General features: G+C 49.2%; 1 protein-coding gene across 1 annotated transcript; it reads right to left on the reverse strand.

Annotated features, from left to right (window-relative positions):
* Positions 1 to 581: 581 nt before the first annotated feature.
* On the reverse strand, positions 582 to 24,187 carry LOC148815344 (immunoglobulin superfamily DCC subclass member 3-like). The gene is made up of 14 exons (XM_088905092.1): positions 24,169 to 24,187; positions 23,453 to 23,758; positions 20,697 to 20,841; positions 20,289 to 20,419; positions 19,203 to 19,340; positions 17,823 to 17,981; positions 11,361 to 11,526; positions 8,584 to 8,834; positions 7,832 to 7,996; positions 6,411 to 6,599; positions 4,917 to 5,033; positions 3,736 to 3,865; positions 1,919 to 2,057; positions 582 to 698 (listed from the first exon to the last, which is right to left on the reverse strand). Exons 1-14 carry the CDS (start codon positions 24,185 to 24,187, stop codon positions 582 to 584), a joined length of 2,172 nt encoding a protein of 723 aa, XP_088761218.1.
* Positions 24,188 to 51,155: the final 26,968 nt, after the last annotated feature.

Consider the following 51,155-nt stretch of genomic DNA (forward strand, 5'->3'; position numbering starts at 1 on the left):
TGAACCCACCGCACGGGTGGGGTGGGGGTGGGGGGTTTTCCCACTAGCTCCGGCGGCGCGCACGTGTTAAGGGCTTCCCGGCTCCTCCCAGCACCGCCACCTTCTGGGGGGAGGCGGTTGCTAGGAGACGCTCGGGCACCCGGTGCCGGGCGCTGGGGTGGAGGCCCGGGGCGCTAAACGCGAAAGAGGACAGAAACGCCAGGGCGCTGCATCAGAGGAAGATGGCGGTAAGGACTGGGGCGAACTCCGAGCGTTTCGCAGTGCGTGCCTGGGAAATAAACAGACGCCAATCTGGTCCTACGGCGATCATTCAGTATCTATACAGAGATATATAGCCACTGGTCTATAATAAGGCTTTGCATTTTTGGAGTGGGGCTCAGACACAAGGAAGACATCGGTTCTTTTTCTCCCCCATGCAGACGCTATTGCAGGGGGCTCGGTGGCCCCTCTGCATCGGGGGCGGAAGAGTAAGGCGAACCCCAGCAGCAGCAGCATGGCCAGGGCTGGGGGGGCGGGGGGGAGGAACCGCAGCAGGCTGTGTGGGAGAGGAGGGTGGGGAGGGGGGGGGCTGGCACCGTGTGCTAGCCAGTGCCCGCTCCTGCGCCAGCGCCAGTCTGGCCGGCCTGGTGCTGCTCGATGAGGACCTGGCACTGAGACGGCCCTCCCCCTGGCACCTGCGGGGAACAGTCCCGGTTCTGCTGGGGAGGGGGCACAAAGAGGGCAGCTGTTAGCTGTGAAGTGGGGGAGGGGGACACACATATACTGTATATACTGTATAGTTCAGGTGGGTAGCTGCGTCAGCATGTGTAGGCTGCAAAGGAACAAGTAATAGGTTTATTCCATGCTGAAAAAAAGAAGAAAGAGAACACAACGTTTCTGTATATACTGTATAGTTCAGGTGGGGAGCTGCATCAGCATGCGTAGGCTGCAAAGGAACAAGTAATGAGTTTATTCCCTGCTGAAAAGAGAGGAGAGAAAACACAACGTTTCGGCCGTGGAGCCTTCTTCAGGTGTGAGAAAGACAGGGCAGTAAACAAAGGTAAAGTAGCGGGAGAACAAAGGCTGGGAGAGAGGAGGAGCGAGAGGAGGAGTGAGAGGCGGGAGCAGGGGACAGAAAGAGAGGCCAATCAGGAGGTGTGAAGTCAGGATAGGTGATGTGAAGAGAGGTGTGAAATGAAACCTACAATGAATAGAGAGAATTTGTTTATTAATTTGAGAGAAGGGGGAAGGTGTGATCCCAGCTGCAGGATCATTTTAGTTTCTGTAGTCTTTCTGATGTATGAGTTAGGAAAACTCATAGGCTAGGTTTTCCTAACCATAGTGTCCCTCCCACGCTACATTACCTTTGCTTTCTGCCCTGTCTTTCTCATACCTGAAGAAGGCCGAAACGTTGTTTTCTTTCTTCTCTTTTCAGCAGGGAATAAACCTATTACTTGTTCCTCTACTGTATATACTGCTCCTATTCAGCACTGCAATATAACAACTGAACCACATTGTGGAGGGTTTAATTTAGCCTGTGACAAAAGGTATAATAAGGCAGAATAAAGGTGATTTGCTTTAACAGCTGCAGCAACTAAATCCTTCTACTTGATGTTAAGAGTAGAAGTAATCACATCCAAGGACATGACTGACTCTCAAAGTGTAAAACCAACTTTTGTCACACGCTGAAGGACAGGACAAAAACTCACAAACAGGACGGCCGTTTCAGAGTGTGAAAGCAAGGTCTTTCTGAGCCTGTGTGCTGTATGTAAGAGCTGGGAGAGCCTTGCAGTGGCTGTAAGCACAGACTCTGCACAAGACTGTGTCCTGCTCCTCTGGTGAAGGATTTCCCACAAGGGCAGGACCCCAGGCAAGGCGACAGCGGGGACACCGAGAGGAGACAGGGGACTCCGTGCCGCTCAGTGGAGCCGCACCCTACCTGAGGCACTAGTTCGATGGCTTCAGTGTTGCAGGTGACCCCTTCCTTGTGCATGCTGCTCTGCTGGGCCAGGGGTCCCTCTCCGTCTGCCCCCCGGGGGACCGACCAGCTGTCCTGGGTCCCCTTTCGGCAGAACAGGCTGTGGGAGAACAGACAACAGTCAGTGCCCGCCTTATCCACAGCTGTGTGATTCAAGAGAGAACTCTGCCCTCCTGCTCTCCTCTGATCCCTGGCAGAGCTGAGCTGCCTGGGGGTGAGGGGTTGTGAAGCTGGCACCGGGCAGAACCTGTGTGGGGCTGGTAGCAGGGGTAGTTGGGTACTACAGCAGGACACGGCTAGCCCCATCCTTGTCCTAGAAATGGGGATCCCTGCTCTGTGTGAGTCCATGTTGTTTTTAGACCCAATTTTTCTTATCTACCCACCCAATCTGAAGCTGCCAACAGGTTTAAGACTCAGCTGCCTGGCACTGATTGCTGCGTGGACCGCGCCCACCTTTCTGAGCCAGCTGCAGGCACAGCAGCTCCCTCTCTCTGGTGCCAGAGTGAGCCCGCAGGTGCCCAGGAAATCAGGAAATTTCGGGACTCTCACTGGCAACCAAGATGATCCCGGCCAACTCAAGCCCACCCTACCCCTAGAGGGCGCTGTGAGGGCTCTACACCACTGCCTGGGGCTCCCAGGTCAGAGGCAGCATCGACACAGCCCAGGCCTGAGGAAACCAAGCCAGATCACAATCTGCACTGCACTGATGGTCAGTTGGGGAACCAGCTGGGCTCTGTTCAGGGGCCAGAGACTGTTTCGTGCCTTTCTGACGCAGGTGCAGCAGCAGTCTCTTCCAGAAGAGAACCAGAGACCTCAGGGACTGAGCAACAAAATGCGCTGACCTGCGCCATTCATCACTTTAATGGGATTTTTATATCACATGGTGAAAATCAATTATTTTTGAGTCTGCACTCAATAAATTACCATTATTTTTTACCCCACCCATTAAAATCCTTGTATCAGTTGCAAGTTGTATCCATGACCCTCTTTTTTGATGGCATTACAGAAACGTGTTAATGATGTGATTACCCAGTCAGTTATGGGAGTTTATAACTCAGCATATAAAAGCAAAGGGCCAGGAGCTTACAATTATATACTGAAACACCGGGAAAGAAAGTGGGACTCCTGATCCACAACTACGTGTTCCGTTTCAGGTTTCGTGAGTTGCACAATCATGTACAATAGTTTATTACATTGGTTTAGTTCCAATAGTTTAGCTCTTACATCAGTACCATCAGATCTGCAGTTTGGAAAACATGAAACGGAACCCGAATCTCTTTTTCCCTTTCCTGGATCGGACCGCTTGTGCCACAGAGCAGTGTTTAGATTGATTACAGACCCAAATATATCAATTCACTAAATGATCTTGGATCTTTGAGGGTTCTGCCTGACCTCTGAAACACACAGGCCTGCGTGTGTACAAATTTCAGCACTGTGATTATTTCTGCTCAGGACTGAAGGATGAAAACACTCAGATGTTATCAGACATCACCCGTTTCTTCCCTGTGCAGTTCCAATTAAATCTGGATTTATATATTTACTTTTTAAATCCACTCTTATCTCCCTTCTGCTTCCTAGCTGTATACATTTTCTATCTTGCAAAAAAATATCCTGTGTAAATCTAGCATAGGCATGCTCCTGAGCATGGCCAACAGCGACTGGCACGCCACTTCCACTAACTGGGCTCCGTTGCCCGCTGTGGGAGAGCTGCCCACCGGGTGGCGTGTGAAGGAGATGAGGGTGAGCCCTGCGTGGGCAGCCGCGTGCCCTGTGCTCACCTGCGGCGGTACCCGAACATGAGGAAGAGCACGCAGAAGATGATGCAGGCCATGGCGATGTGGATGCCCACCACGATGCCCGCCATGGAGCCCTCGCCCTCCTGTCGGCAGTTGCACGCCGTCTCGCCACCTGCGGAGAGTGAACCGCGCCCGTCAGGCCCGTACGCAAGCACCGTCCTTAATCCGGACCCGAGTCAAGGGCCGGTTGATGCCCCCCGCTTCACAAAGACCCCATGCCCTCAGCTCGTTATTCAGAGAAACGAGCTGGGAGAGGAAAGACCAGAGAGCTCTGCCGTCACGCAAGCTGTATGAGCAAACCTGGCGAAACACCCTGGGACAGCCAACAGGCTGTGCTCCAGATTGCTTTGCAAACAATTCCCCCTGCAGACCCCCTAAGGTAGGTGAACCCACCATCACTGAGGAGCAGATTCCTGTGGATTATAATGGGACTTTTCAATTACCCAATCAGGACCTAAAACAACAATTGACTTCCCAAGCACATACATTGTTCAATTAAGTAAGTAACATCAGCTGACCAAACCAAAGTGCTGGGGTTGACCAGCCCTGATCTAGGGCCACCTGTTTGCCAACAGTCTTCAGTCTTGATCTTAAGTGACTGACTTATTTATTGTAACAAAACGTCTCCAGTCCATTAGTCTATACTGGGGAAAACCTGGCAAGTATCGCTTTGTCATAACATACATAAGACAATTTAATTGGGCTGATGCTTCCACGCACACAGTGAAATGCACTGGGTAATTTCAGAGCTCTCGGGAGCTCTGGCTGAGATTTTGTTGCCCTCTCCCCGACGTCTTCTGATCCCTAGCCTCTCTGCACACACCAGCAGGAGAGAAGTCCCCTATGCCAAAGGGCCAGCCCTCTGGTGCGGGGAACGTCAATGCTTCTGGTGTCTGCTATCCCTGCAGCGGCCCAGTCTTGGTACACCTCTTGGTGTCCCTGTCCTGCAACTCGCCTCAAACGTGTGAAGCCCAAACAAGGAAGCACAGCAAGAGAAAGAAACATCCCGTTTTTGCCCAGTTTTGGGAAAATCAGAGATCATCGGCCATTTGGAAGCAAGAAATAAGAAACGCTCTTTGGGCCCACGTGAGTTTTTGCAAGAGGTTCCAGAGCAATCAGTCTCGCCCCCAGCACACCCGCCCCTGACTGGCGACACCTCTCACCCGCGCTGGTCCTGGCGCTGGCACCGTCCTCACTCAGGGGCACCAGGCGCATGGTGCCGTTGCTGTCCCCGTTGCCGTTGAACGCCACCAGCTTGATCTCGTACACCGCCGAGGAGTCTGGGAACAGACAGCACCGTCAGGATGCGCCAAGCACAGAGAAGGAGCTGAGCATCGAGCAAAGAGCTCGCAAAACAACTCGGGCATACAGTTGTAGAAAGGCCAAGAGAAAGATATAAAACCATTTCCAAGGGACACTAAGCATTCCCTTTCAGCACAATGACATTGATCGTTAAGACATGGTGTAGCTTACAACCCAGGCACTGCCTAGATCAGGCTGTCCCTCCAAACTGAGCAGCTGGACAAGGAGGAAACTGGTGAGGGAGGTCACCGAGAGGCCAACATCAGAGTTTAATTGGAGGTTGGGCTCTCCCCATTCAAACCTATACTTTTACCTATCCATCCATTTTCTATCCTCTTCATCCAGTACAGGGTCGCGGGGGAGCTGGAGGTGGGCTACACTCTGGACACTGGGTGGGACACCAGTCCATCACAGGGCAGACAGACACAGACACACACACTCACACCAGGGCCAGTTTTCCCAGAAGCCAATTAACCCACCAGCATGTCTTTGGACTGTGCTGTCACCCGGAGAAAACCCATGCGAATACTGGGAGAGCATGCAAACTCCACACAGACAGCACCCCAGGTCTGGAATTGAACCCGGGGCCCCAGTGCTGCGAGGCAGCGATGCTCACCACTGCACGACTCCCTGTTCTTTTATACACGCTAATATTTCAACAGACCTGTACAGTCAGCTTGGGGTGGAGGATTTGATCTTCACAAGCCTGTCTTATCTTTGTTTTTCAGGGCTTTTCTTAAAAACTGTTCGCTTCACATTGTCTCTGCTAAAGCTCCCCTTGAGATCTTGGTCTGACTTAAAGAGACTGTTCTCTCATCATGAAAAAATAACCCCTGGCCAGCCTTAGTTCTGCATTTTAATCCCAACTTCATTTTTATTTAGTCATTGTCTGTGTCTGCTCCATTTTTATAATGACCATGTGTCTTCTGCTGCACCTCTTTCCACCTGTGTTTCCTATAGGACTATTCTGCAATTTTCTATTCTTATAACTGTTCGTTTTGATGGGCTTTGAGATGCTACTGTTAAAGGCGCTATATAAAACAAAGTTAATTATTAGACATAACTTGTGATTTTATTACTTTTTTTTCTTCTGAATGGGGAAGAATGGGTATTTTCTAGGACTAGGTCACAAACTCAAAGTGCATTTTGAAAACTACAGAAAAATGAGATTCTGAGGGATTCATTGAGTTGATCAGCTATTCCACAGTGTGGATTCATACAGGTGAGCGGTACTGGGAGGGAGGATTACTGTAACTACTGTAAGGATTAATATAACTGTATTCTGCACTAGCACTACAAGAGTGAATGTAGTGAGGGTGAAGCTCTCCAGTGAGGGTGGCTTGGCAGGCACTGACCCAGCTGGCTGAGGATGAAGGAGTTGGTGTTGCCAGACAGGACGTGGGGTCCCTGGAAGTCGGGGTGCGGCACCCTGCGGTGGTACAGCTTGAAGCCCTCCACCTTGCCCGGCTTGCTGGGCAGCTCCCAGAAGGCCTGAACCGCGGTGGCATTGACCATCTTGGTGAAGAAGCTGGGTGTGGCAGGCACTGAGAGGCAGAGGGAAAAAAAAAGAGATTGATGTCACACCAGCTGGATCCAGGCTTCAGTGTCTTCTCCTCTTACCAATCAGCCCTCTGCAGTCCTCTCCTGTGTGCCTGTGATACTCATCTCATCTGCATGGCTGTGTTGCCCCTGTGTCATGACTGCTAATTTGTTTTCTTTCCTTTCCTTAGAAGCAGCCATGTCACCCTGCAGCTCTCAACTGGCTACCCACTGGAGCTCAGCAGGTGCGAGCCTGGCCAGTACCTGGATGGGAGACTCCTGGGAAAGCTAAGGTTGCTGCTGGAAGAGGTGTTAGTGGGACCAGTAGGGGGCGCTCAACCTGCGGTCTGTGTGGGTCCTAATGCCCCAGTATTGTGGAAGGGACACTATACTGTAGTGGGCACCGTCTTTCAGATGAGATGTTAAACCGAGGTCCTGACTCTCAGTGGTCATTAAAGATCCCCGGGCATGTCTCGATAAGAGTAGGGAGTTATCCCGGTGTCCGGGCCAAATTTCCCCCCTCGGCCTTTACCGTGGCCTCCAAACTGTCCCCATGTGTGATTGGCTTGTACTTGCCCTGAGATGGACTGGCGCCCCCTCCAGGGTGCACCCTGCCTTGTGCTCGTTGCTTGCCAGGTATGCTCCGGCTTCACGCAACACCGTATGGTACACAGCGGTTTGGTACATGACATGACATGACTCTCCTTCGACAAATACCCACCCAATTTGGAATCGCCATTTGCTTCTGACTCATCTTCATGACACCAGGAGATTGAGGCTGTGCATGAATGGCCACCTGTCAGAGCCACTCGCCATTTGACATGCTACAAATCACACACTGCCTCATGGGAGACAGGTTGGCCAACTGGAGAGGCTCCTGACCAGCACCGGCAAGCTTGCAGGTGCCTGGAATGTCACAGGAGTTGATTCTGCACCGAAAATGGATCAAAACCCACCCATCCCCAGGGAAAATACCTGCCACAGCTGGTTGATGACATCTCCTTCGTCATGGTACTTACCTGCACTCATCTTAGGGTGCAACTCCTTTGATTCTCAACAAGATCTTCCCAAGAGCTTCACCCCTATTGAGCCTGATGGCCGCCCTGAACATATGTCCCTCTCCACTACGATGACACGTTCCCATCCACTCAAAGGAAGTCAGCACCTGGCCCCTCCCACCTACCTCACCCAGCCACGCCCCCTAACATCATCCAATAGGTGTGCTGGAGTAACTCACCGCCCCCCAGGGTGGTCGCCACGACGACGTTGGACTGCTTGCTAGCTCCGAGCGGGGAGTAGGCCTTGAGGTAGATGGAGTAGGTGGTGGCGGGCTCCAGGTTGTTGAAGGCGTGCTGAAAGGTGGTCTTGCTCACGGCCTCCTGCAGCTCACGGCTGTCCGGCTCTGGGACAGCAAGATGGGCAGAAGACAGAGGTCAGCCAGGCCCTCGGCATCGTGCCAACACAAAGAGCCTGCCCACGGGCACGTGGGCACCAGAAAACCTTCCTTATGTCAGAGAATTTTAAAACCAAAAGTGGCTTTATTTTAAAAGAAAGCGGTTAGGGCTAGAGGACGAGGCAAAAGAGGCAACATGCTTGTCCAAAAACAGGCCCTCCAGGGATCCATCTATCCATCTTCCAACAGCTTTGTCCAATCCTGGGTCTTGGGAGAGCTGCAGCCAATCCCAGCATGCAACGGGCACAAAGCAGGGCACACCCTGGATGGGATGCCAGTCCATCGCAGGGCACACACACACACACACCAAGGTCATTCCTACCTACCAGACTGTAGGAGGAAACCAGAGCATCCAAAGAAAACCCACATGAACATGGGGAGAACATGCAAACTCCACACAGACAGCATCCCAGGGCAACACTGCTGCAAGGCAGCAATGCTCGGCGCCACCGTGCTGCTCCCCGCTGTCAGCTCTCAATTTTACATCACATCATCTGCATCTCCGCCAAACACCCGGCCCGAAGCAGAGACCTCACCTCCCATCCTGCGGATGTGCAGCACGTATCCGATGATGCCGTCCGTCACCTCTGGGGGCGGCTGCGCCCAGGACAGCTGGACGGAGGTGGGGGACAGCGGCGTGGCGGTCAGGCCCTCGGGGGAGGAGGGCAGCTCCCGGGCCAGGGACACAGCCAGGCGGGCGCTGGCCTGGTTGGTGCCCGCGCTGTTCTCCGCGATGCACTGGTAGATGGCCTCGTCCTCCGAGGTGATGCGGGTCACAGCCAGGGTGCTGCCGGACGGGAGGGAGCACAGGGGGGTTTACTGCCACGTGCGGTGGGCAGGGAATACACAGGCCCCGGACCAGCGGGCACAGCTGGCACAGCGGGGGAAAGTCAGCACCTACCGCAGAGCAGGAGCAACAGTCCCAGTGCAAGAGATGACTTCTAAACAAGGAAGAGGTCAGGGTAAAATGGAAATTGCTCTTTAAGGGTTAACAGAGCAACTGTACACATCCAAACCCAGAACATCTGATGTTAATGTTCATTTTAAAAGCATCCTGGGCTTTGGAATGGTGCTTTATGAATAAACATTGTTGTGTTATTATTATTAACACACCTGAAAAAAGGCTGTGTTTTCTCTCTTCTCTTTTCAGCAGGGAATAAACCTATTACTTGTTCCTTTGCAGCCTACGCATGCAGACGCAGCTGCCCACCTGAACTTATTATTATTATTATTATTATTATTATTATTATGCGCACAAGCTGTTACTGGGGTTCTTAGCGGTTTTATGTTCTTACTTGAAAACTGAACGAAGAAGAATTTCCACCTTCTTGCAGAACAAGAATATCTGTTTGCTGTTTTGGAATCCTCTGCAAAAGGACTTGTTTTTACACGGGAGGGCTCGGAGCGGAGTTATTTCCCGACCAGAGACCACACTGACATCTCGTGGCAACGGAGGGGAACAGCGCCGAACAATATCTGCTTGAGGCAGTGATGCACACTATCACTAATAACTCCTTCCACTTCTATAGCGCTTTTCTGGACACTCCTCAAAGCGCTTTACAGGTCATGGGGATCCCCTCCAGCACCACCAGTCCGCCCCCCACACATCAGCTCTCAGTGGGGAGGAGAGCAGAGTGATGAAGGCAGTTCAGAGAGGGGGGTTATTAGGAGGCCATGATTGGTAATTTGGCCAGGACACCGTGGTAACACCTCTACTCCTTTTAAGAAACGCCCTGGGATTTTTAATGAAAATCAGTATCTCAGTTTTACGTCTCATCTGAAAGGATGGCGCCTTTTTACAGTATAGTGTCCCCATCACTATACTTGGGCATTAGACCCTCATTTGCCCAATTCATTGACCTCAGAGAGGCTAATGTACAAAACTTGCAGTGTTCAGATAAAACTGACAGTGAAGTGAGATTGGCAGAAAATATGTTGGTGAGTTCATCTTCAGCTGTTGAGCCAGTGAATTCCTGCTTTTTAATTAATTTTCCACGCTGAGCACAGGAATGCCGAAGTCCGGAGTTTACCACTCCTTTTTAATTTTCGTCTTCGATATCATTCACTTCCTGCAAAGCGCTAGAGTGGTTTAAAAGTCATATTCACGGTGGGAATTATTTGGCTAAAAGAAGGATAAAGGTAACACATGATATCCGGCTCTTCAAGTTCGTCTGTGAAGAAATGCCTTTAATATACAACCATACAGTCCATACAAACATGCACACGAAAAACCTACATCGTGCATTCACACATACACACACGTACATACATAGTCATTCTTGCACTGATACATACATGCATATAGTATAAAAATAGTATACTCCCCTTTCTATTAGTGTTTAATTTCTGAATGTCAGAAATTGGCATATCTCAATTTTGCGGGAAATAAGCTCAGCTGAACCTGCGATGCAGCAGCTATACAATAAAACGAGCGCTATAGAGCGAGTGGACACCACTGTAATGCAGTTATTAAAGTGTTTCAACTGAAAAGAAGCCTATCCTGACACCATTATAACGGGAACAATTTATCCCTACTGATCGGCCTGTCTCTTTTTTCTGCCCTCGCTTTGATCTCCCAGCGTAGTGCCATGATATGTCCTGTTGAATAGCGAATCGGGGGCAATTTTGAAGCGCCCGACAACAGCGTGCGGAGGTATGAAAACAGGGCTCACGTTGCAATGCATACAGAACACACCAGAGGGCGCTCTGTCACCTCAGCGAGAACGGCGTTTCTGCTGCCGATGGTTTGCAGGACACGAGAGGACACGATAGACGCCTTTATGAAGCTGGTCAGTACACGATTTCTCTCTTTCCACGGGAATGTCCCCACGCCCGGGCCCGTTTGGAAGGTAAACCAAAGGTCACTGTTGCACCGACCCCAGTTTTCACATCACTATTCCGTACATACAGGTTTACTTTCATTAACGTTGTAAGAACGCTGCACGTTAAAGAACAAGTAAAGGTTTATTCCCTGCTGAAAAGAGAAGAAAAAAAACCCACAAGATTTCGGCTGTGGGGCCTTCTTCGGGTGTGGTTAGTTAATTAAGTTAATATCCGTTAATAAATCAGGTGAAATGGATACCTGGGGAGATCGACTTGATAAGTATTGTGCATCAATACATGAAGCCGAAACGTCGTGTTTCTTTTCTTCTCTTTTCAGCAGGGAATAAAGCTTTACTTGTTCCTTTGCAGCCCCCTGCTTGAAGTACTTCACCCTGGGCCTTATACCTGTATCCCCTGCAAAGCTGGAGGGCGTGGGACAGGCCACCGCCTCCCCCGCAGGGTTTCAATGGGACGGGATTGCTGAGCTCACCTGTTGTTGTTGGTCAGCTTGACGTTGTCCCCCGGCGTCAGGATCTTGCCGTTCTTCAGCCAGATGAGGTGGGGCTCCGGCACCCCCTGCGCCACGCAGGTGAACACCGCACTGCCCCCTGCAGGCTTGGAGACGGACTGCGGCCACTGCAGGAACTCCGGAGGAGCTGCGGGAGAGACGCAAGAGAGGTGTGGCCCATTGCGTTCGTTCGTGTGCTAGTAGCTAACCGATCCGAGGATATCTCCATTTCTTGAAAGGTCCCCCGGGTAGTCTTGAAAAGCTTGTTCCAGTCACCCGCCACCCTTTGTGTAAGGTGCTGCCACCGTTATATACAGTTTCATTCTGCCTTTAATGCATTTCCTCTCAGTCATCCAGAGGGGCAGAAGAGGAATGAAATAAGGAGGGAGGCAGATTTCTGTGCCTGGTTGCCTACATCTGTAAAAACCTCTGTGCCCCTGTGTATTTTTTCTTCCTTTACTTTTTATTGTACTTCTTTTGTCTTTTTCTTTATTCATCGTGTATGGCGTCCTTTGGTTTGGAAAGTCACTTTATAAATAAACGTTGTTGTTATTATTATCATCATCAATAATAATGTACTGTGGAAGAGAGAGGGAGGAGAGAGAAGGAGTTTGGGAAAGGATACAAGCAACAGAAGCTCGGAAGAAGAGGGAAAGAAAGGCAGGAAAAGGAGAGAGAGAGAGGCAGACATTAGTAATTAGAGGGAAAACAGGGGAAGGGGGGAGAAAGAGGGGTGTGGAGCTTGGGCAAGAGATGCAGGAAACAACATTCAAGACTTGCATTCAAAACCTGCCACTTCGAAACAAACCCCATAGAGCCTGGCCAGTACTTGGCAGCTGTTCTAGATTAAAATAGCTGCCACAACTGCCGGGCTCTGTTATATACAGTTTAATTGTTCAGTTCATCCTTAATTCAAGTACACAAAGGTCAGACGATAAGACTCCTGATCATTTCTCAACGGGATGTAAACGTACCCTGCACTACCTCAATACCTCCAGCAGAGGGCAGGACTGAAACAGGTATGCACCCCAGTACTTCTTCTAAGTCTGCTTTGACTTTGCATGAGCTACAGAGACCTTTTAGCATTGCAGGGGGGCTGGAGGCACGGGCAGGGTAGATAGTTGGATACATATACCTTCTAAGGATCTGGGAAAGACACTGGGAAACTTTCCAAAACATGGTAAGAGTGCTGAATGATCAGTCACCTAGTTCAGGTAGATTTAATTTACATGTCAGGTTTTGTGATCATCCTTCTCAGGTCCTGGTGATTGTAACCCCTACGCAATCAGCTAATAATTAATAGATATGAACCAGAGCATTATCATTGAAAAACTACCCTCCTCTCCTTACAAAGCCAAGCCGTTAACCCCGCCCTACTCTGGAACAAAACCACGCCCCCTCCACTCAGCCCCGCCCCTCAGCCCCCAGCTTGTGTTGAGAAGGGACCAGATGTGCCTCACTGCACAGCACAGTCCCTGACACTGATCTCAATGGAGGACAATGCACATCTTACACAGGCTGGGTGTCTCACCCCTGCATCTCATTGATCTATCGCCTGCCTGTGAAAGGAGCCCCTTCTCACAGCTATTGAAGGGGCTCTGGGAAGGGCCAGGGAGGACCGAGCCTTTTCAATAGGGAGCCATTAATCAATTTAGAGAATTCATTTTTCCACCCCAGAGCCCTCATCTCGCATTCAGTTTCTCCTTCCCGGGGAAAAAAAAAAGAAAGAGAAAAGACGATTCCCAGTTTTTGTCACCTCTGAAAATAAAGAGCCCGGCCAGTCATTTTTTTTTGTGTGTGTGTCAGTTTAACACCTCTCCCAACGCACAGTTCAGGACGCTCTGTCTTCAGAACAGTGTCTCCGATCTGCCAGAATCCTGAGATCCTTTAAAAGCAAGAGAACGACCCCCCTCCACACCCCCACAGCCCCACAAGTCAAAGTGTGAGAGCCTTGTCAGTGCAGACAGGGAGCGAACTCACAAAATCATCCTGATCTGCAGCACTTTGCCTCCCGGAGCACTGCAGAAACTCGGATCAGGCACAGATTTGCCTGCTTCAGCCTAAAAGGACACCCTTGGAGGCACCCTTGATGGAGAACCCCAGAACCCCAGAAACGATCAGGGTGAGAACAAGCCGTAAGCTCGTTTAGCACTGGTGAATTCCTGAAGGATTAAGCCCTCTATCAGTCTGGACCCAGGCCCGGGTTTTGGTCTGGTTACCAGCAGGACCAAACCGTGCTGCGGTTTGGCACAGGGTCTGCGCTGGACGTTGGAAATGAGGCCCCTGATCTGCACCCCAGCCCTGCCTTGCCGGGGAAGAGGCTGATGGTTTGTGCCCAGCTGAATGGAGAGGCGGGGGGGGGGAGGGGAGCAGGCGTCCTCCCAGCCCCCCCCCCACCCCCCACCCCCCACCCCACACACACAACTTCGGAGAGGCTGTCTGAGGGTCCGGGGGGCTCCTGTCATTAATCTAATGAGCCAGCGCCACTTCTCCTCCTCAAGCACTCTTCACACTTGAACTTCAGGGGAGCAGTTTATCTGTGGCTCCAGACAGGGGTCACACCTCCCCCCCCCCGTTAATGACCGAGGATGGGGGGGCTCAAGTTGAGGATATCTGCAAGCCCTTGAGTTTGAAAAGATCGTTAAAAGATGAAAAACTGGTTACTTAGCCTGGGACACTACACAGTCAACTGTATACCTAGATGTGAGCACATTCTAGTTGTTTTGTGGTTAATATCTGCTCCCCTTGTGTCACATATCATACAGGCCAGGAGAACTTTTTCACTGAATTCACACAGAATCTTCAAGTTTCTCGATATGGTTCTAGGTCTCTGTAGAGGCGTTATCTATCCATCCAGTTGCTGTCTAGCTGTCTCTCCAGAGTATATGGAGTTTATCTGAGCATTGGACTAACCTTTTCAAATTCTGATACTGTAATCAACGGATTTAAATTGGATCACAACTGTTTTTTTTCCCCAGTTTTGTACAAATGTGATCATAAAAATGTGACTTGTGAAATTGAAACATATTATGCATTTGTATAATTGAATATTAAATGTGATTTTAATATCTAAGTCTACAGTAGGTATCAGTCTTTATTGCTATTCATCTCTCTGTCTGTCAGATATACTCTACAAAGGTTTCCCTGACTAATCACGTCTAATTTTCCCTTTGTGGATACTGAAGACACTCTCTACTAATTAAGTGTAATAAATATGATTTGTTTAACTGTGGTTACACGTGTAATCTGTACATTACAAGCAAATGGAAATATATATACAACAATATAACAACAGCAAATTAAATTAAGGCAAGTTAGATGTAGGCTGGGCCCATTTTTCTAAGCACTGTAATGAAAGTTTTCCCTGTCTAGTGAGAAGATTGTGAGTTACATTGCAGTTCTGTTCCTGTTCTCTAACAGCCCTAGTCTGAGGTACCGGCTGCCTGAATTCTTCAAAGGGGTCGTGCTGGTGAAACGCGACGTTGTGTATTGCAGCACTACCCGGCGGAGCTGTGGCTCTGTGGCTCAGGATCTGCGCCTGTGGCTGGAAGGTTGCTGGTTCAAATCCTGCAGCTGGCAGAGGAGTCCTACTTCGTTGGGCTCCTGAGCAAGGCCCTGAACCCCAACTGCTCCAGAGATGCTGTACAATGGCTGAGCCTGTGCTCTGACTTCAAGCTTCTCTCTGTCTGTGTGTCTCATGGAGAGCAAACTGGGGAATGCGAAAAGATAATTCCTAATGCAATAAATTGTAAAGGGTTAATAAAGTGATGATATTATTATATTATTATTATACCCAGGAGAGGGAAATGACAGGTGAGCCAAAAGATGGAGCTGTTAGGAAGCAAGCTGTGGGTTAAATAACAAAGCAGTTATCCAGAGTTTCTAGTGCAGGCCGAAAACAACCAGATTCATCTTCTGCTAAACCAGATGTTTCCAACATGTTTATAACCTCCTTCCTGCAGACCACTGTTTTCAAAAGCCCACATTACCATATGGCCCTGTCTTTGTCAGCATATTAAAGGCCCTTTCAGAATTTTGCATGAAAAATCCCAATTTAAATCCCACTCCGTCCTGGGAAAATGGCCGGAACCCCACAATAGCCATTCCTCATCCATCTTCTTTCTTTCTCCCCTCCCGCCCTGCCTTGTGAACTTGGCTGGGGTCAGGGCGGGGGCTGACCGCCGGCTGTGGACAACGTCGGCTGCGATGCCCACACTCCCCGTCCCTCCACGGGCCATCCGTCATCGCCGCCACCCCAGAAACAAAAACCCCATCGGAAAACGCTGCTGTGGCGCGCCCAGTCAGCTGTCTGCGTTTTCCTAGGGCCTATTGTCGGGGGTCAGAGGTGAGAGGTGAAGGGTCGCTCCTCACACCCACACAAAGCCTCCTCCCCCGCCTTCCTCCTGCCCCCCCCCCTGCCCCCGTACCTCAGATGGTTGTCCCATTCCATTGTCCCACGCCCTCCCCCACCGGCCCTGCCCTACATCTGCGCCCCCACAGACGCCCTCACCTCCCCACCTGACCGCTGCCCCCCCCGGGTTCAAGAGCGAGCTGTTCGGGGCCGATCGGGGCTGTGTGAAAGGGCAGACGTCCTCGGATCTCCCCAGCCTCCCATCTGAGGCACAGAATCCAGGGTACAGAAAAAAAATCCGCTACAAGCAGAAGAGTAGTTGACCTAAAACCTGAACACCCCTAGATGATCATGTTGGGCGGCTGCAAAACGGGTTTGGTGACTGAACGCTAAATGTTTGAGCAAGTCAAGGGCTGTGAGATGCTGAGGATCCTGGGTGTGACATACAGATAGACAGACAGGCAGTCAGAGAGACAAGAGGTAGACAGTTGGTGTTGGCTTCAGAGTTTTCGAGCCGCGCTCCCCTAACACCAGGCTTCTCAAGGTTACTTCGTTCTCAAGAATGATTCTTCATTCAATTTGCCTTTTCCTCCATAAGTTTTTCTAAGCCTCCTGGGCTCGGAAAGGATATAGACTGCAAACCTATTGCAAATAGACATGTGGGCTCCTTTAAACTCCTCTGTACAGGCTTATCAATACAGTCCACAAAAGATCACCGAGAGTTAACCTCAAAGAGCCAGGCAGGAGGTATGCAGGTGACATCTGCACTGCCGTTTCACATTTCGCCTTTATCGAAGCAAAGGAGCGCAAATCAATTTCATTTTCATTTCACTCGCACCCACCCTATCATTTTTGGGACGATACCAATGCTCTGAGCCTTTGTTCTCTGGCGAAGATCGAGCAAGGACTACAAAAATGCAGCCCAGCCTGCCCTCACCTTTGCGTAGCTGAGACATTACTGCTCCAGCACGAGAAACGACACGGAAACGCAGGGCGATAGATAGGATTTTAGCTTTGGCTGAACTGCAGCGAACTGATTGAAAAAGACGAAGACGTTTTTGTGTCGCATGCAAGGTTGGATCGATCATAAAATCAGTCGTGGAAGATGTTCTGGACACACCTTCTTTCTAAAATAGCCGACTGACTTGCTGTCAGAGGCGTTGAGGAACAGATAATCGGATTATCAACAAAGCGGATGTATAAATTTTACCACATTAATAGAGACGAAACGAGGGACTTTTTAGTTGAAAACTATTTCCCGGCATCCATCTTTAGCGGGGAGCGCAGAGACACATGCACGCGTAATGGATCTCATTTCCATCGTCTCATTTCGAATTAGTTAATCAGAAGAAGGAGACCCTGGTCTTGGCGAGAGCTCAGCCGTTAATGATCGCCGCAGTCTGTCTTTCACTGGCGAGTGTGCGTGTGTGCTGGGGGTGTCAGCTGACCCCAGAGGTCACGGCCACATCCAATACAGGTTAATGTAGTCTGGCCTGCCTAAATACTCTCCCCAGCCTCATCCATTTTCAGCTCCCCTCCCCCCTCCCTCTGCGGCCCCCTAACCCTCTGCCCCCCACCCCCTCTCAGGGTGCGACTGGGACAATGTGGGACAATGGCCATGCTGGGATTCGCCCCCCCTAGTCACACCTCCAAGGCTCCGACCTGCTGCTTGAGAGCCCGGCTGTCCTGCCTGGGCCGAATCAAATCAGTACAGCCCCCCCCCCTGCCCCCCGCCCCGTGACGCAGCAGGGGGAGACGTGCTTGATGAGACCAGAGGGCAGGAAGAGCCTCTGGGAAGAGATACAGCCCGAATGGCTGAGACCCAGCTGAGACCCATTTCAGACCCAGCTGGTCTCCGACGGAGACGCTCTGGGTCTGTACAGCTGCGTTTCCCTGCCGGCGAGCGCTGTGCGTGCTCACGACAAAATGGGGTGCCGTTCGGACCCCCAAACTGGGTCATGTGACCTGGCCAAAGGGAAGTCGAACGCGGATATCCGAATGAGTGCCGCTCTCCTGAGCGCTGTGGGGATATTGAGCCTGCCGGGGCGCGGCGTGCCGCCCGGGAAGCCCGGGCCCGAGGAACGCTCGCTCACCTTGCACGACCAGCCGGCCCAGCGCCGTGCGCCTCACCCTGGTGCCGGGGCGGTTGGCAGCGCACACGTACACCCCCGAGTGCTGCAGGGACACGTCGGAAATCATCAGGTTCCCCGTCCCCAGGACCTGGATCCCCTCCACGCCGATGGAGCGGCCGTCTGCGGGGGCACAGAGAGCAGGGCAAGGTCAGGGGCGCAGGGACCCCTCAGGCCACAGCATGGTTGACGTTTATTTGTCATTCCAGCCCTATACAAGTATACAGTGGAACGAAATATCGTTCCTCCTGGGCCACAGTGCAAATACAGACAGGGCACTGACATAGACACTGTAGACAGGATACACATAGTGCGAAGTGCAGATAGTGCAAATGACAAGGCAATACATAATACAATATACACAACACACTGGGGGGATTTAAACCCTGTTTCTGGAATTGGGGTGGGTGCAAGTAGATTCCAGGGTGTTGAGGAGCCTGACAGCCTGCGGGAAGAAGCTGTTACAGAGTCTGGTGGAGCTGGCCCGTATATTCATCTCTGTGGGCCTGAACTGAAGACAGGTGATCACAGGCTCACCCGGCCAGACAGACCCCAGCCTGCAGGATCACCAGGCCAGACAGTCTGCAGACTCACCAAGCCCCACAGACTCAAGCCTACAGACTCACCAGGCCGCACAGACCCCAGCCTGCAGGCTCACCAGGTCACACAGACCCCAGCTTGCAGGCTCATCAGGCCAGACAGTCTGCAGACTCACCAGGTCACACAGACCCCAGCTTGCAGGCTCATCAGGCCACACAGACCCCAGCCTGCAGGCTCATCAGGCCAGACAGTCTGCAGACTCACCAGGCCGCACAGACCCCAGCCTGCAGGCTCACCAGGCCGCACAGACCCCAGCCTGCAGGCTCATCAGGCCACACAGACCCCAGCCTGCAGGCTCATCAGGCCAGACAGTCTGCAGACTCACCAGGCCATACAGACCCTAGCCTGCAGGCTCATCAGGCCAGACAGTCTGCAGACTCACCAGGCCATACAGACCCCAGCCTGCAGGCTCATCAAGCCACACAGACCCCAGCCTGCAGGCTCATCAGGCCAGTGCTTATGCAGGTTTCTGCAATGAGTGGACTAAAGGAACAAATGTCCCTGAACACGACACCAGCTTACTATAGGGTTGTCTGAGCTGGGTGACCCAGAGTCACTGGTGTACAGTATCTTGCCTATGGGTACAATAACAGTGTCCACTTATAGGGACTCAATTCCACATCCTTAGCCTGCTCCTACACCTTTCCACATTTTCAGGCGCAAATTCCCAGTTCTTTGGCCACTATTCTCCAGAAGCAGTGGGCCTCTGTGTGGTGATCGTGGGGCTGGAGCCAGAGGACTCACCCAGCCTGCTCCAGGACACGATTGGCCGGGGGTTGCCGGTGGCGATGCACTCCAAGATGGCCGTCTGGTGTACAGTGATGGTGAGGTTCTGAGGGCCGGAGAGGATGACCGGTTCTTTGTAGGTTTTTGGTGCCGCCACTGAAAGGAGAGGGAGAAAGGAGAGGCTGGAATGAGACAAGAAGGACTGAAGAGCAGTGTGGCGAATGTTACCAAACCCTGCTTGTTTCTTACATTCAAAGTCAAGGTGGAAACATGGTTCAGGTATTCAAAATCCTGAGGGGTGTTAATCAAGGGGGTTTCTTCATAATATCAGCAACAATATTGCAAGGACCCGGAGACACCAAAGGAACCAAACTTCTTGGATTTTCCAGGACTACTGGGCCAAAAGGCTTCCTCCTGTTTGTGATCTATATTATATCCGTGCACTTACTGTACCTAAGCTTGCCACAAAATTAATGATGTAGCATATTTCAGTGTTCTGCACATGCAGGTATCTTATAATCCACATGGAACACATTTACAGTGTTTAAACTACAGTGCAAGGTTGTCTCTCTGTGATGTGCATTGCTTAACTGCACACCTCGGCTTTCAAGCCAAAGACAGTCTGTTTCAAACATTACGAACATGACCTGCTGTGAAACTACACACACGAAGACCCGGCTGCATCCGTAGACAGTGAGCGTGTGTTGACTAGGAGTTTGCATCGAAGCAAAAGCTTTAGCGCAACAGCTCATAACAACCGTGTCATCTCCATCCCTCAGAGAAGGGATCAGAAGAGAAATTCTAACGTGGGAGCCATGCTACTCGTCCTAGAGCAAAAGTCTTGATCGGCCACACAAAACGATCCCACCAAAGTGGCCAAAAGACGGTCATCTTGCTCTTTTCTGAGAAGAGGAGGCACAGAGGGACAATTAGTTTCTAGACCCCTAGTGTCTAGAAGCGCGCTGTCAGACCAAGTGAGATACGCTTCAGGCGCCGCCAATGCAGAAGGGCTTATGGGATAGCCATGTCGCCTGGATGCCCCGGTCGGCACTGGCACGTAGCTTGGGCCAGGCCTCAGCCGTGCCCAGCGGGGGGCGCGCTCACCGGTGACGTTGAGCTGGGCCTCCTGGCTGTAGCGGGTATTGGCGATGTTGGTGGCCACGCAGCGGTACACCCCAGCGTCGGCGCGGCGCACGCCAGTGATCTGCAGGATGCCCGCGGGCAGGAGCGTGTACCTGCAAGGCAGACAGAGGGAGGCCTTCAGCTGGACCTGGCACTTCAGCGAAGCACATGCTGTACACTCATGCTTAACAAATCCAACCCATTACCAGGAAATTGTGCTTTTTTGTGCTGGAGATTCCTGTCTGGGCCACACACCCCCAGAGAGGAAGGACCTGCCATCCTCAGTCACCTGACCAATTGGAGGAAGACCATTGGTCGGGTGACAGGTAGAACCAGGAAGTGTAGGCTTCCAGGCACTGTCGGCCTCTGCGTCGCCTCGGCAACCGTTACCTGTTGTCCTTCGTGCTCAGAGCGGTCCGATTCTTCTCCCAGGTGATGTTGGCTTCGGGAATGCCGTTCACTTGACACTGGAACCGAGCCACGCCCCCCTCGTCCACCGTCATCGACTCTGGGTGGGTGTGGAACTTAGGGAGAGCTGGGGACGAGAGCGAGAGGGTGAGGCTGAGGGAGATGAGCGCTGCCCCCAGGAGACGCTGGCCTGTTTGCAGCAGAACTTAGTTTCACTCCTGATTCTCCCCAGGCAGATCAGGCAGGTCTCCTGGCCCGGTACTCCTGTTACTCTTCCTCTTTGAGAGATGTTCCAGCTAATCATCCGTGCATCCATTTTCAAACCATTTCTTCCAATCTCGGATCATGGGGGGAAGCTGGAGACTATCCTGGTGCAAAGCGGGGTACACCCGAGACGGGACACCAGCCCATCGCGGAAGAGACAGGCACAAAACTCCCACTCACACCAGGGCAGATTTTCCCAGAAGCCAATTTTCCTCCCAGCATGCCTTTGGACTGTGGGAGGACACCTCAGCCAAGCAATGCTGCTCATTTGCAATTAGGTTAATCTGCGATCAATCTTTAATGAAAACTCATCACTTCCTTGTGGCAATAATGGCCAAACTCAAGAAGTGACATTTCAAAGATGAATATTTAGAAACACTTGGTATACTTTCATTTCTGGTGTTATTATTCGTGTGCAGGATACTGAAGTAGCGGATCGAGTGACTAATTCAGCTAGAAGTCGAAATGAAGTTTTAGGATCATTGCAAAGTCCCGATGGGTCTTAGAGTGTGCTGGTCCACATGGAGTCACCACCTCATGCCCACCACAATGGTCTCAGTTTTTGTGTAGAATCTGCATTTGATCTATCTATCTATGACTGGGGTTTATTCTTTGCTTTCACAAAGGTATAGGTGCACTTGTCAATAATTGTTAGTTGAACGTGTGACATCTCTTTATTTATTTAGCATCATCTCTATCAGCCCCACAATTGGAACCACAGTGTGGAGCACTGGCCATGTACCTGGAAGGTTGTGGGTTCAAATCCCAGGAGAAACACTGCTGTTTTACCCTTGAGCAAAGTCCTTCACCTGAATTGCTCCAGTACAATGAACAGACAAATAAATGAGTAAATCTGAGTCACCTTACTTGGTATGAACGCTTAGTCCTGATTAAAAGCACAAATTGGTTAGTAACATTGGTGGGGATGGGAGGGTGACAGAATTTAGGTCTTCAATTATGGCCAGTGATAGGCAAAGGCCCCTCTTAAAAATAGGCCGCATGGAAAAATAGGAGCCAGGCTCCAAATCAATAAAGGGGAACTTAAAATGAAGTGCATCGCCATGGTAACCCCACCGCCCAGAGGTGTCCCCCTGTGCTCCATTACCCACGCTGCCCTGGTTTATGAGGCCGGAGGGAGGGGTCAGTGGGGAGGGACTGGGGGGGCAAGGAGGACGTCATTGTCTCTTTAGAAGGGAAGGGGAGGTCGGGGACAGGGGTGGCTATAAAATGTGTCGTTATAATCCCCCCCCCCACCTGCTCCCAGGAGGCAATACCAAGTGAGACCGAGTGAGGCGCTGGAGAACCAAAATCAACACGATCTGGGGACCACGCGGTTCTCGCCCTGGTCTTTCTGGGGTGCAGTGCCAGAAAAGGCGTTAGTCGCCTCATAGAGCCTGTGACAGCATCGGGGTTCACTAGGCCTGAGCGTCTTGCGTGTGGGGCTTGGATCGTAATGGGCAGTCGCTCTATTGAGCAACACTCGAATGGCGCTGTCTTCTTAGAAGCCAAGGATGTTGTGCGTGATAGCTGCAAACACTGTCTAAATGTTACAAGGGCTTTTAAAAAGGTTGGTGATTAATCCTAAGGGATCGGTTTTATCCCAAAGCAGTTCTGTGGAGCTCTTGCTTTTCTGTGTTTGTTCCCATCAGCACTCAATCGTGTATTTATGTTGCTCTTATGTGGGATGCACAAACTAATGTTCCCCTGTGTTTCACATGTAAAATGCAGTCTGGATATATATATATATTAATTTTGGTTTATCCATGTATTTACTTGGATTTACGGAAATTTAAAGGATTCATTTGAGTTTTATGAATCCACAAGATCCACAGTATTTTAAGAGCTTTAACTGGTGAGGGTGTGGTGTCCACGGATTAGGATAATTTTACAGTGGTTGAGTCAGAGAGGGCCACAGGAACCTTGTGTGCATGTGTGTTCAAACAGTCGCACAATCACGTGTCAGCCCACACCCTGCATGGTCTAACATATAGTCACTTAATCAATAAGTCAACCAATTAATGAATTAATCCATCAAGTGGATCAGTGCAGGCTCTGTGTCAGCCCACACCTTGCATGGTCTAACATATAGTCACTCAATCAATAAGTCAATCAATTAATCAATTAATCCATCAAGTGGATCAGTGCAGGCTCAGTGTCAGCCCTCTACCTGCATGGTCTAACATATAGTCACTCAATCAATAAGTCAATCAATTAATCAATTAATCAATCAAGTGGATCAGTGCAGGCTCAGTGTCAGCCCACACCCTGCATGGTCTAACATATAGTCACTCAATCAATAAGTCAATTAATTAATTAAGTGGATCAGTGCAGCCTCTGTGTCAGCCCTCTACCTGCGTGGTCTAACATATAGTCAATCAATCAGTAAGTCAATCAATCAATGCAATCAATCAATCAGGGGGATCAGTGCAGGCTCTGTGTCAGCCCCCACCCTGCATGGTCTCCCACATACTCACAGGCCAGCTGGACCCGGGCCTTACGGCTGACCACTATGCCGTATCGGCTCTGTGCGGCGCAGTCATATTCCCCGGCGTCCGTCTCGTTGCTCTCCCGCCGCTTGTGGAAGTTCTGGATCAGCAGTGAGCCGTTGGCCAGAACGCTGGCCCGCTGGCCCGTCGCCACCGGGATCCCGTTTTTGCGCCACGTCACCGTAATCGGCCCCTCGCCCTCCACCTGGCAGTTCAGCAGCAGTGGGCGGTCCCTGACGGCTATGACATCACTGGGCTCCAATAGGAAGGCCAGCTCAGAGGCTCCGCCCACATCTAGGGAAGAGAGGAGGGGCAAAGTAAGTTAGTTCCGCCCCAAAATGATCCTGCCTGATGGATTTCACTTTCCATCCTGCACAACTGGTAAGAATGTATTTTCACGATTCATCATGAACACAAAGTGTGAATATCCAGAGATACTGGCTTATTTGTCACTGTCCACTAATTACCCAATTACTTAAAAATGATAAACAGCGGGACCGTTAACCAGAAAACTGACCTGAAATCAACTCTAATTATTTGCCAATGGAGCCAGATAATTGTGTAGGCAAGGCCAGGTTTTATGTGAGTTTTCATGCCTTTTTAATTTGGACTTGTATTGAAATGTCAATACCAGCAGAGCAATACCAATAATGTGCGCTTAACTCCATTCCTCTGTACTTAATGATGCATTGGATGAATTTCACCCAGTAGGTCCATTACCATGGTCGCTCATCAACAGCTAGGGGCTCAGCAGGAGAATACTACACAACCAAGCGGCTCAGTTTCGCCCAAACACAGACGTGATGTCACAAATCTGCAGTCTAGGCCAGGGGTGTTCCCAGTCCTGGTTCTGGGGATCCTGCTGATTTTGTACCATTTGGGCACTGAATTACATGAATTGAACCATTAACAAGACCAAAAGTAGGTTTATTTTGAATCCATTTGTCTTCAAAGTGTTGGAGTATTGCCTTTCAGCTATTGCACCTCATTGGTAACTGCAGAGCTCCAAAAGCTTGCAAAGGTTCCATCAAGCAACTTGTGGGCTCAGTTAAGGACTCATTTAAATACAGAGTTTAGCTGCATTGAGAACCTGCAGTCCGTGGTGCAGCGTGTAGCTGTACTGCACACTGTAATGACACGATCTGTTGGGGGCCAGCACAGAAAACAGCAGCATGATGGACAACTGCACTCTTCTTAACACGTGGGAAAGGTGATGGCTTGCTTGCTTTCCGAAATGAACACAGGAAACAGCAGAGCGTGTGGAGGGAGGCCCATTGTCAGTGTCCGTATGTGCTGGATCGACCCACATTTTCAAAACAAAACCAATTCGCACGAATCGGACTTCAGCAACTCTTTATTTTCTTTCCCTTCTGAAAAATGTCACCCACCCTCCATCCCCAGACAAAGATGGGATCTTAATTAATGGGTCTCCCACCATTGCAATTTCAAAGGTGCCCCTTGCTTTGCAAACATGTAATTATCTCTCTGCCTCCGAGGATCGTTTTGTTAAATGGCACCAGAAGGGTATGTTTCCAGTCAGCGAGCTGTTTGCTTTGTGTGCGGCCGCTCACCACCAAGAAACCACCCCCTGCCTCAAGTCCCAGGGGTGCTTAACGAGGCCTGATCACAGGCTTTTACGGGAAGCAGGGAGGAGAAAACATTTGCAGCCTTACTTTCGAACTGCTGCAGCCTTATAAGAACCTAAGGATACAAAAGGCAGAGTGGAGAAGAACTCGATACACCTTCAAGGTCAGAGGGGAGATGCAGTATCTATAAAAAGTATCCCCCACCCCCCACCTTGGACTTTTTGACATTGTGTTACAGCAGGGAACCATGATGTATTTAACTGAGAGTTTCTGCTCTCATCAGCACAAAGTACTCGAGCGTGTCAAAGTGAAAAAAAAAATCCAGACATTTTACTAAATTAATTAAAAACAGAAAATAATTGAATGCATAAGCATTCACCCCCTTCGCTTTGACACACCTGAATTACCTCTGAAGTGACCAACTCTCTTCTCCAAGTCACGGAATTACTTGATTGGAGTCCACCTGTGTGCAGTTTGCACAGAACTTGCTCATTAGTAATTTGCTAATTAATCTGAGGTTCTCAACAAGCATCCCGCAAGACATCAGGGCATCAGCTTTAACAACCAGGCCAGGCAAGTTGTTCCGCTCTCCAGCCACCCCTGGCTTGTTTTTCAGGTGTCCTTGCTATGTTATTGTTCACATTCAATTATGAATTTCTAAAGATGCCTTTAAAAAGTTTAGCCGGAATTAATTAACCTTTTTTTTCCTTCTTGATCATTATTGATGCCGACCAGGCCCCTGAGGAATGCTTGCGTTCTGTGTCTGAAGATCTGCCTTTCTGTTCTGGCTTTCAAATACCTATCCATTCCACATAGAAGCCCCAACGCCACAGGGACACCCCAGTCTCCTGGAACAGAATGAGGAAAACTGGGGTAGACCAAGACAGTATGATTAAAGAGATCAATAACAGATGAAACCATTGGTATATGAGTGGTTTTGTAGTAAAGATCTGGACAGATGCTTCACTACACTGGACCGTAGGAAAACTATGATGTACTGTAGTAAACAGTTAGCATGGTATTCCTATGGTCCAGCACACTAATGCAAACACGTATGAGATTAATCTGGTGGAGAGTTCATGCCTTGGCCAAAGTGTCCTATTCACCAAAGCGGGCTTTCTTTCTCTGGTTCTGACATCATGCAGCTCTCTGACAGCAGTCGGACCCGGGCCTGGAGGATAAACAGGTCCATCTGATCCTCAGGGCAGGGCCGGGGGCAGTCAGCAGTTCTCCTCAGCCCTCAGCAGGCCAGCCGATCTGACCCACCAGGCCTGTAGGCAAGCGGGGGCTGGGCCTGTTCTTTGTTTTATAGAAGGCTTTACGATCTCCACCACAAGGTGATGAAGAGGTGATGAAAGTTTATGGGGTAATAAAGTCCACAGTGAGGGTTTTTATTCCCACTTATAACTGGGATGAAGGCAAAGTGTGTGTGGGGGGGGTGCTGTGGGGGGGGGGACCCCCATAAAGGTAATTGATGATGCAATCATGGAATGGGCCACCAATTTAATCGATCACCCCAGGTTTTTAATTATTCCCCAGACTAACGAGCTAAGTCAAGGGAAAGACTCCATTTTGTACGGCGTCTCTAACGAGGCACCCTAGACCTTCACACCGCAAGGCCACTGGGACGGTTTCCACATAATTAACGGCTTAACGAGCGACACTAATTAGATTAAGAAATGGGGTTTAAATAGGGCACAGGCCTTTTTTCCCTTTTCAGAGGTCGGTATTAGTCTAGGATATGGACAATAATTGTTACTGCAATGACGCAGTGCAGAGCTGACAAACAGCACTGATCTAATGCAAAGCAGAGTGTAAGCACCAGAAAGCTGTATTAAATATAAAAACAAGTAGGAATGTAAACCTTTAATTCTTAACTAGCATTGATGTCATTCAATAAATGCTTATTATTTTTCACATTTTAAATACAAGATATATTTGTCTTCAGCAAGACTGGGCTTGGTATGAAGCAGAAATTATACCCCCAGCAGAGTGCTGACTTGCAGTTCAAAATACAGCATGAACTACACCTGAATGAACCTCCTTGCATGATTTAAAAAAAATGAGCTCAGCATATTCATTCTGTTTTTTTTCTGTTTACACATCAGAACGGAAATAAGAAACAAGAAATCAACACATTGACATAAAAATATTTCATACGTCAAGGGTATAGATTATAAATCCCACACCTTCTTAACAGGTTCTGAACTAGAGGTCACAAGGGGAAACAAGATGCATCCGAAAACAGGTAAACCTCTTTACACAGAGAGTTGTGGGAGTGTGGAACAGGCTATCCTGCCAAAACCTTGGCTTCCTTCCAGAAGCGAGATCCTTGGATCAATTAGCTCCTAACAGCCACACAGGCTTGATGGGCTGAATGTCGTTGTCTCCTCTGGAATCTTTCTGATGTTCTGAAATCACCCCTGATCACAGCTCCCTGTCTCCTCCATCCACCCACACTCAGATTCCAGTCCCCTATAAACACCACAGTGCCACAAGTCTGACACCCGTTACCCAGAATGCCTGCTGTACATCACGCCTCACAATTTACCTCTGACTCTTCTCTTAGGAAGGGGGTGTCCATGTTTATCAGATTGGTTGTGGTCAGTAAAAAGCTGATTCCCCTGCTAAGAACTGAGGGACTGATTTGCTCTTTCTTTCTTCCAAATATTCTTTAGAATGTTCTCTAACTATATCTGTTTAGATATGTTTGCTGTTAAGGAAACGCAGATGATGTGCAGAACTCAATATTGATCATCGACCGAACGTTTCAGGAAAAACATGTTATTTTCCTGGGCAAGCTCATCTCACAAGAAACCGATTCCAAACGGCAAATTCTCAACAAATATCTTGGCACTATTCTTGATGACAAGCTAATTTTTAAGGAAAACATGGACGCCGCATGTAATGAGAGCCCACAGCGATTGGTCTTCCTACGAAAACTCTGCTCTTTTAATGTGCGTGCTACAACGTTGACTTTGTTCTAAAGAACTTTAATTGAATCCATCCAAACATTCACTGCGGTAACCGGGTTTGATAAACTGAATACATGTAGCCAGTAACACTGGTGTACAACAGCTGTCAGACATCTACATCAAGCAAATAGTGCACAAGACCAGTATAATCACTGACCACCACTTGCACAGTGACCTTCTTCCATCTGGGCATCAATTTAGATTATTCACATTCAAATGCAATAGAAATAAGTCATCTTTTATGCCAGTTATTAACCTGCTTCTTTTACTGTGTATTTTACTATATCCATTCGCTGTTTTCCATGACTGGCAGAGACATGACATGTGATGTGATTTCATGGTTACACAACAAATCAAAACTGCAAAGCAACGGAGCTTTCAGAAGAATCCAGACAGTGATGCTGTAATTAAAAGTCAGGACATGATAAGGTCTCGATCAGAATCACGATAACAGCTCTCTGAGAGAGTAGGCCATTAGGCCATTAAACTCAGGACGAGCTCCAACTGCTTTATGAGGTTGCTGAAAACCCCCATGTGACTAGATGAAATAAGTCAAACACTGGACCGATATCTTCATTTTTAGGAGGGTGTGAGTGTGGAGAAGGAGGGGGTTACTAGGGTGACAACCCCACTGCAGGAGGGCTGGGAGAGAATGTGCACTTGACACTCAGCCACACTGATGGATGGCTCTTTTACAGCTTCCCCCTCTCTCTCCCGCTGGAGGAGATCTATGGCAGTCCCTCTCCCCCACCAGAGCGACACATGCCATTGAGCCCGACAGGGACACAGGAGTCGCACAATGCTGGTGGGTGGGGAGCAGGGGGCGGAGCCCTGGTGACTTCTATTTAATGAGAGAGATTGGGATTGGTGCAGGGGTGCAGGGGGGGGGCGGGGTCTGGGTGACTTCTGTTCAATCAGAGAGATTGGGATTGGAGCAGGGGAGCAGGGGGGCGGGGCCTGGGTGACTTCTGTTCAATCAGAGAGATTGGGATTGGAGCAGGGGGGCTGGGGGGCGGGGTCTGGGTGACTTCTATTCACTCCGAGAGCAGGGTGGCGATTGGGCCAGACTCGAACAATAGTCCTGCCTTTACAATAGGCAGCAGTCGAGACCCCCCGCTCCCTCACTTTCACCCAACACCTTCCACTCAAGGCGCCATCTGCCCCCTCCTCCCCCCATTTTTCAGATCCCCGTCCCTCCCTTCCTCTCTTTCGTCCCTTCATGCCCCATTCGCTCTCAGCTGCGAGGTGACTTTCCCATGCCACCCCATCACTCAAACCTCATCCCCTCCGACCGCCAGAGTCACTTTCATCACGCCCCCCCCCCCTTGCCCCCCGCCTCTCTTTTCTTATTCCAATCAGCCCTTTGGGGACCACTCGGTCGCCCGCAGACCCTGGGCTGCACTCAAAAGAAGGTCAGGTTCACTTTTTGACCTTCGAAAGTCCCGGCAATCCGCAATATACATAAGGACAAAAAAGACAGAGCCCCCCCAGCACGGAGAGTGGGAAATCTTGGTCTTGAACTTGCATGATGAGATGTGAAATTGAGATGTTACAACCTTCCAGCTGCTACGTCTGCTCCCTACTCCCCAAACCTCCCTACAGCCCCCTAAACACCTTAAACCCCAAGTCCAACCTCCATTAACACCCCCACCCCCACCCCCACCCACCAAAACAATTGGAAAGCTAACAGATACAGGCTGGCTCTCAGCCAGCAGATGTTTGCTTCTTCTGGGATATCCTCCATCACGACCCATCACACAGATTGCTCACCTCACTGCCATCAGAGATTCATGCCAATAATAATAAGAAAAAAATGGCAACATTCTGGATATAATAATAATAATTGCTTACACTTCTATAGGGCTTTCCTGGACACTCCACTCAAAGCGCTGTACAGGTCATGGGGATCCCCTCCACCACCACCAGTGTGCAGCCCCACCTGGATGATGCTCCAGTCTGCCCCCCACACACCAGCTCTCAGTGGGGAGGAGAGCAGAGTGATGGAGCCAGTTCACCTATATAGCACCTTCTACACGCACCTGAGCATGGCTCCACCACCAGAACATTGTGTTTGGTCTCCTTTCTGTCTGCTTTTCCACACAGAATGAACTTCTACTTGCTCCTTTGCAGCTCTGCTCCCCACTTGTAGCCATTAAGCCACAAGAACACAAGACAGATCACGGAGGAGAGGAGCCGTCTAGCCCATTAGGTTGTTATTAGTTATTAGGTCGGTAAGGGTCTCATCCAAATGTTTCTTAAAAGCAACCAGGATATTAGCTTCAACAACACGGCTGTGTAGCGTCTTCCACACTCCCACAACACATTTGAGGACAGGAGGCACGTCCTTGCACAAAGAGTTGTGGGAGTCTGGAGCAAGATACCCACCCATGTTGTTGAAGTCAAAGACCCTGGCTTCTTATAACAACAGCTGGATGAGATCCTGGGTTCAATTAACTATGAACTACTGGACCCTATGGGGAGAAAGGTTAGAAAGGAGAGAGCCATGCTTGTTTTCTTATATTCTTATGTAAAAGCAGTAACAATATCACATCTGTTTTGTTTCTCCTTCGGTACCATCGGATCGGGTCCCAGAGCACTACCACTCTTATAAAATTCAGTATTGATCTCCAGCCACACGAAAACTCTTTTTTTTTAAATTTTCAACAAGCAACAAAAAATACTTCCAAATATCAGGGTCAGAATGCCCGCCTTCATTGCATTCGATGCCCAAAGTCTGCTTTGGAGGGTATGTGAAAAAAAAAGGAAAGAATGTGACTTCTGGTTTTGTTAGAATCTAGACGGCAGGCCCAAATTCAGCAGTAGCATTTTTGGGGGACAGCCTCCTGAGGTGTTAAGGAGCTCTTTTGTCATCGGACCGTTTAGAGCAAAAGTTCGGCTCGCATTGTGCGCAGTGAGGAAATGGCTTTTTTTGTGAATAGACTAACTACCGCTGAGCAAAGTCAGACTGATCTGCAAGGGATTTTTCTCGCTTTAGTTTCTGTAGTACAGACAGGGGACATCTGAAATATGGACAGACCGCTTCCAGCAGAAAGCATTGACACAGCACTGGGGCACAAAGTCCTCACCTGGATTATCCCACAAACTGCCCGCAAAAATACAGCTTGAGAGGCTCAAAGACACAGTCTCCCAAGGGTGGTAGTTTCACAGAGCGAACTCTGAGCCAGAAACTAAGAACGGGGCTTCTTTTCGTAGGTATCTACATTTTTAGACAAACTTGTGTAAGAAATGCAGTTAGGCTTAAAAATGTCAGAACTTTGTGCTTTGTGCCATGCAGCCTTCACAGAGTCGGTAACATTCTGGCTGAATTATATCATGAATGACTGAAACAATGGAGTTATCAACTGCAGTAGCATCTCTCGTCTTAAACCTATTGCCATGACATCATCAGAAATCCTATTAATGCAGCCAGTGGCTTCTGCTAAGCTTTCCAATTCTATTCAGCACCGATATATAGACCCATCCATCTCCTCTCTCTGTGCCTCTACATGGTAATAAAGTTTTATTAAGGCCAAACAGACTTCAGAACCCGCAGCCCCGTGATTGAGTACTCAAGTTTAGAGGCTGAATTCAGCCCCCCATCTGTGGGGTGTCCCGAACAGCAGGCAGGATCCGCCCCAGCCCCCCCAGCCCCCCCACCTCCGTGACCTCAGCCACTGCGGGGTCATGGGAGAGTTGCCAGAATTGGTGGGGGCAGTGGACAGCTTGAGCTCGGCCACTAAAAGACCCCCACCCCCCTCCTCCACCTTGCCTATTGTCCCGGTGCCCGTGAACTTCAGAGCCTATTGTGGCCGCAGCTCTAAGCCCCTGGAAAAGCAGGCGCTGGGCATCGCGATCAGGCAAACATCGGCAAATCCTTCATTGATTGCTTTGCGCTGTGCCTGTGTGCGCGCACACTGGGGATAAGGGAACGTCCAGAGTTTTAAATTTAAACGTCCCGTCTCATTTCAGTCCCCGCTCATCAGTGGGGCATTAAAAAACACGGGGGAGGGGTCGAATCTTCTTCAGCCTAATTAATGTATTGCACTTGGAATCGTGTGAGAGAATTAATGTGGCAATGCGGAGCTTTTTAAGTGCGTGATTGGACGCATGAGGTGTGAGATTTCCGTTGTGTCTTGCACCGCTTCAGCAATTTCACTTCGAGTGCCGTACGTGGCTTATTTATCTAAATACGTACGGGTACACGATGGAGGTAGAAGCAAAGTCGCTGAATACCCCCCGAATGAGGGATTTTTAAAACGCCTCAAGCTCTTGGGAAGACTGTAAAATACTGTTGTGATTCCCTGTTACTTTCAAGCACCGAGTGCTTAAGGTTGTGGAGATGGGATAAACTTGTCCGCTTAAGACTTCCTCCTTGGTGGAGAGCTGTTCAGCTTTGAAGGAGACAGTTTTGGGAGCTTGAACCCCGATCCGAGAAGCCCTGATACAGGCATCGCCAACCAGCTCCCTACCGCTGCCCGAATCTGAAAAAGCAGATTGAAGCCACCAGAGAGAGAGAGAGAGCGAGAGAAATGGGGAAAAAAATGTCTTTGAAAGTTTCTCTGTTTCTTTCCCCTGAAATATATTCCAGCCCCCTTTTGTGCGGGATTACAAATGCATGCGCGCCTGGAGAATTCCTCCCTTTTCTCTCCCTCCCGCCATTATCGCCCATTAAAGCGGCTGGATACGGCGCTTCGACAAAGGCTGAATGCAGCGCATGCGGGGCGGTCGGCGGGGAAGTGGGGAGCGGGCTCAAATCGCGGGGCAGCGTGAAGCCCCGAGTCGGGGGGCTGCCTCTTTTGTCTCGCTAATGGGAGTTAAACTCCCTCCCTTCCCGGCCGACGGCGACTACTTCAAGACTTGGAGAGCAAACAGCGCCTAATAACCGCGCCGGGCATTGTTTAAAGATTGATCGTCATTATCTGGCGTCGACCAAGTTCAAAGCCGGGTAAACAGGGAGCGCTTCCGATATGGAAGTAAACACTTAACAGGGGGCTGTCTTCAAGGGGGAGGGAGGGGTGTGGGGGTGATTAAGCGGGGCGATTTATTGCCGTTGTTTGTTAGGTGGGGCAAAACGCCCCTCAAGTAATTAAGCAACCCCCAAAAACACTAAACTTCCTCCCGCGCTGTGCGAACCTGCTTTTTTTCGACTCCTCTGTCAAGGACTCCTAACTGGGTCAGCTCCGCAAAAGTTTTAATTACTTAGAGCCACGTCCCCGTTCCCAGCCGTCAAAGACTAAAAACAAACCATCATTAAAACGGCAATTGTATCATATGGTAATGGTCCTGAGGTGTTCATAGCTATTTTTTTTGCCGGCAATACATACGGATACCTAGAGAAGCCCTTATCAAAACAGGCTCTAGGTTTCCACAGGAACTGGGACATTTTTACAGAAAGCTTTATGTAATTGTCAGAATAGGGAGGGGGGTACATTTGTCTTTAAATTGCTGCCAACGTTATAGTGGAATCACCTTTCAGGCAGAACTGTCATTATCTTCTGACGGTGGGAATGGTCGAATTATTCACCAACAACGTGCACACGAAAAAACTCCGAGGTATGGCGTCACACTTTTTGGCGACACTGAACGGGCTTCACTCTTCGGGGAATTGGTAGTGAATGGCAAAGCAGTGTTTTGTCCAGATGTGACTGGGTGATGGCAGGCCATATCAGCTGGGCTCTAGAACTTCACTATGACAGAGTGGTGCTGGATCTGGCCGCACACAACCTCTGTCAGAAAGAGCAGCTTAGACACAGCAGATGATCACACAACCCAGTCTAACAGAGCTGGTGGCCATCAGTAACCTCCACTGCCACCAGCAGGACCCCAGCCTTCAGAAAAACTCTGTTAGGAGGTCATTAAGGGATAAGCTATAGCTTTTCAGATACGGTATCCCCTGTGTTTCTGCCTATCCAGAAATCAAGCCCAGCCCAACAGATTCTCATATGCAAGTCGAGGGATCATCAAAACAGGTTGTGCTCATTACTGGATTCTAGTGAAGGCTAAGGAAATTGCTATCATTAAAAGAACGTAGGTATGTCTTTAAGACAGGGAGGAAAGGAACTGTGTCAAGAAGTATACGATCACGTGCTTTTTTGACTCATTTATTTCACGTAAAAAGTCTCTGCTTGGGGTCGCAGTACTACAGCAGAAACCGACAGCACTCGATATTCAGTACAGACTACATGAAACGTCACACTTCACAGTGTGGGCAATATTCAGTACAGACTTGTGCTCTTTCAGTGTGTCCTGCGTGTGCCGTGTGTGCTGTTGTAGTGTGTGCAGTGTGTGTAGTGTGTGCTGCTGCAGTGTGTGCTGTTGCAGTGTGTGCAGTGTGTGCTGTTGCACAGTGTGCAGTGTGTGTAGTGTGTGCTGTTGCAGTGTGTGAAGTGTGTGTAGTGTGTGCTGTTGCAGAGGGTGCTATTGTAGTGTGTGCTCTTGCGGTCTGTGCTGCATGTGTAGTGTGTTGTTGTAGTGTGTGCTGTGTGTTCTCTTATGTTGTCTGCTTTCATTGCTTTTTGATAGCTTACATACTGTACCTAACCCTCCTGCCACTGTCCTCCATCACACACACCAAACAACAGCTTTACAAAAGTCCAAGAAGAAAAGGTCAAATTAAGGATATTAATGTGGCAACAATGGTGACTTACAAACCAACAGGTCAGACTGAGAAACAAACTTGCAGGTTTATAGACGCCTGCAATGTCTACAAAATCCTTGCCCGAACATTTTTACAGACAGCAATATACATGCTGAATGAAAACACTTTTGTTTCACTTTTGTTATTGTGCACTGTAAGCCCCCAGACCCACAGCACTAACAGCTGACACAGGCATCAAATGGAGGACTGTTGCAGCTCGTATTGATCACTGTTCTGCACCCCAACACACTGGCATAAACCCACAAACAGCTCACTGTGATGACACTCAACAGAGGCTCCACCAGATCCTGGCAGGGCTTGACTAGTTGATCTCAAGTGCCTTATGACATGGACCTGAGTCTACCCTGGGACCCACCCTCCTATATCAGGACCCTGGGACCACTTGGAACAGAACCTGCCCCCAGTTAAACCTGTCAGGAGCCTGCTCACTCCTGCTGTTGCACTTTGCTTTGGGTATTTCTAAACAGCTTCATTATCACAAAAGAGATACACTGCAACGGGACACTGGGCCTGACAGGTTTCCAGGAGCCACCTCCAGCTGGGGAAATTCTGACTCACAAATGTTAATCTTGTTTACCAGTTTAGTGTACAGAGCCACCAGGGTCAGCACTCTCGGGTACAAGCCTGGGAAGGCCTTTTTCAAAAAGAGAGCCCTTCTTACATTCATGCACATAGCTCCCATCTTTCATAGCAGCTCCTGCTGGCTCTTAGAATGTACTGTTCATTTAGTTCATTTCACTGGTCAGATTATAGCTATGCTGAGCTCTAATGAGGGGGCAAACGGTTGTCTCTAGCTGCTTTCTTTGATGTAATTAGTCCATACAGCTTTCTCCGGTGTTCTGATGTGGTCACAGCTCATCAATATTCTTATTCCCATCATGCATAGCGACTTGTGATTTCTCGGAAAACACCATAAACCTGGAAATGGTTGCTCATACCATATATATAAACGCACAGGGAATACAGATGTTGCTTCTGCTGCTTGAGAGACAGTGCACCAGGTTGATTTCATGCCTACTTTGGATTAAGCTCCCTCCTCCTCCTCACTGCCGCCACCCCGTTTCTGAGGAATGTCTGTGTGGATCAAACTGCCCCAGATCTGGCCCAGTGATAGCGGGGTGGGGGAGTGAGGTATGGTCTTGGGCAGCTGCAGGGGGATCAATGTCTCCCCCCCCTCTTTAATAAGACCTCAATCAGGAAGCCCCCACAGAAGCAGCCCACTCTCATGGAAATGAAGGTGGGGAGGATGTGAGCGCTGGAGCAGAGGAGCTCCCGCCCCCGTCAGGCCCGGTGGGGATACACGCTTTAATCGCCCCTGTGTCCAGCTCCACACTCCAGAACGTCGCACAAACCTCGCTGCGCTGCTGTTTTCTCCCACTTGCGGTGGGGGGGGTCACACGTTACCAGAGATACCCCAGCTGGGGCCGCGTCCGTCTACAAACTCGCCCCGGACCGCGCTCTGAGGGTGTTTCGACGGAAAACCCAGAGCACTACATCACGAGCGAAAACCGAACTTTCAAACCCCTTAGGTCTTTTAAAATTTCAACTCGACCCCCTAGATGTTGCTATCGGCGCAGTTTAAACCGGGTACCCTGCGACTGATCGGCTGAGAGAGGCGGCTGGAGACCCCGGGCTCTGCGGCTCTCGCTGGCGACGCGCCCTGTGAGAGTCCGGTGACAGGCACCTTTCCCTGAAGACGCGTTTTTCCCCTCCTCTCTCGCCACCTCGCTCGCTAAAGCTGAGACGACCCTTCAATTATGCAACTTTGCGTGAGGATACTCAACGCACAACACCTCCCCCCCTCCACCCCCCAGAGCCACACTTTCCCCTGCGCGCTCCCTGCGAGGAGAGGTGTCGCTGCTCTGGAGAGCTGGAGCGGCTGACGGGAACGCGCGGCGATCGCCTTCCTGCACTCGTACCTGAGGGCACGGTTCCCTTTAGCCCCTTAGAGTTCACACAATTATTCACCGTAAATCTTCATCGCCATCTCCGTCAGCTTTTCGCCTGATCTGTAAATCACCATCCATTTCAGACATAAGTATGCCTGTGGACCAATTGAACGTTGTGACTAGCAACAGTAGTACCAACACAGGTAGAATTAGACAGATACTTTATTGATCCCGTGAGGGAAATTGCAGTAGATGTTCAAGTTCAAGAGCATAACACACAATTATACTAAATCAGTTAATGATCAGGGTATACGGCGTTACAGTACACACAGCCTAACAGAAGTACTAACACAATACAAAAAAAACAGCTCTCGTCCGACCCTGCGCCACGGAACCCAGTTAAACCATGACTTAAATTCTAGACCACATTGCGAAATAAACCGAAAAGGAAAATATCTTTAAAAGCGATCAATACCCCCACACAACACGCCTACCCTAAACCGCCCTGATGGGACAGGTTTCGTAATCAACTTACTTTTATAGTTGTGTAAAATACGCTCTAGTCAATAGAGGGAAAGAAGCAGCATTAAATGCTAAACGAAAAATTGTTCCCCTGAAGTCTACAAAGCTTCAAGATTAGAGCCTTGACGGGATGAGTCAATTGATTCTAAAACTGAAATAAACTTCCTGAAAACTAGTTTATTCGGAAGGCGGAAAGTGGAGAGTTCTGTATTTTCTTGCCACCATTTAATTCCCCCCACGGAGTCTGTTAAGAGGAAGACACCAGCTGCGAAACGCTTCCGAAGTAAAACTTTGTTTAATTCGTGGCAACAAAAACGTGTTGGCGAGCGTTCAAGTTCTGTGAAAAGCGCGCCACGCTCAGTTTACCTCAACACGGTCGTACATAATTACCTCCCACAATGTCGCGTTTGTCGCTATGCGTGGCCTAATCACCTAATTAATTAGCCCCTATTAACGACCCTCCCTCACCACCTCTTTCCCCACCGCAGGGGAGGCAAAATATGCACCAGCACTCTCGTCTGCGTTAATTACCCCGGCTTTGATAGCGAGCGCTCCTGGAGAGCAACTGGAGAAGCACTGAAATTGATTCAGATACGCGCAGCTCGGTCAAGACTGCGTCTGAGACAGTCCGCGGATCTCAAGTTCTTTTTGGACTGATACTACTTTACCTTCAGTTCATGTCGTTGTGGACACGCAAAGAGATTCGGCTGCATTCGCTCAAAGTATTATTTGACGAAGCGGATTCGACAGGTTGAAGTAAGAAAAAAGCCAACGAAAATCGCCTAACTGGGAAGATTAGCAATTAGGGGGAGAGCTGACAGGCGAACCGGCGCAAATCAGCCCTTAAAAGTTTTTTAAACAATTTTTGGCTAGGGTAGTGTTAGCTCACGCCGACAAGCGTCCTGTGCATTCACACCGATATTACGCACGTTGCATTGATACATTGGCTGTTAATGCAATACATGACTCGCAGAGTACAAACGGGATTTTGCAGTCCTCACTGACGCTGGAACCCGACGGAAGGACCGTGGGACAGGTTGTTTCAGCGAGCTGCTGAGGTTTACCATCGCAAACTCGTTACACGGTCTGAGGCATTTAACGTGCGGCTAACACAGCGCGGGCGCATTGCTCTTCGTAATAAACAGAACCGAAAGAAGCTGTTTAGACCGAGAATATCTAGAGATTCACAGGACGACGCCTAGTTCGGAAAGTGAATCGGCTCGCTCAGCGTTTTAAGTCACATAACGCCTGTTAACAGAGAGCACCGTAGCAAATTCGCTTTTTTTTAGCGATTTCCCCTTTCAATCGGAAAAGAAGCAACTTTAACGTGACAGACCACCAAACCAGCTAACCATTAAGCTTCAGCAAGCGATCACATGAAGTTCATACGAGGAGAAGAAGCTGGTCTGGTCTTCAAAAACGCGTATAATTTAAGAGAGGAGATTCGGTGATTAATTAAGACAGAAAGAAATTCGATTACAAAAACTAAGCGACTTGTCAGAATTGACCGAAAAGACGCAGTTAACCTGTGTAAAGAATACTGATCTGGTATTCGACTCCTCAGCGTGCGTAAACAGCGAAACGGTTTCTGCTCAAATTGGAACAGTTTACGGATAGGCTCTCCTCAAAGATCAGAAAGGAACTACAAAAGATAGGCACCTTACGAATCATAAGGTCTATTAGCCGAAATGTCTACCCCAGACCTGTTCTCAGACTACACGCCAGTGTCCAAGCCACAGTCAACCAAATTGAAAAGCAGGGGATCTCTGTTGATACATTTCAGAATTTCTACACTTATCTACGCGTCTCACGCGTTTTAATTCCGCAGGCTAACGAAAATCAATATCCATCTACAGTAATCTAATTTTGCCTCCGTACAAAATCGAACAGGTATTGGGCTGTTTTTAAGATCCTCGTAAAAGATAATAGGGTATCCAAAATTGCGTTCGTAAATATCCCGTAAAAGTTGATGCCTCATGTTAGAACACTGTATTTTTTTCCATCCAGCGTATTTCTAGAGAGGTTCAGGGAAACACGATTATTAAGGCGTAGCGAAAGCGTTGCTTAACCGCGTCAGCTCTCGGTCCGGGCAGGACCGGACAGATGGGACCTGAGCTCGTAGCAGGACCGTGGGGTTCCGTGTGCCCGAACCTTCGGCCTTACAGCCAAGAACAGCCGGTAGCTTCACAGCGCGAACGACGCGCATCAGCAACTCAAGAGGCAACGCAAAACGAGTTCAAAACAAAAAAAAAAGTTCATATTGCAGCTGGTCTGATTATAACTGGGCTTAAAGTATAATTAGCCAGCGTCAGTCCGCCAGGCGCATGCAGTTATTAGAACACAAGGGAAAACATATTTATTTTAGCTTTATAACTGCAAATATGACTTGTGAGTTCATGTTCATCAGAGATCCGTCTCATATCTGTCAGTGCCTTTTCAAATCGTTACAAAACCAGTATTGTTTTATACGCACATCGTTTTAAGTTTAAATAGCTTTATTAACATTATTATCACGAGAGACAAACGACTGAGTGATGTCGGTCACTGATTACACAGCCCCCTGTCCGGGAGATGGGCAACGGTGTTCCATGGGAACAATAGGTCACTGCTCGTCCTGGGCCCGCAGAACTGGCCATTTAGGTGATCGCACCGACGAAAAGGGGGGAAAAAACCAGCTCACTTACTTGAAAAGACAACTGCCACCAAAACAGCGGCCAACATCCGTGTCATTTTGTTCTAAAGCCAATCCGTTTCCAGCTCGGAGGATGAAGAAAAAACAAAATAGGTGTCAAAACTTCTCGTTAGGTTCACTCTTTACAAAAAAAAATACAACCCCTTTTTTAAAAAGAAAATAAGGTATATTTGGGAAATTAAATCCTCAACTTTAAAAAAAAAATCTTCCCCTAGCTCAAAAACCTCCCGGAAAATTTGAAAACGAGCATTATCTTCCTCTTCGGGTTTCGGATAAATCCGTCATGCAGGACTCGTCGGGGAAGGGACTGCTGGCCTCGTCCGGAGCTCTGTCCGTCTACTCGCAGAACTGCGCCGGCCTCCCTCTGTGCTCTTTCCCGGGGACAGCGGAGATTAGTGATGCGGGTATTGTTGTCTCCGCCGACACCCCCGGTCAATGAATGGACATTGATACAGCAGCTTTTCGGACTTCCCCCGGCAGGTTGGTGACTAGCGGGCCAATGGCAGGGCGGAGGGGCAGGAGGGGCCGGCCGAGATCACCCCCCCTGCGAAACCAGACTGAGAGTCATTTGAATACAAGCGCCCGGCTGCTGTCCGCAACCCCGTTTCTGTCGGGGAATATCACCGAAAAATTAAAAAAACACCGAGCTGCTGATAAAGCAAGGGAAAATCTCCACACGTGCACGCACACACACACGAATGTATGGAAATACCGCCGCAATCCATTGACTTTATATGAGGTTGGAAGTTCTGATCACACGAATCGATCGTGAAACATGTCTCATAGAACTTGACGCCAAGAGTCCAATAGTGGTTATTAATGGCGATCTAACCTCCCAGGTTAAGAAAGCGCATTTCCTTCATGTAAATTATCATGTTGATCTTTTTTTTTCCGGACTGTCATAATTCTGGTCACATTTACTTTATGTCGTATTGTTAATGGGTCTGAGAGCTGGGAGTCCATAGTTTCTTGCCCATACAGAAGCTACTTTCCAATTCTTGACTTTCTTGAAACATTCGTGTTCCTTTCTAAAAACAACCCAGCCGCGGCCTATGAGACATTTTCAGATGGTGCTGGACCTGCAATACAAAAAAAAAACAACCCAAAACTCAGGTTGTTCTAAGCAGAGATGACAACAAGTCGCCATTTGCAAGGATAAACTCTGTTCCAGGTCATAACGCGCTCTGTACGTGAAGTGCGCGGGTCCGCGCGGTGTCCTCGCTGTGCTGGAACTTTAAACCTCGATTCACAACGAAGATTCATGAATGACGATGTTTAAATGCGCTGCAGTACCTGCTACATAGCGGTATTCTCTCTGTCACCTGTGGTTCGAAGGCCTAGGAGGAGGAGGGCGCTCCGCGGCAGACTGGTTCTGCCCCGGAAACAGGAACTCCTGCCGTCTCTCTCTCAGGTGTTGCTGCTTCACGCTGTGACGGCTGGAGGGTTACACACGCAAGCAAAAGAATGTCGACTTTTGCAATAAACAAAACACTTCTCACAGTCTCTCCTCTTGGGTTTTAGAGTCTCGCCCAAGAACAGCGCCTCCTACAGCTCGGTGTCCCCAGCCACCAAAACAGGGCTGTCTAGAGGGAAGAGCACCACCTACTGGTCACCTGACACCCCTTACAGCAGAAACCAGGTTTCCCTTACAGGGGTCCCAGTCCAGTTCTGATCAGACCCAGTCTTGCTTAGCCCCAGAGACCCGTTAGTCTCAGTCTACAAGGCGGTGACACTTCTGTCGATAACGTTTATACTGTCAGAAATCACTGCAGGTAATGAAAGTTTTTTTTTTCTTCTGCTCGCTAGCTCTCCCTGCATGACACATTTTCAAAATGAGAGCCCTTCCAACTCAAGGCAGAGATGGACAACAGCCCTGCCCCCCCACCACCACCCCCTAAGTCAATTAACCCACCTGCATGTCTTTGGACTGTGGGAGCAAACCAGAGGAGCCCCACATGAACACAGGAGAACATGCAAACTCCACACAGACAGCACGCCAGGTTCAGAACTTAATCCAGGGCTCAGTACTACACCACTGTGCCATCACTGCCTGTGTTCATCGTCAGTGATATTTGTATAAGAGCCTGTGGTACAAAAAAACAGATCAAACTGCATGTGCTGATGACACCTGCCCAGCTCCCCGTGAGACAGTGTGAGACAGTGCTTCGTGTTCCCTAGGGTACTAGCCAGTTACCCTAATTCCATTATCTCAGCCTAGAGGAGGGACAGAAGTAAGATGTTACGCAGCATGTTGATCCAATCAAATCACTTAATTGATTTTAAGATTTCAGCTAATTGCTTTGCGAAAAAAATCACTGGAATTGGCTCCAATAACATGGTCGGGAAGCTCGCTCCAGACACCCACCACTCTACGAGTACAGTCGGGCCTCCTGTTCTCAGTCTGACACAAACCTCCCTCTTGATCTGCGTCTCCTGGACCCTTGTCTCACTGTTGATTGTGAGGCAGTGACCCAGGTGGACGTCAGACTAGATGGATGTCCAGGATTGATTGTAGTTACATCATCTCCTCCTTGTGGTTTCCTCTCCACATTCCTCTTAAAAAAGGCGTGAGATTAAATATTTTTAGGTAATGATTACATCTCTTATTGATCATTAACACCAGATTCATGGGTGAAAACTCAATCAAAATAAATCCAGCATATTTCAAAGTGCCAAAGTTTAGCTGATAAAATTTAACAGTCAGACGTCTTGCATTCTGCTTAAACCACTGTATATTCAAATCTGAGTTTTACACCAGCTTGAAATACGCTTTCGACTTGCATGTGTACTGTATACATCCAAGTGTCGCGCCAGATGTATTCTATTAATTATAATTAGTTCTATTCGAATGATATTTTTTGGTACTAAAAGTACTCCCGCTGCCCGCTGGATCTCTGGGTGCGTGTTTGTACACAGGCTGCCATTTCCAAGACGCACAGCGACTCAGTGGAGCAGCTCAGCGCGACAGCTACCAATTAACAGCATTAACATACCCAGTCGGGGTTCATCCCGGCTCAACAGAGAAAGCCTTCGAGAACCGCAGGCCGCCGGCTTTTTATTAGGAAGCTCTCAAGCTCACCACAAAGGCCGGGCAAATAAACCTAATTAGGCGTTCACTTGTCGTGCAGGACTGTACAGGCGATTCATTGTGTGTCGACCTCAACAAACTGGGAAACGGGCACTTGTTACAGCCGAGTTTTAAAAACCGAACTGATGGTATGTGGGCTAAATAGAACGTCGGCAGCTACCGCTCACGGCCTCTTTATCCGCCGTCTGCTATCTTGTTAGAAAACCTATTAACTTTCAAACTGCTCCGCATCCGCGGGTCAGTAGCCCGGGCTGGAGCCGCCGAATTCTTTCAGCCCCGGGAGGTTTTCGAAGCGGATCTTCGACATCTCGGAATCCTGTTGATTACAGAGGAGCGACTCCGCCTACCTAATTAATTCGTTAATAGTTCAAGTAGGGGGCTGCGTTAGCATGCGTGGACTGCAAAGGAACAGGTAACGGGTTTATTCCAGGCTGGCAAGAGGAGAAAGGAAACACAACGTTTCGGCTGTGGAGCCTGCTTCTTCTTTTCTTTTCAGCAGGGAATAAACCCGTTTCCTGTTCCCTATTAGTTAATAGTTCATTGGTCCAAGGATCTGAAACAGCCGTTTCTTGAAGTAAGCCACGATAGCGGCCACCGCATCGTGGCTGGGCAGCTTGTTCCACACTCCCACCACCCTTTGAGTAAAGAAGTGCGTCTGGTTCTCTGGTGCCATGGCCTCCTTGCAGCGTTCAAGCCCGCCCTCTGGTTTGTGTGTTCAGAGTCCATTCTGAAGAACCCCCCTTGAGGATTTTGAATAATTTTCAAACAGGGCTCCCACACTGCTCAAGACTGAAAAGGTTCAGGTTTTGCTTTCTGTCAGTGCAGGGCATTCTGTTCAGCCCGGAAATGTATCTGGTTACTCTTCTCTGGATGGATTCTAGAGCAATTACATCAAACTTTTACACAATATTTTCTCTTAAGGTCTGCTATCAAATTCTTGATTTAAACTCCACGCTTTCCTTACATTGTCTGAAAGATAAACATGACATGTCTACATAAACATCTTTTTTCATAAGCAGTTTGAAGAGGTCTCTTTCTTGTGACAGAGATTGTCAGATTTCTGAAAGTACCTGCAGGTGGTTAAAAGCAGAAATCTAGTGGTAGTGTGATTCAGAAGGATTCCCTTGCCTTCTAAGATTTCAGCAAGACGTCAAGAAACCCAGTCTATGTTGGAATATTCTCAAAATGCACTGTACGTGTCACACACCTAAATCATCTTTATGTGGCTGTCCCTGTCCAGGTCTTTTCTACCCTGTAGAGAGATGCTACCCCCTCTTGTTCTATTCTGACAGCTCAGGAGCTCTTGTTCTCACCCAATGGCTCAGGTCTCTTGTTCTGTCCTGACAGTTCAGGTGCTCTTGTTCTGTCCCGATGGCTCAGGTCTCTTGTTCTGTCCAGATGGTTCAGATGCTCTTGTTCTGTCCCAATGGCTCAGGTCTCTTGTTCTGTCCCGATGGTTCAGGTGCTCTTGTTCTGTCCCAATGGCTCAGGTCTCTTGTTCTGTCCCGATGGCTCAGGACTCTTGTTCTGTCCTGGTAGTGCCGGAGCTCCTGTTCTTGTTCACCACACCCCTTCTTACACGTACTCCTTGCTCCCTAGGTTTAATTGTATCCTATTGCCCCATTAAAATCCCTGTCCTTACCTGCCGGTCTCCTCAGCCCTCCACCCCCACCGCTCTCCAGCCCCTCATCACCCTGTCTTTCCTCCCTTCTAGCTCCTCTTGTGCTGTGAGCTCCTGACCCACTTTGAGATGGCATGGTGGATCATTGTGCACTCCCTGCTCTTCTTCCTGTTACCATTATGCAGTCTTTGCTAGACAGCTTGGATGAAAGCATCGTTTAGCTAGCTGGGCGTCATCACTCCACTATACTTTGTTTGGAATTATTCTAGCTGGATTTCCTTGAGGGTGATGCAGTGGTTAGCATTGCTGCCTCACAGCACTGGGGCCCTGGGATCAATTCGTGGGGTTCTGTCTGTGTGGAGTTTGCATGTTCTCCACATGTTCATGTGGGTTTCCTCCAGGTGCTCTGGTTTTCTCCCGCAGTCCAAAGACAAGTTGGTGGGTTAACCGTCTTCTGGGTAAAATGGCCCTGGTGTGAGTGTGTGTGTTTGTGCCTGTGTCTGTTTTCCCTGTGATAGACTGACATCTATCACACACTGGCATGTGCCCCTCCTTGCAGCCATTGCTTGCCAGGATAGACTCCGGCTCCACTGGGACCCTGTTAAGTGTTAAGTGTTAAGTGGTTAGAAAACGGCCGGGAGGATTTCCTTGGAGGGTTGACTCTTCGGTATGGCAGTGGCACTGCAGCCTCGTGGGCATCAGTCTGGATGGAATCTGCATGTTCTGCCTGCGTTTGTGTGGGTTTTCATTGGCTTTTCCAGTTTCCTCTGACATGCCGGCTGAGTTTGACCGGTTCTTTTAAGTGAATTGAGGTGGACTGGTGTCCAGCCCTGTTGCTGTAGGATACCATAGCTGGCTCCATCATGCCAAGACCCTCACCAGGATAACCAGCTCTGTGTTAAGGGTGGATTGAGATTCCTTGTAAGTGTCACTTCTGTTACTGTCATCATACTCAAAAGACACCCTCCTTCCACTGCAGAGGGGAGCGTTTGGATTGGACTTGGCGTAGCGACCCCTGTATCACCAGTTACTGAGCGTGCTGGAGCTGCCATGGTAGCCAACAGTACAGAACACCCAGCAGGTTCTGGGTGGATCTTGGGTTGGACAGCAAAGAATGTCAAACCACACGCAACCAGAATGACTGCTCGGGCCATCATCGAGCTGAGGGGATGTGCTGAGTTGACATGTCGGGACAGAAGTCATTTTTTTGATCGACACAGATTCTGTGCTGTCGTCGGCTGATCTGGAGAGGCCTCTGAATTCAGTTGTTTACACGATCCAGGACTGGAATTATGGCCAAAGCTCGGTGTTTGTGTAGCTTAAAAGGTTACATGCTGTAGCTATCAGTATTTTGCTGTTTGCTTGATATGAACAAATTCATGTATTTTTTGTTTTCCTGAGCACAAGAAAATACAATCTCCAATCCAAACCCCAGACAGACACCACTAACCTGTCTCACGCCCTCCAAGTTTCTACCTGAAACCCCAAAATAACAGAGTTTCCAAACAATAAGGCTGCTATGGTGTCAACAACAGCACCTCGGGTCTCCACCCCCCCCCCCCAATGGCAGCATGGTTCCCAGCTGCCCAGAGCTGACGAATAACATCAGTAACATCTGTCAGACGCACAAGTGCAATGAAATGCTTACGTGCAAGTGTGCTCAAAATACAAAGACCAAGGAATCACCAAAAACATAAACACAGAACACCAACAAGAAGTTAAATAACATACAACTTAAAAAAGACATCAGTGTGAGCCATTGGTGGGGGTGGAGCTCAGTAATCTGACAGTTTGTGGGAATAAATTGTCTCTGAATCTGGAAGTTCGTGTCTTTATGCTCCTATGATGCTTACCAGAGGGAAGGGGGGAGAAAAATGAGAAACCAGGGTGACTGGTGTCCTTAGCGATACTTCCAGCCTTCCTGAGACAGCGAGTTGTGAAAATGTCCACAACAGAGGGGAGCTGTACTCCAGTGATGGACTGGGCTGACCTGATCACCCCCTGTAACGCCTTCCGGTCAGACGAGCTGCTGCCAAACCACACTGTGATCCCACACGTGAGCACACTCTCAATAGCGCACCTGGAAAATGTCGTAATGACAGTTCAAGATTTCTATGTTAAACTAGTATTACATGGCCTTGTAAGACTGCACTGGTACTGTAATGCTGGTTGTAGTGTTCCTGTTTGTTCTTATTGTTTTTTTGTTAATGTATCTATGTTTGAAAATAAATATCAATGTTGGTCACAAATAACATGGCCAGGCAGATTGTTCTATACACCCACAACCCTTTGCATGAAGGACTGCCTCCTGTTTTTGGTTTAAAATTAAGTAAGAAAAAGGCTTCTGGCTATTATTCTAATTGTGCATGAATGGGTGTTGGTTGGTGGGCACATATTAGCTAAACAGAATTTGAAATCAACTTAGAAATGTTTGTAAATGTAATGGACACACAAGTCCGCCAGAGGACACAGTTCTAAAGCTTCAGATCACGAATAAGTTTATCCAGTCAAGTCATTTTTGTACACCATACCTAAAACCTAAAAAAAAATGTTATTAAGAAGCAGCACTTATTCGGTCAGGATTGTGCTTGCGAACAATCAGGTCAGAGACTAACCTTTCTAGTGCTGAAGCTACAAAAGGATGTCCCATCCACTTTCAATCAAGAACGTTTTCAGCATTTCCTTTCCTGGTGGCACAGTGGGGATTGCTGCCTTGCAGTGCTGGGCCCCGGGTTCAAATCTAGACCAGTTTCCTCTGGGTGCTCTGGATTCCTCCCACAGTCCAGAGACATGCTGGTGGGTTAATTGGTTTCTGGGAAAACTGGCCCTGGTGTGAGTGGTGTGTCTGTGTGCCCTGTGATGGACTGGCGTCCCGTCCAGGGTGTACCCTGCCTGTGGATAGGCTCCAGCTGCCCCATGATCCTGAACTGGAAGAAGTGATTAAAAAATGTCTGGAAGACAGGATTAGTGTTGTTCAAAAGACAAAAGACCTGTGTCTTGGCTTTGAATAATAATACTTTCATAGCGCTTTTCTGGACACTCCACTCAAAGTACTTTACAGGTAATGGGGATCCCCTCCACCACCACCAGTGTGCAGCCCCACCTGGATGATGCTCCAGTCCAATCCCCACACACCAGCTCTCAGTGGAGAGGAGAGCAGAGTGATGAAGCCAGTTCAGAGACGGGGATTATTACGAGGCCATGACTGGTAAAGGACAGGGGGAAATTTGGCCAGGACACCAGGGTAACACCCCTACTTTTTTTAAGAAACACCCTGGGATTTTTAATTACCACAGAGACATCTCATCTGAAGGACTGTGCCTTTTTAAAGTATAGTGTCCCCGTCATCATAGTGGGGCATTAGGAAACACCCAGACCACAGGGTGAGCGCCCCCTACTGGCCCCACTAACACCTCTTCCAGCAGCAGCCTCAGTTTTTCCCAGGAGTCTCCCATCCAGGTACTGGCCAGGCTCACACCTGCTGAGCTCCAGTGGGACTGGCAGCTGGGAGCTGCAGGGTGCTATCGTTGCTGGCATGCCTACACCAGATGATCCACAGCTCTGGAATGCACGGTGGTCCTCCTTCCCCCTGGTGCCAGTTCAGGAGTCGTGGCAAAATTAATCATCGCTTTGGAAACTCCAGACTGGGTGGGGCATACCATGAAAAAAAAAGAAGGTGAACTTCTGTACCTGAGCAATTCATGATGCTGAGCCTGCCCATTTCTTTAATTTTCTGGGTTTCTATTCTGTAGTTTGACTGTAATACAAGCAACCAGCCTGGATGCTGCTAATTGGGTGGATCAATTGATAATTCGTAGTTGTTCAGGGTGATTCCCAAAGAAAAAAAAAAGCTAAAGGGTTACAATCTGGGTTATGGGGGGGAGTGCTGGCTGTTTAAAAAAAAATGCAGTCTCCTCCTCACAGTCAGGCGAAATGGAGAGAGATCAGCACCGTTAGCACACACCCAGCTCAGGCCTCTCAGGGGTCTCGCAGTGTGGACTTGCTTCAGCCCCTTTGAGGAGAAAGGGGGAAAAAAAGGACATTTCCATCTAGTTTATATTCGAGAGGGCTTGCCAGTGGGCTGCGTAATGGAGCTGTTTATTATACCTTTAAACTCAAACGGGTCGTCTTTCTTCCTGGCCCATCTCACAGCTATATTAAGTGTCCTTGGCTGGCCACTGCCAGGCAGGCCCCGGCCTCTTATCCTATTAGGCGGATAATGGCCTTGCGGTAACCCATAGCGACGATCAGAGCGGCCTAATCCGGGCCCGTATTCACCCCCACGCACGCCTTTCATGGTGTCATTTTCACAAGCTGTTGACTCTATTATCTCCCCGAGCGAGAGAGAGGCGGCGCACAACCCCACCCTGTGCCCCCTCCGATCTCTGTGAACGGCGTTTTTAATTAGCGCTTTTCTTAAACTCAATCCCCTTCTCTCTCTCTCGCACACAGCACTCGACTGCGCGGGAGACATGAGCCGGGATCCTCTCCAAAGCGCCCTCAGCCTTGGGCGTTATTTAACACGGATCTGCTAATTGTGCCTCCGCGCTCGCAGCGGAACCCGGGCTGTTTAATTTATTCATCCTTACACATCCACACGCAGAGGAGGGGTGGGGGTCGGGCTTGCTTGGCGACAGAGGAGCTGTTTCACTGGGCTCTGGGGACTGGGAAGGGAATTAACGAGCGCAGAGAGGACCTTTAATTAAGAGAGACGGAGTTTACGAACAGCCTCGGCGATTATGGACATCGGTTTGAACACGCGTTTTTAAAAACGGGGGGGGATCTTGTCTGTCCCACCCAGGAGACCCGCCTTCCTCTCTCTGAACCAGTCAGGTGAATTTCATCGCAGCCTCACAATTCTTCAGCTGACTGGTTGAGAGAGACTGGTTTAAAAAAAAAAACAAACAGCTCCCTTACAAGCAAGATTTTTTAAAAAAAACGTTGCTGAATTTGCCCATTTTTTGCCTACGAAGTGTTCAGATTGTGCCTTCCCTGCTAAAGAAGTCAGAACAAAAAACAATCTTTTTAAGCATTTTTTTCCCTCACATCACATCTGTAGAGATGCTGTGGAGGAGCCAGAGCCTATCCCAGCAAGCAGTAGGTGCAAGGTGGGGTACACCCTGGATGGAAGGGGGCAGTCTATCGCAGGGCACACAGATGCACACTCACACCAGGTCCGAATTGTTATGTAAGGAGTCCAGATTCCCAGAGGAGCCCCATGTGAACACAGGAAGAGCACACACATTCCATGCAGATAGCACGCCAGGAGCTGCACCCAGTACTGGGCCTCCACACCATCCCGAGATTACCTCCTTGTACATATGAAATGAAACAACACAAGGCCTGGCAGGTAACACAGCTGCTTCACACCGCCAGGGTCCTGGATTCAAGACCGGCCTCAGGCAGCCGTCTGTGTGGAGTTTGCATGTTCTTGCCGAGTGTGGATGGGTTTTTCGCTGGCTGCTGGTGGCTGCACCTGTTCACTACGCCGCGTGGTCCCTTCATTCCTGTGCTGCTAGTCCTGCTCGTGCCCTGTGCTCTCAGAACAGGCTCCAGCTGGCTGCCACCCTCACCTGGATAAGGAGCTTCCTCATAATGAATCACTGGAAAGACCACACCTGGGCCAGAAGCCTGGGTGCAATGAATACACCTGTTAGAAAACACTACTGGTACTTCACTATACTGATTTAATAATGATGATTAACTAAATGTCCCCAATTTACACTTAAATAGTGTTTCTAGCTGAATGTTTCTGGGTAAGTGCTATAAAATACCATTAGCCTTTTCATATCTCACTGATCTACAGCTTACATGATCGGGGTAAATATTTAATTTGCCTCTTCACTCATTTCGCTTTCACTGTCCACACCTTCCACCAGACTGACCCAGATGACAACAGGAAGCAGCTCGGCCTGTTGAGAGAGGAGGTATGTGGCTTCGATCTGGAGAGAGCGGTGTGCTGGGTGCAATTCTGGTCAACGCTTCGTAGAAAGCATGTTACTGCTCGGGAGCGAGACCAGAGATGCCTTCTGGGGCTTAAGGGAATGTCCTTCACGGACAAGCTGAAGGAACTGAAGCTTTTATGTCACCAAAAGGGGACCTGATACGTGTACAGTAGCCAAAATTAGGCAGTGCGGTGGCTCTGTGGCTCAGGATCTGCACCTGTGGCTGGATTTGCCGGTTCAAATCCCACAGCCGGCAGAGGAATCCTACTCCCTTAGGCCCGCGAGCAAGGCCCTTCACCCCAACTGCTCCAGGGGTGCTGTATAAAGGGCTGACCCTGCGCTCTGACCCCCAGCTTCTCTCCCTGTCTGTGTGTCTCATGGAGAGCAAGCTGGGGTACGGGAAAAGACAAATTCCTAATGCAAGAAATTGTATTGGGTTAATAAAGTGATTTTATCTTAAGTCCACAAAGGCCCTGACAGAGTGAACCCAGCGGGAACAAATGGCAAAACACGAATCAGAGGACACACTGGAAAACTATATGAAAGTCCACTTTACACCGAGAGCCACAGGCACCTCTTTACACAAAGGGCTGCGGGGGTGTGGAACAAGCTGCCCAGCCATGGTGTTAAAGCGGATACCTTTTTATCACACAAGCTTAGACTAACTGCGGGACCCCTGTGTGTGTGATAGCCCTGGGTTACATGCTTATCCAGT

Source organism: Atractosteus spatula, chromosome 25 (genome assembly GCF_055471065.1).
Source record: "Atractosteus spatula isolate fAtrSpa1 chromosome 25, fAtrSpa1.hap1, whole genome shotgun sequence".
Taxonomy (NCBI): Eukaryota; Metazoa; Chordata; class Actinopteri; order Semionotiformes; family Lepisosteidae; genus Atractosteus; species Atractosteus spatula.

Excerpts from the sequence above, each read along its gene's own strand:
- LOC148815344 (XM_088905092.1), bottom strand. Across the intron at positions 7,997-8,583 it reads GCACATCCGCAGGATGGGAG|AGCCGGACAGCCGTGAGCTG; the intron begins GTGAGGTCTCTG and ends TTGCTGTCCCAG. Across the intron at positions 6,600-7,831 it reads GGCGACCACCCTGGGGGGCG|TGCCTGCCACACCCAGCTTC; the intron begins GTGAGTTACTCC and ends TCTGCCTCTCAG.